This window comes from Rana temporaria, chromosome 2, assembly GCF_905171775.1.
Source record: "Rana temporaria chromosome 2, aRanTem1.1, whole genome shotgun sequence".
NCBI classification, from domain to species: domain Eukaryota; kingdom Metazoa; phylum Chordata; class Amphibia; order Anura; family Ranidae; genus Rana; species Rana temporaria.
Genome location: NC_053490.1, coordinates 311,921,215 through 311,993,303, shown reverse-complemented (window position 1 = coordinate 311,993,303; position 72,089 = coordinate 311,921,215).

The window sequence follows — 72,089 nt, the reverse complement described above, 5'->3', positions numbered from 1 at the left end:
TCACCAGTGGCGGTAATATTAAAGCCCAGCTTCATTGGTGATCAGTGGCAGTAATAAATACCCTCAACTTTTTTTTTGGTCAGTGACAGTAATAATTAACCACCCACCCCAGATTGGTGGTGTCATCTGTGATGTCCTTAATTGCTGCTGTATTGTCACTCTTTCACATCCAGTGGAGACCATATGCAGCCATGCCAATGCTAATTGAGCTGGCATAGCCCACTGTTGTCACCAGCAAGCATGAAGTTGAAATCCAGCACAAAAACATGTATTTAAATATATTTCCTTAATAGCCATACAGGACATAACAATCCACTTTGTGGGCACCAAATGCCTTTGGAAATTCAAATATTACCCTGTAAATGTAATGGTGATATTATGACTGAGCTGCACGTACTATGTGCAGAGAGAAGAGCTGTGGGAGGGGCCTGAAGGTCCACTGACTACAAGCTTTCTGCAGAAAACTACAGGAGGGGGCAGGAACAAGACCAATCCCCCTGCATGTAGCACCTACCCCTGCAGAAGCCACTGGTGATAACGGGTCCTCTGTTCTGATACGACTCTCTTGACTGCTCGGTACTCACTAACAGACTCAGTCATGCTCTAAAGCCATTTACACCATAGGTGGGGCCCTTCTCTAGGTGGTAAACTGTTCCTTTAAGGGTGTGGTTGGATGATAGAAGATAGGTTGCTAAGTAGGGCAGCCTCTATATGGACCAACAGTGTATAGTGGCTGTTTAGGATGTGTAGTTCAGCTCACCACTTTCTGGCAGGCGGCTAGGCAGGTCCCGATGGCTTAGTGCTTCCCAATGATCAGGTCCTGGATCCTCGCACAAGCAGTCTGTCAGCTTCAACTCTGAAGACGCACTGACTTTCTCTCTCATTGTTAAACTCAATCATAAAAAAAATCAGCTCTAGCAGGCGAAGGTGTGGGTCCATCCCCTCTCCCTGGTGTGAGGGACAGGCTCAGCAACAGTTCCTCTCAGCCTTGCAGATGTGAGACTCAGACACCGATTACTGGTCTGTAACCATTGCTCTCTTAAAGGGGTGTTCCAGTCAGTTTTTATGTTTATTAAAAGTCAGCAGCTACAAAAAGTGTAGCTGCTGGCTTTTAATAAACAGACACTCACCTGCTCCACGTTCCAGCGACGTGCTGGCCGGGGCTCCGCTCCTCTCCCCCCTCTCCGGCCAGCGTCTTCATTCCAAGTGTGGGCACCTGGCCGTGACATTTTTCGGCTTCACGGCCAGGCACCCACTGCGCATGTGTGAGCGTCACTGCGCATGCGCGAGCGGCGCCACGCCATGCAATTGGACAGGCGATCGCCTGGGACCTGTCATGTGTCCCAGGCGATCACCTACAGGGAGGGGCTGCAGAAAGGCGATTAGGCTATTCGCCTTAGCAGCCCCTCGGCGGAAGGAGGAAGTGGGACAGGAAGTCCCACTCCTCCTGAAGCCCCTACTCCCCCCCCAAAAAAATTACATGCCAAATATGGCATGTAAGGGGGCGAGGAGTAGGGTAAAGCGAAAGTTCCACATTTGGGTGGAACTAGACCAATTGCTCTCAGTTTACCTGGGAAAACAGTGAAACTTTCTTTCTCTAGCAACAAGGATTCCTGGGAAATGAAGTCCAGTAGCCATACGTCTCCATAAACAAGGATTGTGCAGTGCCCCCTTTAGGAACTACAACTCCCTTGAGGCTCTTTAGCACAACAAGTTCTCTCCTGAGTTTTTCTATCGACTTTGAATCTCCCACTTCCAGATCTAATCTGTCACTGAAGGAGGGAGGGGGAGAGCAAAGGAGTGAGCAGAGCCCACACTGACACACAGATCCTGGTGGAGGAGAAAGCACACAGAGTCTGCAGCCAGCAATCGTTACTCGTTCTGTAGTTCCAATACACACACAGCTCCCAGTGGCGGGGGTCGAGTGGGCAGACTCATAGCCCGCAGCATCCGGCTACAAGTACAAGGAGAGTTAACAGCAGTGACCTGTCACAAAGGCAAAGTGCATGAGTTGTTTCATGCTTGCTAGCAATGGCTAGCAAGGAGCATCTTGTATTATGACAAACTTTTTTTGACTTGAAATTCAGCACTTAGCTGGCCTAAAAAGCTAGTGACAATAATAACAAACAGAAGAGCATAGTTTGCATTTAATCAAGTGTACGCTTTGTTTTATTATTATTGTTCCTTGGAAGGCATGTCTACCTTTTCATGCAATTTAGGAAACAAACATGTTTCTTTTTTAAGAAGGGAATAGTGCCCTGTGACTCTTTATTAATGGACTGCACCAATAGGTGGACCATCTGAATTGGGCTGCTGAATGCTACTTGACGATTTACCAGACTGTTAACTGTTCTCTACTTGCAACACAGATAGACAAATGTTTTAGTGTGAGCTATAGTAAGTGACAAATGTGCCATTATTAAAACACATTGTGGTGTTCTCCCTGACTTAAGAAACCTGAGACACATGTGCAATGAAGCCATTACTACTTTTTCTTCATGGAAAAGGAATGATTGTAATTCCTTCACACAGAGATGACGATTAGTACTTCTTATGTTTATTAACCTTAAATCTTTCACATCACTTGAGCTATTTGGTTATGTTTAATCACCCTTAAAAGAAAAAAAAAGAAAAATTTTAATAGTTACTATACCACCTTTCACCCCTCTTGCTTGTCCTCTGATCCCTTACCAATCCCTCCTCCCTTCCCTCCTTCTAACAGTTTTAAAATCAGGGTACTACCTGGTCAGTGGAAGATGGTACAAGAAGGTAATAGCTGGGGGGGGGGGTTGATCTGATGGAGGTGACTCGGGTACAATTCTTAGGTGAAGGGGACATAGGCTTCCCTGAATAAGTGAGTTTTCAGGGGTCACCTAAAGGTGGCCAGGGTAGGAGCTGACCAGACATACTGGGGCAGGGAGTTCCAGAGGATGGGAGAGGCTCTGGAGAAGTTCTGGAGGCGAGCATGTGAGGAGGTGACAAGGGAGCTAGAGAGTAGGAGGACATGGGAGGAGCAGAGAGGACAATTTGGGTGATATCTGCTGATGAGGTTGGTGATGTAGCTGGGGGCAAAGTTGTGGTTGGCCAGTATGTTTGGTTGCAGTATAAATTGCTTTTCTGATATTGCAACTGAGGAAACTTCTATTTGTACTGTATGACAAGACGTGCAATGTAACTGGGACAGTATAAAAAAACAATCCACGCAGTCAACCAAACAATAAACCCTGGGTTGCCAAATTATAACCAAATACAGTGTAGTCCTACTAAAAGAAAAGCAACAAAAAAATCATATATATATATATATATATATATATATATATATATATATATATATATATATATATATATATATATATATATATATATATATATACAGTGTATATATATATATATATATATATATATATATATATATATATATATATATATATAGAATACAATTGACACAAATATGACAAAATGCAACAGACAATTCACAAATTATCCTCCACAGTGTGTGAATATAGTAATCCTAAAAATATGGTATATCCAAATAAAATAAACATCCAAAGTGTAAGAAAACTATAGTGAGCAAGTCCGAAATAAAGTGAATAATCCAGAATAATAGTGTCTGCAACACTTTGGACACTTTTATTTGACTTGGGTATATTTTTTGAGGATCACTAGATAATCATATTCACATACTGTTGGGGATTCATAGTGAATTGTTTGTTGTATGTTGACACATTTGTGTTTATTGTATTCTAGTAGCTCTACACTATATTTGACAATATTTTTTGAAATGTAACTGGAATGTGTATTCATGTTTATACAGTATATGTCCAACCCTCAGGGACTAAAGTAAATGTTTGCAAACAAATAGTTTTACTGATTTCACTGATATCACTGGTTGTATCTTCAAAATGGCCTCACTCAAGCCTGAACAGAAGGTCACAAACACCAGTTATCCTGTCATAGGTTAAGTCTTCCTATGACAAAGCTAGCCCAAACTATTATGGAATACACTAAATTCCATCCTGACCTCTACAACAGAGGTCAGTCTAGATCCATATCTCCTTCTTTTTGTTCAAAGTAGTCTTATTAGGTCATGGCAATGCTTTTTATTGTACAAAATCAAAATTCATAGATATGGGCATTCATTTGTTACATATTCTATGTGCTGTTATCTGTTTTTTTGCAAGAAATTAAGTACCAATTAGTGCTAAAGATAATTACAGATCGTGTATATTTCAAATGACCAGTTTAAATGTCCTTGAGTGGCAGATTTACGGTACCTTAAATGAAAAAACATTAGTATTTGTCTATGTAGTGAAAGTGAGGACTTTGAAATAACTTTTGTTTTGAAGTGATCCTTATCACTAAATTGTAGAGGTGAACTCTCCATATAAATCCTCATTACCTTCAAAGGTCTGACACGATATGTCATGCATCCTTTCCCTATCGAGTAGAATTATTTTCTTTTTCTTATTGTACAGTTCAGAAAAATGAGTAATGATGGGTTTTTTTGGCGGGGTAGATCTACGGTACATAGGAATTGCAGATAATGCTTCTGAAGGTAAAGTTTTTTTTTTTACTTTTGCTATCTAGAGAGAGCTAGAGCTATGATATCAAAGAGGGAGCAATAAGATGATACTCTATACACTGGTACTGTTATATGGGATAGCAAGAGATAGGCTGGGATTCATTAAACTGTCTTCATTTTGCTGTAGAACATTTAATTATCTGCTTATGTTTGGTTTACTACTCTCAACTAAACCGTATAATTATGTAAATTTGATTTTTTTTTTTTAATTCAGCCCAAAACAAACTGAGAAGTGAGGCTAACTCAAAGCTAACTAAAGAAGAATATTTAATGCAGAATGACTTGAAGTATACAATATTATAATTTTACCTTATTTAGTAATGTGATATTCTGGGTTATGCAAATAATAACCAGTTGCAACAGTGCTCAAGTACATAATATTCTTTGCAATAAAAAGCTTAGTTCTTCTTTTTTAATTAATTATATCATGTTCAGCCATAGAAACATCAGCCTCAACTTTTAAATGTGCTTACTGTTCCACTGGGTGACGCAATGTCATTGCTGTGTCAAGGGGTTTCACGGAATGGTTCCCAGCATCCCAGACATCTTTCAGCTCTACCCCTGCCACTTGCCATGGCTGGAGGGATCTTCTGACCTCGATATGGGTCACAGAAGTATCACAGTTTTCCTTTGTGAGTGAGTTTTTATCTTCACTGTACTTTTGATTAAGGTCACCAATTTTCTATTATTGCTCTCTCTGCCTGTGGTTTTGTTTCTAGATTTGCAGGGCTTTCCAGGCTGTTTCTTAGTTTGAGATGCAAGATACCTGTGGTTTCCTATTATATTCTATCTTGGATTCTTTACATCCTGACTGCCTAAGGTTTATATGTCTAATTGCACTCTGAAGATTGTTTTTGACTTTCTTTGGATTAATAAAAAGCTGTACTTATTTGTATAATAGGCAAGCTTGAGATAAGAACCAATACTATATTGTGGATGCAACCATGTATTCGCTAATGAGCTCAGTGTGCATGTTTAGGCAACTATTCAAGTAGGCTATGTAGAACCTTTGTTTACTTGGGATATATGCTTTCTACAATAATTTCTTTATATGTTTATTAATTCACCCTGGTTAGAAATTAAAATGAATTCTTTAAATGTGCACACAACCTACTTACTGAGTAGTTTGTTTATCCAGACATTGTTGTACTTCTCCAGCCCACCCCACTCTCTTTTGCCCAAAATTCTGTGGTCTTGGAATGCAGCTATTGTTGATGCTGGAACATCCTTCATGCCTTTCACACACAGCCTGATGTTAAAAAATCTAGAGAGAGGAATATCATAAATGTTAATGTAAACATTAACCTTACACCTACCCCAAACTGCAACTTGAGGTTTCCTTCAGTTCTTTATTGTAGTCTTTTGATTCTATTAGAACCTTATGGTCACTAGGTCATCAATAGGCTTACTCAAAAACCTTTCTATCTGATCTGCAGATCTGCAATATGCTGGAACCAATCAAACAGGAGTTAACAAGCTGTTCAGCATTCATGGACTTGCCAATACAGCACATCTGAATTTAAAATAATAGAAGTTTCTACCACCACTGCCTGTCTGGCTATCACTCTAATTCTATTCTCACTGTAGTAGTCATCATTTAGGTCCTGCTGTAGCATTAAAACCTCTTTACATAGATTTCAAATACAAGCCAATTTGACATATTTATTTGTAGGATATAATAAAATGTTTATGTAACAATAAATAATATATGTACACAGAATGCCATAAAAAATTTAGTTAAATAGAATCCTACATTCACAGATATAAATATACAAAGAGAATAGAAAGGAATTGCACTTGGAATTTAAGAACAGCGACCTAGTAACGAATCTTTTACATATATCTGTATGTGCCAAATAGCCTAAAGGACCATGATATCTCATATTTAATCAGGAAAAATCATTTTCTGCACCCCCCTCTTTTTTGACATTGTAGAACTAAAATGATCTTTTTCATTAAATATAATAAATATATTTCATACTTGTGGTATATTAAATATCATAATCCCCAGTGAGTGACATGCAGGTAAATGACTGATGGGGCAGCTTAGTGGCGCATTTAGATTATGTTACCGTGTCAGTTCTTCTAGTGACCTTGGGCCTTTTATCCTACCTAACTTGGCTTCAAGCATTATAATTATACAGCACAGGTATTAAAGTATCAACATGGTAGCAAATTTAGGAACAAATACAGTAATATAAAAAAAAAAAATTCTCAACCCTTCCAAAAAACAAAACACCTACAATAAATACTGTCTTGGTCATAGATTAAAACTACTGTTCTCACCACTATTAGTTATAATTTATTTAGATCATGATTGCATTTAAAAGTATGGAGTGAATACATGCTCATGCAGATTCTGCATTGCTGCATTTTTCCTCAATGAGAAGGCAGTATGAGCCAAAGAGAAGACTAATCTCATGGCGCATGATGTTCCTAGTGGTACAAGTTTCATGTTATCTCATAGTAGAATAGGCCTTTTTTATAATCTTACAACTGATATCACATGACTATAATGCTATTATGATTTCACCTCCATCTTATTTGCATGGGGAATAGGACTCTTATATAGAAGTGTCCGAAATAAGTTCTGCTCATGCTGGCCATAGCAGCCAAATCCAGTTCTTCCTTTAATTCTATCCATGAAGCTTGAAAGAGACAATAGGAACACTCAGATCTTGTTTCCTGGCCCTGATTTCTGTCCAAGGTTACAATAACCCCACTCCATCCTTTATCTATCAAATGCCTGAAACTAAGAGGCAATCAGATGCTCTGACATTTGAAAGAAAAATTATTAGGGAATGGCTTAATGCTAACCTCCAGGCAAACAGACTAAAAACATATATTGTAGCTGCTGTACTTACCAAAGGATTTTTCTGTCCATATAAATCTAATGCCGCGTACACACGATCAGTCCATCCGATGAAAACGGACCAATGGACCTTTTTCATCGGTTAACCGATGAAGCTGACTGATGGTCTGTCATGCCTACACACCATCGGTTAAAAAAACGATCATGTCAGAACGCGGTCATGTAAACCATGTACGACGGCACTATAAAGGGGAAGGTCATATACAGTGGCGCCACCCTTGGGGCTGCTCTTGCTGATTCTGTGTTTTACCGCGTGTTAGTAAAAGTTTGGTTCAAGACGATTTGCGCTTTTCAGTCTCCGTGCTTTGTAGATTGTTTTCCCGGGTTCAGTTTGTGCTTGTGGGTTCGTATCTGTTTTTCAGTGCTTGCAGTCAGGTCGTATCTGTTTTGCAGTGCGTTCCTGTCTGCTCGATTTCTGTTTTTCAGTTCGTTCTTTACAGGCCTTGCTGTACTTGGTTGCTTTCTGTTTTAAGTGTTCTTCCATCATACAAGTAATACAGAAGGTCTATATTAAGGTAAGTTGTCTCCTTTCACATCACAATCTATATCTGTCTTAAATGTATGCTAATGTCTTGTATTTCTTGCATCATTCCCTAATTACCATGATTGTAATATGCTGTGCATGTCCCCTTTGTCCCCATGCATGTTATACGTTTTGAATGCTCCTTTTTTGGCCTACATGCATATTTCCGTTCACGAACCTGTCCAGCATGCTATCCTAGGCCCAAACACACCTAGCCTAGTCTGTTTCCAACTTTTTTTGTGTCTTCTCCATTGTAGTTTCCTCCCCCTTTAAAATGTGTCCAAATGTATTTTTTCTCATTCCATTTTGGCAGAGTGCTAGAGGGTTTATTTTTCTGGGCCCAAACTCAGCTAGAAACACCCCCCTTAAAATGTTTAATGGCCCATCAGAGGGGTGAGGAGTTTGATAATTGGGCCTATTTTAGTTCTGGCATGAAATTAGCACTCCACTTATAAATGTTATACTGATGTTGGACAAGGATGTCGTTTGTATTGTGATTGCAATGTTTATGTGCCAAAGTACTAATTTTTTTTTGTTTGACTCCACAGTTTCCTTCCACACCACATGAATGGCAGACTTTGGCTTCCCAATTGGCCCAGCGGTAGGACTTCTCTAATGTGGAGGGGCAATAGATGGGAAACGCGTCCCCATAGTGTCACCACCCCGTTCGGAGTCATACTATTTCAACTACAAAGGTTTTCATAGTATTGTGTTGATGGTGTCGGCACAGTACGAGTTTTTGTATGTGGACGTGGGGAAGAACGGCCGGATGCTTGACGGTGGAGTCTTTGCGCAGATGGAGTCTGCCCACCGTCTCCAGACTGGTGGCCTGGCACTGCCATGGGATGAAGACAATGTGGAGGGACTCCCTTTTGTGTTTTTTTCCGCGGATGTAGCTTTCGGGCTTGGACCACACCTCATGAGGCCGTTTCCCCAGAGGACTCTCACTCTGTAGAGGAGGGTTTTGAATTACCGGCTGGCCAGAGCCCGGAGGGTTGTCGAGAATGCCTTCGGGATAATAGCCAAACTATTCCGTCTGTTCCAGACAGCCATCCACATGGCGGAATATAAACTGAACACTGTAATTTTTCCTGCTGCATTTTTCATAATTATTTGCGCAGGCATTCAGAGACCTACCTTTCAAACATTGGGCCTGAGGTCAGACAATTATCTGAGAACCTGACTGGCCTGGACACTGGCCATACTGGATTGGCCCCCCGAACTGCTCGAGATGCCCATGATCTCTACGTGGAGTACTTCACTGGTAGGGGGGCCATTGCTATGCCAGACTATATTTCTTTGAAAACAAACCAAAAAAAAGACCGAAGCGCATGTCCCAGCTGGAGGAAGGGTGTCTGCAGGTCAATAGGGAGGCAGCTTCCATCATGAGGGCCCCCTTAACCCTGTTGAGGGCTACAGCACCTACCTTGCTGACCAGCTGCAAAAAATGGATGAGCGACAACGGGCCCTGGCAGAGGATATTTTAGCCCGAGAATATGATGCGATTCATCGACAACTATTGAACTTTTAAAAACCTGTGGGAAATCAGAAATCCATCCTATTCTAACAAGAATGTTTGAAGGGCAACAATTGATCAATTGGTCACTTATATGCAGACCTGGATACCAGAGCTAACTTCCACCATGATAAGCAATAAAATCAATAACATGAGGAATGCTTACAAGAAGCGTGTGATACAGGTCCGTGCTTCTCGGAGGTCAGGAGCAGCAGCAGATGAAGTACAGGAGCCCAAGCTGTGGTACTATAAACATCTCAGTTTTCTGGACGATCAGATCGAGGCCAGATAATCACCTTCCAGTCTTCCTTCCACCCTTCCCTCCACCGATCCCTCCAGAGTTCCTTCCACTGTCCCCCCACCCCTGCAAAGGGTGCCGTGGAGCTGGCTGAGATTGAGTAGCCAGATCTGAACATCTTCAGTCAGGTATAGTAGTTTACAACATATTTCTTGGCCGCCAAAAATGTTTGGGTTAACAAGATGTTTTTTTAACCAAAATGAAAGCTTGAAAACCCAAACAAAAGTTGTGGGCAGAAACTATAGTGACAGGGATGCCAACTGCAGGGGTCAGAATGAGAGTCTGTTCAATTTACCATAAAAACAAACAAAAAAATGCAACAGTCATGAGCGTTAAAATGTGTGTGCTTGATGAAGTCACAAAAAAAACTTTTTTAGACACAGGAAGAGATAAACCAAGAGGAAGAGGCTCCGGAATGAGCCAGCCAGGAGGAGGAAGGGGTGAGTGGCAGACAGGAGGAGGCTGGGCCGAGTGACAGTCAGCAGGTGCCCAGGCCCAGTCTCCTCCTCCTCCTACTGCTGCCACATTCTCACCACCTGCAAGGGGCCGAGGAGGGAGCCGTGGAAGGAAGGTTGCAAGGAAGACCAGAAAGTGAATCCGTGACTTCAAGCTGATCTGCCAGAAAACTGAGGTTGTTGTTGTAGCACCACAGCTTGGGGTTATGCATGACATCTGCTGCTGCTGCTTCATATTTCTGGGATTTGGGGAGCACATTGTGACCCCAATTAGAGGTTCTTGATTTTGATGTTAATCATGGTGGAATGAGCCTTTGGGCTCCAAAGTCAACATAGATTTGGCTTATTGCTCAATTGTTGCCACTGTTTAATGTTTAATTGTTTGAACCAGAATAAATGGAGATTTAATTTAAGTTAAATATGTGTCTATTGTGTTTTTCTGGTGAATAGCCATAAAACATTTCAGAAATACAATGTGTAATTAACAAAGGACACAACCCAAAATGTGCTGCAATAAACGAGGGACTAATTTTAAAAATGTAGAATGTGCCATCTCCATAATGAACGCTAGTTTTACCAGAACGAGCGCTCCCGTCCCCTAATTTAGTCTTAGCATGCATGGATTTTTAACCAATGGTTGTGCCTACTAACGATTGGTTTTGTCCTATCGGTTAGGAATCCATCGGTTAAATTTAAAACAAGTTGGCTTTTTTTAACCGATGGTTAAATAACCGATGGTACCCACACACGATCGGTTTTGACCGATGAAAACAGTTCATCAGACCATTCTCATCGGTTTAACTGATGGTGTGTACACTTCCTCATTCAGCTCACTCAATTTTCACTTCCTCATTCAGCAGTAGCAATGTATTCTTGGCTTTCACTGGAAGACAGCTGATTGAAGGAAAGGCACCCCCCACATTGGCAGAATCAGAATTGGCAGAATCTCTGCTAATTTATTTATAGCAACCTCCCTCGACACAAATTTTCAGCTGCTCTTATCTTCCATCTAGGAGAACTGGTAACAGATGAACGGAGCAGCATAAAAACACAGGACTTAGTGATTTGGAGAGAAATAAGAAAACACTGCAGATATATGTGCCCAGGTAAGATTTCATGAATCAGGTTTACATCCACTTTAAGCTTGGTACACAAGATGATATTATCGGAACAAATGATCATTTATTTTTATTTTGCATGATAGTCTAAAGTACGAAAAATGTTGTATGACAGTATAAAAATTCGGAAGTGATGTAATGTATTGTATTGCATTTGCATCATATTTTCTGACAAAAACGTTACTGATTACATGAAAATCGTACGATCTGGTATCATACGCGAACATTTTTCGTGTTTGTCCCTTTGGATAATTTTGGACGAAAGCTGTATACAGGTACTCTTTGTCATGGACATGCAATAATGTCTGGCAGCTTACCTTCTTCTTATGTCTCCATCAGAGGCCTGACTATCTTCTGGCTGCCTTTTTATCACCTCTCCTTCCTGTATGGCCCCACCCCAGGCCATCCCAGGAAGTCTATATTAACTGTTGCACTGCAGGTCCGCTTTGCTGTTCAACCGTGTTGTTAGCTTAAGTTCCTGTCTGCAGTGTGCTACATTTACCTTCCTGTGTACCGTTTTTGGCTCATCCCTGACTTCTCCTGTTTGCCTGTGACCCTGACCTTTTGCCTGTCCCTCGGTTACCCTTGTCTGCCTGTTGTAAACAGTGAAAAAATGCGCATACCCAATAACAAAATCAAAAGAAGCAGCAAACTCAAAATGTTATACAACATATAAACGAATACTTACAATTAAGACGATTAAAACAGCGAGGAATATGGGCAGCCGGCCGGCAAACAAACAAGGTACGTCCTCAATACGCGGTGGCGTCAGCACGTCAGCCTCCCAACGTTTCGTCTTCAGGAAGACTTGATCACGGTGATCAAGTCTTCCTGAAGACGAAACGTTGGGAGGCTGACGTGCTGACGCCACCGCGTATTGAGGACGTACCTTGTTTGTTGCCGGCCGGCTGCCCATATTCCTCGCTGTTTTAATCATCTTAATTGTAAGTGTTCTACTTACCTATTTTTAATAAATCCCGATGGTATTTCACTATGTGAGTCTGTACATATTTTTCATGGTACCTGGCCACCTGACCTCTGGAGTGAAAGGACCACGCTTCTCTGCTGACAGTTGTAACACACTACCGTGCAATATTGATCCCTTGAGGGTCGTTTAGTTCCGGTAAGGGTCAGTGTGTCTTCATGGTGGTGGTGCTTCAACTTTACTTCACAGTGTCTGTCAATATTAATCACCGGGAGTTAATCAGAGTGTCTGCTTTGCCATACGTTTTTGCACTATTGTTTTTGTTTTGTTTTTTCTCTTCTCCACTGGGCTGAGTCCATTGATGTGGGAGCTCCTGAACCGTCCTAGTTTGGATCTTCAATTGGTTACATCACGGATTGCTTATGTTGATCCTTAGGGATCTATTCTTCCGGTAAGGGTCAGCTTGAACGTTTTTACCCTGATATTGATCCAGTATTAGCTACGGAATTGGATTCATTTTCTATTGTTTGGACATTTGCACTATTTCTCATCTATTGTATATATGTACTTTTATTGGGACTATTTACACAGTTGACCTTTTTGGTCATCATTATGAGGTGTTTCTAGCACAACTCCTTTTTATTTTATTTTATGGTCACTTATATACCAAGTTTTTCTAGCACGACTCCCATTCTTTATTATTTGTCTGCCTGTTGCCCTGACCTCGGCTTACCCATCACTATCGATTGTCCTGGTTGCTGCTTCCCCTTTCTCCTATGCAGAGCGTGACCTAGGGAATCCCAGGAGTCGCGACCTGGATCCAGCTGCGGCGAAGGCCATCCTCACCACTAGAGGCTCTGGTGAACACAAAGCTGGGTCTTAGACTCCGCGCCCTGGGGAATCTTGGGTTCACGCTAACTCTCTGATTGCAGCAGTCGGCTATAGGGTTCACTACCCTGTGGTGCATCCCTGACCCCAACGGGGTGCACTTGTCACCTGGCCACAGGTGACCTGACACTCTTCACTTAATGACCAGGTTCCATTCCAGGTTGTTAAATGAAGTGGTCACTAAACGAGGAGCCACAAGTAATCAATATTTTAAGCATTATTAACTACTGTAGTGTATTGTGAAAAAAGGTCTAAACACAAAACTCCAGCTCAATAACGTTGTTTTAATTTGCGTTAGTACAGAACACAAATGAAAATTATGTACAATACAATGATGTATAGCGCGTCGTTCGGGTGGGGAGAGCTGGCCCTAAGTCCGAGCGGTCATTAAACAGGTAGGTCATTAAACGAGGAGTATCTGTACTAGCGATCAAATACCATATGATCGCTTCGAAAGTGGTATTTTATGGTATAAGCTTTTTTTGCATTGATACTTGTCCCCTGGGGCAGGACCCAGGTCCCCAAACACTTTTTATGACTTTTTAATAGCTTGCATATTAACCTTTAACATTTCTCCCATAGACTTTTAAAGGGTGTTCCCCGGCTTTCGAATTTGCTGCGAACACCCCAAATTGTTCGCTATTCGGCAAACAGGCGAACAGCCAATGTTCGAGTCAAACTCACGGTCTACCTATACATCTATAATCAGATGCCTGATTTCATACTCTTTCTGTCCCATGGCATCCTTGAAAACATCTGTTCTATCAACAAAGAGACATATTTGATATTTAGTGCATGGAAACATCCCCCTTATACCGAGGATATTCAGACAGCCAGGAATGACCTGGCTGTCTGGTATACTCAGAATGGATGAGGACATCCTCCAAATTCTTTGATCTACATGCCACCATCCTAGGGCATTTACCCACAAAGTTGGTTAGGCCTTTATTATTGGTTAGAATTCCCCAGTGTTTTTCAAGGGCTCTACGTACGTTCTCCCATTGGGCACCATAGGTTGTAATCAGTCTTACGAGGCTGGGTTCCAGCTGTTTTCCTGGTTTTATATTGAAATCCATAAGGTGCAGGTTCTCTCTGCTTCGTGTAGCAGCTTTACGCTTCGCGTGGTGGATCTGTTTGTGAGAATATCCACGTTCACAAAATCTTGCATACAGTTCCATCATTAGATTTAGAGCAGTTTCACTTGATTTTCATGAATTGACCGGTAGGTATTACATTTTTTGCCAGGATGGGTGGTGACTATCTGCCTGTAGAAGAATATTGGCCGCTGTCTCCTTACGGAATGTACATGTGCTGATTTTACCATTCTCAAGGCCTATCTGCAGATCAAGGAAAGGTAATTGGGTTTGATCATACATGTACGTTAAATGTACGTTACGTTCATTGACATTGAGTTGGTCAATGAATCCATGGAGGGTTATGATGTCCCCAGTCCAAATAACCAGGACATCATAAATGTACCTCAGCCATGTATGCACTTGGCTGAGGTACTGGGGAAGGCCGAAAACCTCCTCCTCCTCCCAAAGGCCCAAATGAAGGCAGGCGTACACAGGAGCCCACGCTGCCCCCATTAATGTGCCCCTGAACTGCTCATAGAAATTAAAAGAGAATTGGAAAAAATTGTTAGAGAGATCAAACTTTAAAAGTTCAACCAAGAACTCGTTTTGGGAACCAAATTGCAGATAACATTTATCTAAAAAGGTTCTGACTGCTCTAATTCCACATTCATGTGGGATTGAATTATTTAACGATTCAACATCAATACCTATCAGCCATACTTCACCCTCTATTTCTAAATCCGCAACTTTAGCCAAAATATGGCATGTGTCCTGCACATACGATTTCAATTCCTCGTACAGGAGCCTCCATTTCCCGTTCTTAGAGCTTTTTCTTTTTTCTTGGCAGTCGCCTGCTTTTTCTGAGACAGTGTATTTTCCTGAGAGAGGGTGCGTGCTGCACCGCCCTCCACCCCCTCTTTCTCTAGAAAAAGTAACTGTTCTATGAATGTTATCCTCCTCTGGGTAAACCGGAGATCTATCCCTTCTAGCCCAAGACTGGGATCTATAACCCCTTCTAGAGGAACCACTTCTGCCCGCCTTATAGTCAGGTCAAAAACCAGATTTTTCTCAAAATCCAGTAGGTCTCTTCTATATTTAGATTATTTAGTTACCTTCAGGTTTTGTTGGACCTTCTCTATTTCTTTTTTAAGATGTTCATTTTGTTTAACCTCTATACCACCGCGCTATAGACAAAAGACGTCTACAGCGCGGTGGAGTTATTCTGGGAGGACGTCCCTGGGACGTCCTCCCAGAATCCTTCACTCGCGTGCCCCCTGGGGCGCGCTCCCGGAATCATCTGTGAGCGCCGGGTCTAAGAAGACCCGGCGCATCACAGATCGCGGTAAATCGCCGCTGATAGCGGTGGTTTACCACGTGATCGCTCCGTCAAATGAAGGAGCGATCACTTGTAAACAAACCGGCGTCATGTCATGACGCCGGTTCCTCCCTCTCCTCTCTGTACCAATCGGTACAGTGTGAGAGGAGAGGGGGAGAGCGGAGGCAGCAGCAGCTGCTGTGGCTGGATCTGTGACAAATGCAGTCACAGATCCAGCCATCCTTCCCTGCGCAATACTCTGCAATAAAATCAATACTCTGCAATAACCCCCCATACTCTGCAATACCCCCATACCCCTCATACTCTGCAATAACCCCCCCATACTCTGCAATAACCCCCCATACGCTGCAATAACCCACCCATATGCTGCAATAACCCCCCCATACTCTGCAATAACCCCCCCATTCTCTTCAATAACCCCCCCATACTCTGCAATACCCCCAATACTCCGCAATACCCCCAATACTCCGCAATACCCGCTAATATGACAGAAACAAGATTTTTTTTTTACAGAATTGTCAGTGTTTTTTCTTTTATAGCGCAAAAAATAAAAAACCCAAAGGTGATCAAATACCACCAAAAGAAAGCTCTATTTGTGGGGAAAAAAGGACAAAAATTTCAGATGGGCACAACGTTGTATGACTGAGTAATTGTCATTCAAATTGTGAGAGCACCGAAAGCTGAAAATTGGTCTGGTTAAGAAGGGGGTTTAAGTGCCCAGTGGTCAAGAGGTTAATAAACTCATCATCTTCTTTCATTAAATCTAGGTCTCTAGCACTTTCCTTTATCAAATACCTAAGTTCAGTTAGCTGAATTTTCTCCTCCTCCACTATTAGGCCTCATTCACACTTAGGGCCGTTCGGGTCCGTCTGTCATGGACCTGAACGGCCGCTCCATGCATCGCTATGGAGCATCGGATGTCAGCGGAGACATGTCTGCTCACATCCGACCCGCTAAAAACAGACGTATGTGGGCCACGTTCCCCATCCGTCCATGCGGATCGGATCGGGTAAGATCTGATGAAAACAGACATGCTGTCCGTTTTCATCAGATCGCTCCATAGGACACAGCGGTGCCAGACAAGCCCCTCCCCGCTCAGTGAGCAGAGAGGAGCTTGACATCCGTCAGTTCAGCGGAGATCTACGGACCGGTCTACCGCTGAGCCGCCAGGAGCAGGCGGACTCCGTAGCGACGGAGTCCGCCAAGTGTGAATGAGGCCTTAAAGCCATAACTGCATTCCTGTGATTGACACAAAGTTCCTTCCACTTAGGAAGCAACCTGTCATTATGAAGATGTTCAGCAGGTACAGTTCTGTCCCATAATCCATGGGGAACTATCTTGTGCTGTGTTCTGCCCCCACTATACATGGCTGAGGTATAATTAGACTGACAGCTAACTCTCCTCCCTTAACAACTCATTGAGGCAGGTGCAAGGTCCTTTTTTCAACTTTTATTGCAGGGAAGTTAAAGCATGAGCCTCCCATCTCACCCTTAACTTCGGCCTGCCTATCCTCAATCCTCCTGTTAGCTGGTTGTAGAGCAAAGTTTTATGGGGTCTTTGGGTGAATGAGCTAAGGTGTTGAGAAGAAAAAGAAAGTAGAGTTGGCGCTGGTCCTACGGAGACAAATGCTCCATAAAAGAGGCTCCTAGTGTAAGGTGCAGTGTGCAAAATATACACAAAGTGTTAAACGATCCAAAGTGCCAAGTGCCCATGTAAACTACTAGAATGATTCCACAGTGTATATCATAAATGCAGCTTTGAAAAAAAAAAATACATAAAATATATATCACAGTGCTGTGCAAATTAAAGAGCTATTGTGCCTATGTAAACACTGCTAGGTAAAGAAAATGTGCAAAACGTAAAATTCCTGTACCATTAGGGTACCTATGTTAACCCTTTAAGAGATGTGCTGAGAAAAAAAAATGTTTTTCAGTGCAATATAATGTCCTTATTGGAAGTAAACAAATCCAATTGCCAAGTGCTGAGTGATTCTAAAAGTGCTTTGTGCTCTTGTTGTATGCCGTGATCACTGCAATCCGTGCTCTTATACACCCCGCACTCGCCAACTTTTTCACCCCTTCTTAGGGTCTGGTGCCTTCACAGTATAGGCCACTGTGTAGCCCTCTGGTCGTTACGCGTCCCCCTGCACTGATGATGTTAGTCCAGTAATAGCCCATACATAGGAGAGAAAGGAGCCCCAGATAGTGTAGTATCGTTTTATACTTTATTTAAATAAAATGGGTACTCTCATGTAGACAAAAACAGTATGGCATATAATGTTGACAAAAGTCTGATGCCTGGAAACGATGTGATGTTCGTAGCGTGTTCTACCGGTTTCGTCGTGTGACTTCATGTGGAACACGCTGAGCGGCACTTTCACTTCCTTTTTATAGCAGACTGTGACCTGTCTTCCATCATTTTGGGTGTAATATTGAAGACTGGAGCCTGAAATAGATCGCCCACCATTTTGGGTAGGTTTTTGAAGACCGAAGACCACAAAGAGTCAGGCAGCGGCCATGTTTGGTGGGATTTTGGAGACATAAGTCTTACTTCCTATAATTAAATTGTTAGTATTAGCCTGACGGCCGTTTAAATTATTTTTGGAGACACAGATCAATACAAGGTTGTAAAACATGTTATGTGTTACTGGAATCTTGTAACGTCTAATCCTCAGGTCGGTCAAGATGTGCTATATTAAGACGGATAACAACAAGCTCAAAAAATATGTTAAAAAAATATGTTAACAAAAATATTAAATATATATGTGCCATGGTGATGCACTAACCCTATTATGTTCATACATCAATTAAGGCGAAAATAAACCAGGAATAAGAATATACATGAATCAATAAAATGAAATGTGGTGATATATTTAAAAAAAATATAAAATAAAATAAAATAAATATGAACAAGGAATATTACTGCTATCCAAATACCCCCTGCCATTTGTGTGATAAAATTGGAAGTGTCTTAGGTGGAAGATAATTATACAACCTAATAAAATGGGAATTAGAAAAATAAATAAATAAAGTGTTAAAACTTTAAAAATTGGTTAGGAAACAGTTAAGATCTAGGTCTCATTCCGAGATACTTTAATCTTTTAATTTTCCCCTCTCCAATGTCCCTTAATCTTATCAACTCCATAGAAGACCATACATGTGGGGTCCCGGTTGTGGTAATCTCTGAAATGTCTGGAAACACTGTGCTTGTTAAACCCGTTTTTGATATTGGTTATGTGTTCCCGTATTCTGATGTGTAACTCTCTTGTGGTTCTGCCCACATATTGCTTCCGGCATGGACATTTAATTACATAAGTTACGTGGGTGCTTTTACATGTAATCAGTTTGTTTATGTTATGTTCAGTTCCATTAGCTAAAGAGGCGAACTTCACTTGTTTCCTATTCGTTTTCTTGCTTACCCTACAGGGTAAGCATGTGCCGCATTTGAAAAATCTTTTGAGGTGCTTAAAGATTTTAATTTGCTTCAGAGGGTCCAGGGCATTATGAACAAGCCAATTTCGTAGATTCGGTGCCCTTCTGTAAATAAAAGAGGGTCTAGTGGGTATGATGGTTTTCAATACTTTGTCAGATTGCAAAATAGGCCAGTGTTTTTTTATTATGGCTTCCAGGGATTTGTGCTGTATGTTGTATCCTGTTAAAAATGCCATGTTGATAAGTTTATTTTTTCATATCTTCTTTTTTGATCATTGAATTTCTATTCATTTTCTTCACATTTTCTTTCAGTGTCAGTAGTTCATTTCTCTTATATCCCTTTTCCACAAATTTGTTTATAATAGTGTCTGCCTGAGTCTCATAATCATTGATATTACTGCAGTTGCGGTAAATTCTCATCAACTGCCCCTTTGGAATGTTGCCTCTCCACTGCCTGTGGTGACAACTGTTTGTTGGTATGTATCCATTATGATCCGTTTTAAAAAAAAAGGTCCTGGTATTAATAGTGCCATTGTTTCTGAACAGTTGGAGATCAAGATAATCTATGGACTGTTTATTCCAAGTTCCTGAGAAAGTCATGCCATATGCATTTTGGTTTATTTCATCAAAGAAGCTTTGCAGTTCCTCTTTTGATCCTCTCCAAACAATGATAATATCATCGATATACCTACGGTATAGCTTCAAGTTCTTCCTTTCTACACTATAAATTTGCTCTTCCTCGTAATGATTAAGAAAGATATTTGCTACACTGGGTGCATACTTTGCCCCCATTGCTACACCTTTGGTTTGCGTGAAGAATTCTTCCTTATGCCAAAAGTAATTGTGGCTCATGGCTAGCTGTAGCCCCTCACTAATGTATTTAATTTGTTCATCTTTCATATCTGTGTATTTATATAACGCCCATTCTGCACTCTGTAGTCCATCCTCTTGCACTATATTTGTATATAGGGAATTCACATCTATGGTTACTAGTATATCATTTTCCTCCACCCAAATTGTTTTAATTCCTCAATTAGCTGTCTACTATCTTTTAAAAAATACTTCCCTTCTTTTACTAATGGCTGTAAAAAAACATCCAAATAGGCACCTTATGTAGAGAATAGTGAATCAATGCCACTGATTATTGGTCTTCCTGGCGGCTTGCTTTGATCTTTATGAATTTTAGGGACATAATATATAACAGGTATCCTTGCCGCCTTGGGTGTGAGGAACGTGGCTTCCTTTTTGGTAAGGATGCCCCTATCTTCCCCTTTTTTGAATGAGCTAAGGGATCAATTCAAATGGTATGTAGCGTCATGCTTTGGGTGTAGTCATGAGTAATCTTAAAACGAGACCAACAAGCCGAAAGGGCATTATATTTGGATATGTTATAATGAGAGGTGGCAATGAGCTCCTCCATTTTTGCAATTTTATTGATTCTGAGAAACAAAACTTTAATTGGGGGAATGTTAGTCTAACCCCATAGAACCGTGATGCACAACGTTGCTGCATTTATCATGTGCATTGCTAGGGATCTGAAATAGAAGCGTCTGGATATTGTGGCACGATGTAGCAAACTAATCTACATACCGCTTTTCATATCTGTCAACGGCAATTTTTTTGTGTGAAAGTGAGAGTCAATTTACCTTCTTGACTAAAACTTTTAAATACACTATAAAATATAAATAAACCGGACTCATAAATGTGTGAAAAATAAAATCTTCACTGACTGACAACAGCAATTTTCATCCGTTTTGGCATAGCATTTTCCACTGAAAGATTAATCTGGCCACAACACAGTATGAGAAATTAACCTGTCATTTAGTGTTGATGCCTCCTTAGAGAATCCATGCACATCTATTAGTGGCAATTCAGTCAAGGGAATCTGTATCTGTAGCATTTAGGTGATGACTGATGAATGGCTGAAAACTTCTTGAGCAGCCTTTAAAAGATTTGGACATCCTGTGTTGTAAAGTGACATTTACTGCAAATGTATCCTGTTAAGTGAGCTGTGTCCAATTTACATAGTGTTTGCTCATATTTATAGTACATGTCATTAATGTCAGCTGTTTTCACCACAAAACATTTTTTATATTCACGGGTCATTTCTGGAGACCCTTTACTTTTTATGCTTTGTATTTTACAATTACACTGCTTCATTTTTCTTTATAACTGCCATGTTAAAAATGTCTGCACATAGTTCTTAATGCAAAACTGTACAAAAGAACTTAGGGCATTGTGTTAGCAAAGCTTACATGGCACATGGCATGTCTACATAAATCAATATGTTTGATTAGAAACACAATAGTTTGAGTTGCTAGTCAGTGTAGTGTAGGATTGTTTTGCAAAATAGAAATCTGTATAATAGAGACCCTGTTTAATGAGACATAGTGAAGGATCAACATTTTTGTCATCACACTGTGCTCATAGCTAGGAATAAGCTTCGAGTTTGAGTCGAACTCATGTTCGACTCGAACATTGCCTGTTCGTCTGTTCAACGAACAGCGAACAATTTGGGGTGTTCGCGGCAAATTCCAAAAGCCGCGGAACACCCTGTTAAAGTCTATGGGATAAATCTAAAGTGCTTATTTTAAAGGCTAATATGCAAGTTGTTGTCCTAAAAAGTGTTTGGGGACCTGGGCCCTGTCCCAGGGGACATGTATCAATGCAAAAAAAAGTTTTAAAAACTGATGTTTTTTCGGGAGCAGTGAATTTAATAATGCTTCAAGTGAAACAATAAAAGTGAAATATTTTACCTAGAGGGGTGTCTAGTATGCCTGTGAAATAGCGCATTTTTCCCGTGATTAGAACTGTCTCTGCACAAAGTGTAATTTCTGAAGGAAAAAAATTCATTTAAAAATCACTCGCAGCTATAATGAATTGTCGGCTTCCGGCAATTCAGAGAAAATTCATTCATAAAAAAAAAAAGCGTGGGGGTCCCCCCAAATTCAATTACCAGGCCCTTCAGGTCTGGTATGGATATTAAGGGGGAACCCCGCCGTCAATTTAAAAAAACATTACGTGGGGTTCCCCCCAAATATCCATTCCAGACCCTTCAGGTCTGGTGTGGCTTTTAAGGGGAACTCCATCCCAAATAAAAAAAAAATGGCATGGAGTTCCCCCAAAAATGCACACCAGACCCCTTATCCGAGCATGTAACCTGGCCGGCCGCAGAAAAGAGGGGGGGACGATAGAGTGCCCCCCTCCTGAACTGTACCAGGACTTTTTCCACGGTGTGTGTGTTTTGTACTATTATTTACACTTCCTTAGTGAATTGGTAGAGGTACAATGTACCCCATTACCAATTCACATAGGGTGGCCAGGATCTGGGGTCCCCTTTGTTAAAGGGGTCCTCCAGATTCTGACCAGCCAGGGTTGTGGGGATGAGGCCCTTGTCTCCATCAACATGGGGACATCCTCCCCATGTTGAGGGCATGTGGCCTGAAACGGTTCAGGAAGGGGGCGCTCTCTCGTCCCCCCTCTTTTCTGTGGCCGGCCAGGTTACGTGCTCGGATAAGGGGTCTGATGTGGATTTTTGGGGGAACTCCACGCCATTTTTTTTTATTTGGGGTGGAGTTCCCCTTAAAATCCACACCAGACCTGAAGGGTCTGGAATGGATATTTAAGGGGAACCCCACATCATTTTTTTTAATAGAAGGCGGGGTTCCCCCTTAATATCCATACCAGACCTGAAGGGCCCTGTAATTGAATTTGGGGGGACCCCACGCTTTTTTTATGATTGAATTTTCTCTGAATTGCCGGGAGTCGACAATTCTTTAAACCCGTGAGTGATTTTTAAATAACTTTTTTTCCTTCAGAAATTACACTTTGTGCAGGGACAGTTCTAAGCACGGGAAACATGCGCTATTTTACAGGCATACTAGACAACCCCCCCAGGTACAAAATTTGAAGGAATATTTCACTTTTATTGTTTCACTTTAAGCATTATTAAATTCACTGCTCCCGAAAAAATGGCCGGTTTTTAAAACTTTTTTTTGCATTGATACATGTCCCCTGGGGCAGGACCCAGGTCCCCAAACACTTTTTATGACAATAACTTGCATATTAGCCTTTAAAATTAGCACTTTAGATTTCAAACGTTCGAGTCCCATAGACTTTAAAGGGGTTCTAATGTTCACACAAACTTTTGGTCTGTTCGCAGGTTCTGGTGCAAACTGAACGGGGGTGTGTTCGGCTCATCCCTACTCATAGCATATGCATGGTACCCTAATTAGTGAAAGGCTTAAAGAAACAAGAACAATTTCTGTTACTCTTGTAGCAGTTGGTTGCTACGAGTTACATAATCCACACATTCCACCCTGCTGCCAGACATCAATTAGACACACTCCTATAGTCAATGAACAGTCTATTACTTGTATTTGTTATTTTATTAGGGGATTAAACTTGGTTGGGCAAAGGGACATGGGATGCCCATAGAAAAAATTAATACTTTGAAGAATAAAGTAACTGTGTCACACTTCTCAAGAAGGACAAGATGGCTGACCCTAAACTTGACAGACTTTTACCTCAGAACACTTCTTCCTGCAGCACACTACTTTCTGTTACAATCATAGTAATCCTGTCACGCCATCAGAACATGACTAGGCCTCACTCTGAATAAGTTCCACTTAATTTACTTGACAACCCTTTGTAGGTCAGGGGCCTGCAGTACCCCTTTATGGCAGCAACCGTTTACTTGAGAAGATTACAGGTACATGGTGATGGACTACTGATCCCAGCAAGTCCAACTTGAAAATCATGTCTGCCTTCATGGCTGCATCGATTTGACACAAGCTCCACAGTCTCTCCCTCTGCCTCTACATCCAGCTCCCCTGGCATGCCTCTTCCAGATCTCTCCACTGTGCTTTCACTCGCCGACACCTGCCCTGGATCCTTCCTGAAGGACTTACTCTGGACATGCAGACCAACTGTCTCTTCCAGCTTCTGTTCCAGGACACCTCTCCATGACTGTATAAGGCAGGGGTGCCCAACCAGTGGCCCACGGACCACATGCCCTCTGATGTGAACCGTGACCTCCTGTTCTGCAATGGAATAAAATAGAATAGAATACTGTTATTAAAGGTAAGTTTATTACTAAAATCACAGTGTATATATGGGCATATGTGTTCATGCGGTGGTTACTGGGCAGCTTTCAAACTGACAGCAGGTGCAGAGCAGGTTACCTGTACAGAGCCATAGACTTCTGTTATTCCCTGCGAGTTTGGAGTACTTTCTGAAAGTGCATTACACCTACAGGATATAATAGAAGTATATGGCAAAATGCAGCTAACCTGAAGGAAAGCCACAGGTGAACTGTGCTGCATCCACGGTTTGGGTAAACAACAGTTCATCAGTATATAAGCAGCCTTAGGCCCCTTTCACAAGGTCAGTCCGACCCAATCGGACCCTCTATTCACCTCAAAAAAGTGGCAGATGTAAATGAACTTGCGTCTGTTTACAAACGCCTACCTCCAATCCACTAAAAAAAAATTAGTAGAGTAGGGCCACCATCCACCCGCTCTGCTCATTGTGGCCCGCAACTGGTTACCAAGTCGCTTAAGTGGCCCTTGCTCTCCAAAAGTTGGGCACCCCTGGTATAAGGAGAGGCTCCCTCCCAGATGGAGGTTCCCTCAGGCACGACAGTCTAACACTCCATCCTTCAGTTCACCCAGCTGACAATTCCCCCCCAGCAGGCTGACCATGGGTATATGTAGGAGGTCTTCCCCCTGCCAATCCTAGTTGGGAATTGGTTAGAGCTCCTCACATGTACCCCATGTCACTCCAGCTCTCTGACCTGCCCCTTTTTCAGAACATTCTCCCTGGAAACAGAGCTGAAGTACATGTCAGTCACATGTCAGTCACCCTACCTAAACCACTCCCCTGTCCCTAGATCAAAAACAAACAGGCCTAGCTTACAGCATAGGCCTGCTTAAATTTACCTGCATTGGCAGCTTACACAAAAACCCTAAAGCCGTGTACACACGACCATTTTTAATGTCCTAGAAAAAACAACGTTTTTTTCTACGTGATTCTTGTCAAGCCTGCCTTGCATGCACACGATTGTGAAAAAAAATGCTCGAGCAAAGCGCGGTGACATAAAACACATACGACGGCACTATAAAGGGGAAGTTCCATTCAGATGGTGCCACCCTTTGGGCTGCTTTTGCTGATTTTGTGTTAGTAAAAGTTTGGTGAGAGACGATTCGTACTTTTCAGTCTTCGTGCTTTTCAGTCTGTTATAGCGTGACGAATGTGCTATCTCCATTACAAACGCTAGTGCTCCCGTCTCACAACTTGCTTCTGAGCATGCACATTTTTTCACGTCATTAAAGCCTACACACGACCCTTTTTCACGACTTGAATTAGAGCATGTTCTAAATTTTTAATGCCCATTTTTCACGAGGATCGTTTTTAATGACCATTTTAAAAATGTAATTTTTCACGTCATGAAAAACGTTGTGTGTACGCGGCATTACCTAAGGTAGAGGGTGCTACACTCTATAACAAGATTGAAACTTTCATTCTAAAACATATTTTTTTATGAAGCAGTTTAGATTTTATCTTTTACTTGATTAATGAATCCCAATATAATCAAAGGGGCTAAAGGGGTATTATTTATACTCACCTTGTCATAATGCTGACCATTAGGCAAAAAAACAGAAATCATAATCTACCAAGTACAATTCTACATTCATAACTCTCCTATGAATTATCAATAACCCAACATGTAGCCATCAATGCATAGGTGTATAGCAAAAATAATAATCAATGGCCATATTGGGCAGAGTACCATGTCTACTTAGGCCCCGTACACACGACCAGTTTCCTCGGCAGAATTCAGCTTCCGACCGAGTTTCTGGCTGAATTCTGCCGAGAAACCTGGCCGTGTGTACACTTTCGGCCGAGGAAGCCGACGAGGAGCTCGGCGAGAAAATAGAGAACATGTTCTCTATTTCCTCGTTGTTCTATGGGAGCTCTCTCCCCGCCGAGCTCCTCGGCGGCTTCAGTGCTGAACTGGCCGAGGAACTCGATGTGTTTGGCACGTCGAGTTCCTCGGCCGTGTGTACGAGGCCTCAGACCACACAACACTCTTCTTACCTCTCCAAAATGTAGTGTTTTTTGTATGAGCAGGAAAGGTGTGAGAAGTCAGCCAAGCCCTGTGAAAAGTTTGTCTTGTGCAGCAGGTTATGCAAACATCCCAGGTGGCACGATGGTAGATTTAAGTGGTGGTGAAGCGAGTGAAGGTTAAAGGTTAAAGTGATTGCAAGTTTTTTACCTTAATGGGGCTAATGCATTAAGGTAAAAAATATCCAGCCTTTACAATCATTTTATGTACATGCGTCATATGCTTCATACTGTAAAGTAAACTTATATAAGCCAAGTACAAGCTTATTTGAAAGACTTTGTGTGACAGAAAAAATCATATTACTGTACACACATTCAGTAGAAAAAAAATATATATAGACATTAAAGCAGAATCTAGAGCATGGTTTTAATTTAGTTAAAAAGTCATAATATACTAAAATATAACCATTTTATTACAATTTGGCTTGGACTGACACTCACATTTCTTGTTTATGGTATTTAAGAGACTTAATTCATCACTTAATTATTTTCCCTTTTGGAATCGTCTAATATTAGCTATCTAACATTTATAAAATGTTAACAGTTTAGCAAATGGTCTTCCCTTTTGTACACATGTTAATCTCCAGCTGTGAGAATAAAGTGGTAAAGCATGCTGTTTTGTGTGTGTGTTCTCAATGGAGGTATTCAAGGATTATGGGAGTGTTAAATAAAAATCTTGGCAGAGGATAATAAACTACATGCTGAGGCTCTGAGGATGCTGTATTAGCTGCTGCCAACTTCTTGAATGACATGTAATTTGTGAGTAATAGGTTTATTCTGTGGATGAAACAGCAAATACATATATATACACACATTTTAGAAGACTTTGCTGGTAAGCAGCTCTATTTAGGTTTCCATTCAGTGATTATTTGGAAAGTGGAGAATCTCATAGCAACAAATTGGGGGTTATAAGTCTGCATCTACTTGGTAAACGGAAACTTTTTGTTCAGACCACCATGCCCTATTTCTTGTAAAGATACTAAGTAAAGGAACTGAGATAAAGACATTTCAGAAAAGTGGTGTTTATTCACTAAAGGCAAATCCACTTTGCACTACAAGTGCACTGCGAGTGCACTTGAAAATGCCCTTGGAAGTGCAGTCACTGTAGATCTGAGGGGGACATGCAAGGAAATTAAAAAAAAAAGCATTTTGGCTTGTACATGATTGGATAATAAAATCAGCAGAACTTCCCTTGATTTCAGATCTTCCCTTCATACAGTATTTGATTTACTAAATGCTGTCAATTTGGATGCAGTAGCTGTTGCATTCAGGATGCTTTTGAGGCCGTGCACTTGCACCCACATGGATGTCACATTGGAATTCCAATTGACAGCAATGAGACCATCTACACAAGGATGCATGGAACACCTGTGCAACTTCATGTGAGCAAACATGGCCCTCCATACAGTTGTCATATGAATGAGGCTGATCTTGCATATATGTATTTATAAACACGCTTCTACAGCTGCTGTATTTATACAACTACTATTATTCTGACAGCTGGGGGAGCAGCAGGGAGGCAGAAGAACAGGATTTACTACACACACCCTTTCGATTTTTATTAGGTTTGTTGAGGGCAGGTGTAACATGCCCGATATTCACAAATGGTTAAAAATCAGTTCACAACTGGTTAAAGGTAAATATTTTTTAAATATTAAAAAAATAACGTTTTTTATTTATTTATTATTTTTTAACATTTACAAATGCAGTCCAGCAGAGGCTCCAAGCCTTTTTTTACATGCTCACCTGCCTATTCTTAGCTGCCTTGTTGAAAAAAAAGTCACTTGATCCATTCAATACCGAAGTCAGTGCAGAAATCACCTGGTCATTACAATAAAAATATGTAGCACTGGGTTCCCATTGCCAAAACGAAATGATAAATATATATATATATATATATATGTTGGTGTCGCTGTCCGGTGTCTTCTTCCGTGATGTACGTCTTCTCCTTCCGTGCTGTGATGAGTTCTTCTTCCGTGCTGTGACGTCATGTTCTTCACTTCTCTCCTTCTCCCGATGTTGCCACGCCGGTCCTCCTCGCTGAAATGACGGATGCGCGCCTTGCATCGGACCTATATAGGCCTCACAGTCCCATCATGCTCTGTACCTACCCATGTGATACCTACCAGCGAGACGAAGAACCGGGGTGCGACGAGTCAACAACGGAGAGCGGCGAAGACAGAAGGAGAACCCCGGAGAGTTGAGAAGACCCGTCGGGATAGCGGAAGAAGAAGAGCCCCGCCGAAGACGCCGGAGGAAACCCGCCGGGGGGGTGGGGGCTTTTTTAAAAGCCACCCCCCCCGGCGGTGGAAGAGAACCAGACGGCGGCCCCCACCCACCCGAAGACGTCAAAGAAGAAGCCCCCCCTGGTAAAAGAGCTAATAAAGAAGACAGGGGGCGGCCTCCGGAGCAGAAAAATAAAATATTTTAATACACTGTGTGGTTTATTTGTGTTTTTACCACTTTTCTTGCAGGTGAATGGGTAGGGGTACGATGTACCCCATACTCATTCACTTAGGGTGGGGGGGCCGGTATCTGGGGGCCCCCTTATTAAAGGGGGCTCCCAGATTCCGATAAGCCTCCCGCCCGCATACCCCGACAACCAACGGCCAGGGTTGTCGGGAAGGGGCCCTGTCCTCATCAACATGGGGACAGGGTGCTCTGAGGTGGGGGGGGCCGCAGTGCGCCCCCCTGCCCCAGAGCACCCAACCCCCCCATGTTGAGGGCATGCAGCCTGGTACGGCTCAGGAGGGGGGGGGGGGGCGCTCGCTCGTCCCCACTCCCTTCCTGGCTGGCCGGGTAGCGTGCTTTGGATACGGGTCTGGTATGGATTGTAGGGGGACCCCCTACGCCGTTTTTTCCGGCGTAGGGGGGCTCTCCTTACAACCCATAACAGACCTAAGGGCCCGGTATGCTCCTGAGGGGGGACCCATGCCGGATTTTTATTTAAAATCCGGCGGGGACTTCCCCTTCAGGATTCATAACAAACGCCGCACACGTGTAGAATTGGCGGGAATCCAAGTCGGATCTCCCGTCGCTTCTATGCTGGCTCCCGCGATGGGGCTCGTAGGTGCTCAATCTCGCTGAGAAAGAGAGCGAGATTGACACAAAATCGGGTTCACCTACTGTAGGATTTCAAGACCCAGTCACATATGCACAGCTGCCTCTTACCACTCATACTTAGGGTTCATAAAAAGCTCCAGGCACTGGAATCGTTGGTTCACTTAAGCTATGCACAAGAAGAATGCTTATTAAGTGTAAAAATGATCTGCCTTCTAGGGATGCACATAGTTTTTGCCCTTAAACAATTCCAGGTATCTTCTTGTTTGGTTCACGTGTTTGAATCTCTGCTATTCTCTTAATTTGTTCTTGTGAAACAGTGCACATATTTTACCAGATATAATCAAACCACCTCCTTATTTCTGTACTGCAGCTTGCATTCAGTAAGGAATTCTCAAACCTAGGAAGGACATATATAGCAAAGTAACTATCATTGCATATTTAAAATGTGAAGAGCACAGATTGTTAACAAAAAAAAAAATCACAGTGTTGCTTCATTGGAAACAATCAAATATAAGCTTTCATTGTTCACATGTTGCTTTCTACACATTTTGATACTTTGATAAATAAAGCTTAGGGGTTGATTTACTAAAGGCAAATAGGCTGTTCATTTTGCAAGGGAAGTTGCACGTTGCAAGGACATTTTTCCTATAGCTTACTAAATGTAGCCACTTAAGGACCGCCGCACGTCAATATATGTCGACAGAATGGCACGACTGAGCACAAGGGCGTACATGTACGTCCCCTTTAAAAACCCAGCCATGGGTCACGAGCGCTACCCGGTCCGAAGCTCTGTGACCGTGCCCGCGGGACCCGATCGCCGCTGAGCGGGGAGAGGTGAGAGTAAACAAACCTTCCTCGTTCTTTTCTGTGGCAGTGTCAGTGATCGTCTGTTCCCTGTCATAGGGAAAGACGATCAGTGACGTCACACGTCCAGCCATGCCCCCCTACAGTAAGAAACACACACAAGGTCACACATAACCCCTACTGCGCCCCCTAGTGGTTAACCCCATTCACTGCCATTGTCATTTTCACAGCAATCAGTGCATTTTTATAGCACTTTTCACTGTGAAAATTACAATGGTCACAAAAATGGGTCAAAAGTGTCCGATGTGTCCGCCATAATGTCGCAGTCATGAAAAAAATTGTCACCATTAGTAGTAAAAAAAAAAATTATTAATAAAAAATGCCATAAAACTATCCCCTATTTTGTAAACGCTATAACTTTTGCGCAAACCAATCAATAAACGCTTATTGCGATTTTTTTAGCAAAAATATGTAGAAGAACACTCATCGACCTAAACTGAGGAAAAAAAATGTGTTTTTATATATTTATTATAGCAAAAAGTAAAAAATATATATATTTTTTTTTTAATTGTCGCTCTATTTTTGTTTATAGCGGAAAAAAAAACCTGCAGAGGTGATCAAATACCACCAAAAGAAAGCTCTATTTGTGGGAAAAAAAGGACGCCAATTTTGCTAGGACGCAGTGCCGAATCGCAAAAAGGGGCCAGGTCCTTAACCTGCATAATGGTCCGGGTCTTAAAGTGGAGGTTTAGCCAAAATAAAAAAAATTAACATTAGATTTAGGCTAATTAAAAGGAGCAGAAACTGGTATTTTTTTTTAAATCAATGCCGTACTTACCGTTGTAGAGATAGATGTTCTCCCGCCGCTTCCGGGTATGGGCTGCGGGACTGGGTGTTCCTATTTGATTGACAGCCTTCCGACCGTCGCATACAGCGCGTCACGAGTTTCCGAAAGTAGCCGAACGTCGGTGCGCAGGCGCCGTATAGAGCCGCACCGACGTTCGGCAACTGGTGACGCGCTGTATGCGACCGTTGGAAGGTTGTCAATCAAATAGGAACGCCCAGTCCTGCAGACCATACCCGGAAGCCACGGAGAACATCCATCTCTAAAACGGTAAGTACTGCATTGATTTTAAAAAAAATACCCGTTTCTGCTCCCCTTAATTAGTCTAAATCTAATGTTAAAAAAATGTTTTCGGGTGAACTCCCGCTTTAACCGGTTAATGTTTCACTTTGCAGATTACATGTGCAAGAAAAAAAGCAAAAAAAGCCCAGCAGAAGTGATGTAAGGGGGGATTTAAATAAGAATGAGGCAGAATATTACTACCTTTCAAAAATTAAAGGGTTGATTTACTAAAGGGAAATAGGCTGTTCACTTTGCCAGTGAAGTTGTACTTTGTGAGGGAATTTGTACCAGAGATTAGTGAATGAAGTTCACCAATCCCTCAAAGAGAAGTGCAGGATTAAAAAATAACAAACATTCATACTCACCTTACTCACCTTTGTAGATGCAGTTTTGATCCAATGCCACAGCTGTCCCTGTCCGGCTCTACATCAAGTACTGAGCAGCCAAAGACTGCTTATTGCTCAGTTATTGGGTCCTGCTTTGAGCACAGAGCGGTGACTATCAGTCTCCGCTCTGTGCTCTGCCTCTCCAGCACTCACTGAAGAGCCGGACAGTTGAGGGTGTGGGAGCAGGTCACTCAGGCTCTCAATAGCAAAATAAGAGGCTGACTCAGCTGCCAGGCAGGACTCTGGGTGGATCCTGACATGATTGTCAGGATCAGGATTATCAGGATCCCTTTAGACTTTTAGAGCCTGGAACGGCTCTGGGACATCAGCCATTAGCTGGCTTCCGCCCGCTATGGGCTGAGTCTGGGTTAAGGAGTTCAGAAATAAGTGCGCTCCTGTGACCCACAAAAGAAGTACAGCCAAAAGAGCTTTGGCCATACTTTTCATTTAAATTAGGTGGCTGAATTAGGTTTTAATTAAAAAAGAATCTGAATGAGGGAGCAATGGAGATACCTTTGGACACCAGAATTGGCAACCTGGAGGGAAGGGTAATGTTTGATACACTAGTGAATGTAGATGGACTTGATTAACAAATTAAAGCCAAACTCCAGACATCACTTTTTAAGCAGTTTCAGCAACTTTTTTTATTTCTTTTATTGCCATTTGGGATAAAGGTTTTACATACATGATAGAAATTTCCCCTTTTTCCTGGCACTGAGAGCCCCACTCCAAAAACAATCAATCCCAGCCTCCTGGTGCCCAGAACAAACATATCCAAGTCTCCTGCCTTGACATTAGTTAGAAAGACCAGAGCTTTTTTTCTCAGAAAATAGGTGCAGGAACTCAACCACGACCCCGTTCAGATTTCACAAACAGTAGAAGGGTCTTAAAGGGGCATTAAATACCAGGATTGCATTACATACACAGTGCAGAGTTCAGGAGGTTACACACAGAGTGCAGAGCTGTCACTTGTAAACACAGAAACCAGACTTCTGTGTTTACAAGTGATTGTGGTGAGCAGGCACCAAAGGGTCTGAGCCAGAGGTGGTGGAACTGAGTTCCCCCAAGTTCCCCCTAAAAAAAAGCCCTGAGAAAGACCATTTTACAATACTTGTAACACATGCATATCCTAGCATCCAAGCTACAATTAGAATTGGGTGCTCTAATTTCTCTATCCCTTATGAACACATTTTCCCAAAGTGGACAATAAAATATAATCCATTTCCAGAAAGATATCAATAAATACTGAAATGGCCAGCACAGTACTTATGCTTATTCAGCAGTCGGTGTATACAATTTATAAATTACATTGTACATTTTCAGTGATAAATCCTTGGGGAACAGAACTCTATACATTTTTTGGAGGATGAAATGGTCATTGACAAATGGTATGTTTTTAAAACAAAAACGGAATTGTTCATAAAATATTACAGCAAGCTGTTATGAAATGTCTGAAGTAGTGGGATCCAAAATGAATAGAGTGGGATGTGAAAATATGAACTGTCCAGTCTGGATGACACTGCTGAGTTTAAACATTAGCATTCAGAAGCAGCTTGTTTTACAGATGTAATAAAGTTACTCTCGCATGAAGAAGATCTAATTCTACGCATTCCACAAGCATATGGCACCTGTATGAAGAGATTGCTACTACTCCCAAGCAGGTTGTAAAGATTTCGGGTCTACATCATGCTGTGCTAAAATAAGTTCAATTGAAAAATAAAGAACTTAAAATAGGGAATTCATTTTTGACTGTCAAAAATAAATGAAATATGTTTTTTAAAATGAAGATGAACTCTTTAATGAGATAAAAAGTGACTTTCTATAAAGTTCTTCTAACTCTAAACTCCTGTTTTGCTCATTGGAATTTTGGGGTTTATAACAACAACTTTAATGATAAATACCGCTATTATGGCAGCAGCTAGCTGCCATAACCGCAGTATCAATTTGGTTCTGTGGACGATTTAGCGTCAGTTAAAAAGCATCTCAGAAGCAAATTCATTGTGGGATCACTTTTAGAGGTGATGGGAGAGGTAAAAAAAACATCCAGTCATTTCCGAGCTTACCATAGCTGTGGGTAAGCCCAGAACCGATCTGATGCGGCCGATGGCTAGGCACGAAGTCGAGTGAGGAAAAGATAGCCCTCCCTTGGCTCTATGCCCTTGGATGACTGGAGCGACCGCCAACGACCCTTCCTGTTCTCTGGCCTAAAGAGATGATTTTTTTTAATTTATTTTTTTTAAGTCAAAGTGTAATTTTTTATTTATTTTTTGCTTTTAAGGGTAAATTAGAGATCTGGGGTCTTTTTGACCCCAAACCTCTCAATAAAGAGGACCCCTCATGCTTATTTATATTACAAGGGGTGTTTATATTCCTTGAAATAGGAATAAAAGTGATAAAAAAAAATAAAAATTAAATAGACAGTGTAAAAATAAATAATATTAAATAAAAAACAAAGTTAAAGCACCCTATCCCTTCGTGCATACTCGCAGAAGCGAACGCATATGTAAGTCGCGCCCACATATGTAAACCACACTTGTGAGTGAGAGCAATAATTCTAGCACTAGCTCTGTAACTCTAATCAGGTAACCTGTAAAAAAATGTAAAGTGTCGCTTATGGAGATTTTTAAGTACCGTAGTTTGTCTTCATTCCACAAATGTGCAAATTTTAAAGCAGAAGTGCTAGGTATCTATTTACTCGGTGTAACATCGTCTCTCACATTATACAAAAAACTGGGCTAACTTAAGTGTTTTTTTATTTAATGGAGTGTATTTTTTCCCAAAAAAAATCATCTGAAAAACTGCTGCGCAAATACAGTGTGACATAAACTATTGTAATGATCGCCATTTTATTCTCAAGGGTCTCTGCTAAAAAAATATATATAATGTTTGGGAGTTCTAAGTAATTTTCTAGCAAAAAATAACTAATTTAAACTTGTAAACAAAAGAAAAGGCATGTTAAGCAAGTGGGTAAGACACTCCTATTTTTTTCTCATGTCCTGCATTCAAATGCAATATTTTTAAATATTCTTACCTGGCACCAGCTGGGAAGGTTCCTTATGCTTCCAAATTGAAAATTGCCCAATTTATTTTTTTGTTTCTGGTCAGAGACTAAGAAAGTATTGAAGCTAGACACACTCAGGCCGCTTAGATTTTCTGAAGCAGTCAGCAATGGTAGCCCCCTGTTTGTCTTTCAGTTCCTCTAGTATTACCTGTATTTCATTTAAAGAGAAGCTGACACCAACAAAAGAGACCAAAGAATCATTATATCACACATTTCTAGGAAAGTTAAATGTTGGCATCCCCTGTAATCCTCCTGTTGGCTTATACTTACTGTACTGCCGTATGTAATGATACTCTGGCCAGTGTAGCTCTGCCTCTGCAGCAAAGTGATGATACCACAAATAGGCACTGGACCAAATAAATATAAAGTTACTTTGATTGTTACATTTTTTTCTGCCAACAGGGTCAATCTAAATTGAAACAGCATAGAAGTAAAGCAGCCTATTCTGCTTACACCATATGACCCAACTTTCCTAAAATAAGAAGGAAGCAATGAAGGCATGCCCTGCTAAACCCATGAGCTACATGGACCAGAAAGATTAAGGTAGGCCTTATATGGTGTGGTTTTCTTTCCACCACGGATTTCAATAAAGAAAACCACTTGATTGCCCATCAACACAGTCAGTGTTGAGGCCGGGTTCACACTGGTACGACAAACGCTCCGACATTGGGATCTCATGTCGCATGACGTATGAAAATCAATGTTTCCCTATGAGAGCCGTCTTAACTGGACCAACACAAGTCAGTCCGACTTTGAAAAAAGTTCCTGCACTACTGTGGTCCGACTTTGATCCTACTTCAGCCCATTGAATATCATTGAAGTCGGATCAAAGTGGGATCTTGTCCTAACCATCCGACTTGTGGCATCCGACATGGTGATTACAGCAGCAGTAAAAGGAATTTATCTCACACTGGGATTGTTTTGATTGGTCAAAGATCAAGTCAGCCTATCACAAAGTCGGATCAAAGTGGTATCCTGTTCATGAAAGTTGGATGGATGTCAGACTAATGTAGGATCAATGTAGGACTGATGACGCAGAGAAAAGTGGGATGAAAGTCGTATGACTCCTTTGTCGTATCAGTGTGAACCCAGCCTGATGGGGGAATCCCCCCTGCAGAGCTATTGTGTTCTCCCAGCTAAGGGGGAGGGGGGGTGCAGGGAGATATCCCTGCAGGAGGAAAACACAGTGATTATTGCTAGTGGCTATAGCCACTGGAAATAATTACATGCCAAAAAATCCAACATTCAGCCTGCCCATAGATGGTTACAATTTTGGCCAGTCCCCGCTGTACTGACCTGGATTCGAACCATCTATGACCGGCTATAAAAAGCTGAAATAATTGATTAAACCCACAAGAGATTTTTTTTTATACTGGCTTTTCAAAATAACAGGTACAATAATACTAAGGTTGGATGAGGTGTAGTGCAATATAACAAGTATGGTAGTTAAACTGTGCATTTTTTACAGAAGTCTATACATCAAACCTAAAAGAGGGACAACTTAGGAGGAAATTTGGTTCCAAAAGATGGAAAGAACCTTCCAAATGAGGAGTAGTTGGGAGCCATGTCTTTACAAAAATAATGTAATAAATAAGAAAAATCCTTTAACTTTAAAAATAAATAAAACAGGGTTTAATAAAAAATATTACACAAAGCATGTGTACAATAAGTTGCAGTAACCCCCAGTAAAAGTCACTCTCAATGCTTTTACTACAGCTATTTTAAATATATTTTAGATCGGTTGCTATGAGTTACCATATGTTTTATTATTATGTTGGATTAATAGATTGTATTATTATTATTATTATTATTATTATTATTAAAAAGTGCAGCCTAAATCACAAACAGAAAAATTTGCAGAAGACATAAAACTTACAGTCAGTAAGATGTGTCCCCTTGTGCTGATTCCTCTTCTGTTAGTGAAAATGTTCCTCAGTCCTGCCACTCCACCCCTGCTGCCATAATCTTCCAGTGCAGTGGGATAATTACAACGAAGGGACTGTCACATGCCCCTACTGTATTAATGACACTGTCAGGGAAGGGGTTAACATCAGGGGTGATCACCTTTGTAGACACTAAAACTTTTGCGCAAACCAATCAATATACACTTACTGTTGTTGTTTTTTTTTACCAAAAATATGTAGCAGAATACACACTGGCCTAAATTGATGAAGACATTTTATTTGATTTTTTTTTATTATTATTGGATATGTTTTATAGCAGAAAGTAAAAAATATTGGGTTGTTTTCAAAATTGTCAGTCATTTTTTGTTTATAGTGCAAACAATAAACAACGCAGAGGTGATCAAATACAAACTAAAGGTAGTCCTTTTTGGGTACAGAGTCACACGACCACGCAATTGTCAGTTAAAGTGACACAGTGCCGTATCACAAAAAAAGGCCTGGTCATTGGGGGGGGGTAAACCTCCCGGAGCTGAAGTGGTTAAAAATGATCTTTATTTTTTAGTATGATGTGGATGCTGTGCTCTTGGAAGCCCTTCCGAGTCAGCTATAGTAGTATAAGATCCTGTAGGTGCAGTCTTATCAGCAGATATGAGCAGATGCAAAGAACATGAGGATATCTGATAAATCATTTAGGAAACAGATATAGTATGTGAAACTCCATAGACAAAGGGTTCTTAATTGCTTTTGTCTCTTGCACATCTTGTAGAAGTACAAGATGCCGGAGCTTCGAATCTGTATGTTGATAATACGGTGTCCATGACATATATGTTAAACATTATGGATTATCAGCATATAATTTACAGTTCCCATGTGTAACATCAGTAATTCTGACATTTCATGCATCTGTAAGTAAAGTGCACTCTGTTTTGTAAAACACAGTTTGCCCTTCATTTTCTGAATGACAAATGTGTGCTTCCACATGGCATGCATTAGTTGTTAACAAAACCACAATAATTTCTTACAGGCATAAAAATATGTTAACAAAGTGCATGTAAAAGATCAAGTAACTCAGAATTGACTTTATGTGAGTTTGTCCTTTTATGGTAGTCTGTTTTCCTGGCAATTGGCAAATAGTACACAGAGACTTATAGGGAACGAACAGGGTGTTATATGACACTGCATGTATCCGTAATTGTGTTGTTCTTGCTGTTATTAATCAGGTCTGAATGAACCCATGAATTATTTTCTTCTCAGAAACACTGGTGTTTTTTTTTTAATATAAAAACATTGTTTCTCTTAAGAAATCCAAGATCTTTAGTAGACACAACTTTGCAAAATATCTTGACATACACCTATAGCATATTTCATACCTCCCAACTTTTTGCTTTTTGAGATGGGAAAGCAGGACATCTATTAGCAAAAGTATGTGAGCATAGGACACATCCCATGGAATGCCCCCTTAAATATTATTATTATTATTATTATACATGACTAATATAGCGACAACAGTTTACGCAGCGCTTTACATTGTATAGGGGGGTGAGAGGGGGATGGGGTCACGTGACGGGTGGCCCCGCCCTCACCTACATATAGGAGCTGTCACTGCTGAAGCCGCATCATTCGCCGGGCTGTCTCCGGTGGAGACAGGTGATGCGTGCGCTGGATGGACTTCTCATCACTGGATCCTGGATGAAGAGGAGATCGTCTCATCGCTGGACCCCGGAGAGGAGATCACCCGTCGCACAATACCGACAGCGTTGGTAGTGAAGACCGAGAGTGAATTACCACCACTGGACTTTTTATTTTTTAGTGGTTCTCCCTAAAAATTTTTTTTCTAGCATGTCATTCAGCATAGTAGCGTGAGCTACAGTATGCCTTTATATTTTTTTTGGCGCCGTACTCACTGTTTAATCGCGTAGTAAAGTTTCAGGGGAATGGGCGCTCCTATGCAGAGGGCTTGTGATTGACGGCCGGCTATGGCGTGTCACGATTCACGGAAATAGCAGAAATAGGTGTTTGCTCTTCATGGCGCCTGCGCAGTCAGCTCCGATGTCTGTGCGCAGGCGCCGTATAGCGCCGTGAAGAGCCGAGACCTACTCCGGCTATTTTTGTGAAGCGTGACGCGCCATAGCCGGCCGTCAATCACGAGCCCTCTGCATAGGAACGCCCATTCCCCGCGGGGAGTCTGAAACTTTACTACGCGATTAAACAGTGAGTACGGCGCCAAAAAAAAATATAAAGGCATACTGTAGCTCGCGCTACTATGCTGAATGACATGCTAGAAAGTTGTTTTTTTAGGGTGAAACACCGCTTTAATAAAGGACTTTCCCAATGGTGTCTGTGTTTTTTTATTTTTACAATTATTTACACTTTCTTTGTGAAATGGAAGAGGTACAATGTACCCCATTACCAATTCACATAGGGGGGGCTGGGATCTGGGGGTCCCCTTTGTTAAAGGGGTCTTCCAGATTCCCATAAGCCCCCCACCCGCAGACCCCCACAACCACCAGGCGAGGGTTGTGGGGATGAGGCCCTTGTCCCCATCAACATGGGGACATGGTGCTTTGAGGGGTCACAGACCCCCAAAGCATCCTCCCAATGTTGAGGGCATGTGGCATGGTACGGTTCAGGAGGGGGGGCACTCTCTTGTTCCCCCCTCTTTTCCTGCGGCCTGCCAGGTTGCGTGCTCAAATCAAGGGTCTGGTGTGGATTTTTGGGGGGAACTCCACGCCATTTTTTTTTTAAATTTGGGCTGGAGTTCCCCTTAAAATCCATACCAGACCTGAAGGGTCTGGAATGGATATTTGGGGGGAACCCCATGTCATTTTTTTAAAAAATTTGATGCGGGGTTCCCCTTAATATCCACACTACACCTGAAGGGCCTGGTAATTGAATTTGGGGGGACCCCCACGCTTTTTTTTATGAATGACTTTTCTCTGTATTGCCGGGAGCCGACAATTCATTATAGCCGCGAGTGATTTGAAATGACTTTTTTTCCTTCAGAAATGACTTTGTGCAGGGACAGTTCTAAGCACAGGAAACAAGTGCTAATTCACAGGCATACTATACACCCCCCCCCCCCCCCCGGAATGAAATTTAAAGGAATATTTCACTTTTACTGTTTCACTTTAAGCATTATTAAAATCACTGCCCCCGAAAAAACATCAGTTTTTAAAACTTTGTTTTGCATTGATACATGTCCCCTGGGGCAGGACCCAGGTCCCCAAACACTTTTTAGGACAATACCTTGCATATTAGCCTTTAAAATTAGCACTTTCGATTTCAAACGTTTGAGTCCCGTCGACTTTAACAGGGTTCTAAAGTTCACACGAACATTTGGTGTATTCGCAAGTTCTGGTGCGAACCAAACGAGGGGGTGTTTGGCTCATCCCTACTGTGTAGTAAGCAGCTTGGGCCAAGCTGGCCCAGATTAACTATTTCTATTACTAAGATATGCTGTCAGTGTTATAAAAACTATATGTAGCATCTGCTACATGCAGTATACAGAGCTGTGTTTTGGCAGGCTGTGTTCTAGGGCTTCCCTACCTATTCCAGCAACAACATCAATTCGGGCCTTGTGTTGCTCAGTCATTCACTGGAAGCCTTGTATTTTCGTGAATGTATACAAGGCTTCCACTGATTGGTTGAAGGGTAAAGGCAGATGAATAATGTCATGATATCTATCTAAGACAAGGATATTCAAACTACGACCCTCCAGCTGTTGTGGAACTACACAGGCATTGCAAAACTCTGACATTCATAGACATGATTAGGCATTATGGGAATTGTAGTTTCTGAACAACTGGAGGGCCATAGTTTGGAGACCCCTGATCTAAGCCAATCAAAGGAAACGTTATATATAACATAAGGCCTTCTGTGAATGGTTGAGAAGCGCTTAGCCTGACTCAACTTTGCTCAGGGAAAGGGATCAGAAAGTCCCTTGATTAAACTAAAGCCGCGTATACATGACCATTTTTAATGTCATGGAAAAAAACAGCATTTTTCTCGATGTGATTCTTGTCAAGCCTGCCTTGCATACACACGATTGTGAAAAAAATATGCTTGAGCAAAGCGCGGTGACGTACAACATGGCAGCTTTTGCTGATTTTCGTGTTAGTAAAAGTTTGGTGAGAGACGATTCATGTTTTTCAGTCTTCGTGCTTTTCAGTCTGTTACAGCGTGACCATGGCCGGATTTCCCACAAGGCCACCGAGGCCAGTCCTCGGGGCGGCAGTGGGTGAAGAGGTGGCGCCGCTCCTGCGGAAAATTTTCGGCTTTCGCGGCCACCCCCCCCCCCGCACTAGCATAGCCCCCTTGCTACTTAGGCAGTGTAACTATTTTTCGCCGCCGCCGCTGGAGGTCCGTGGCCGGCGGAGATAATGTCTCCGCCGGCAGCCATTTTCAAGAAGACCACATACTAGTGACAAATGAGAAGGGACTGCAGGGCTGGGATGCAAAGTGGGCAATTCTCCCCAGGTCCTCCCGATTGATATGCAAAACGGCCGCGGCACTCATGGCCATTTTTTTGTCCTTTGATGAAGTCGGCCAGATGCTAGGACTTGAACACAACAGTAGGCGGCAGGCCACACAAAAGCCCTGTGATTGGCCGAACAGTGTCATGTGCGGCCGCACGCTGTGGAATTCTGGGACATGTAGTCATGATGTGAGGCTCGCATCATGACTACATATCCCAGAATTCCACAGCGTACGGCCGCACATGACCCTGTTCGGCCAATCACAGGGCATTTGTGTTGCCAGTGCCCTGCAAATAGATAGATGGATGCGGAGCTGGTCACGTGTGGATGTGGCCAAGCTCGGCTGGTCATGACCAATTGCTGGAGTCCCGCCTCTCTGCCTAGGGCCCTGTGTATTTCTGAGGTCTCTGTCTCATCTACCCCCCTCTCCGTTTCAACCATGCTTCTCTGTCAAACCACCTCCTCTATGTCAGCCTACCCCCCTTTGTCAGCCCACCTCCCCTCTGTCAGCCCACCCCCCCTTTGTCAACCCATCTCCCCCCTCTCATCCCACCTATCCTCTGTCAGCCCACAGCCCACCCCTCCTCTGTCAGCCCAGCCCTCCTCTGTCAGCCCATCCCCCTCTGTCAGCTCCCCTCTTCCAGCCCACTCCCCCCTCTGTCAGCCCCCAACCCCTCTCAGCCCACTCCTCCTCTGACAACCCACCTCCCCTCTGTCAGCCCACCCCCTCTCAGCCCACAGCCCACCCCCCTCTGTCAGCCCACCCCTCCTCTGTCAGCCCACCCCCTGTCAGCTCCCCTTTGTCAGCCTACCCCCCTCTGTCAGACCACCCCCCCTCATCCCACTCCTCCTCTGCCAACCCACCTCCCCTCTGTCAGCCCACCTCCCCTCTCAGCCCACCCCTCCTCTGTCAGCCCACAGCCCACCCCCCTCTGTCAGCCCACCCCCTCTGTCAGCCCACCCCCCCTGTCAGCTCCCCTCTGTCAGCCCACCCCCCCCCCTCAGCCCACTCCTCCTCTGCCAACCCACCTCCCCTCTGTCAGCCCACCTCCCATCTCAGCCCACCCCTCCTCTGTCAGCCCACAGCCCACCCCCCCTGTCAGCTCCCCTCTGTCAGCCCACCCCCCCTCTGTCAGCCCCCACCCCCTCTCAGCCCACTCCACCTCTGTCAGCCCCCATCCCCTCTCAGCCCACCCCCCTCTTTCAGCCCATCCCCCCTCTCAGCCCACCCCCCCTCTGTCAGCCCATCCTCCCTTTGTCAGCCCACCCCCTCTCTGTCAGACACAGCAGGGAGCCAGGCCAGCCACCTGCAGCAGGCTGCATCATGTCAGCCAGCCACCGACCCACCCACTGACCCACAGGCCATGGCCAGCAGGACCCACAGGTCCGTAGCCAGCAGGACCCCCAGGTGCACAGGCAGCTCCCAGCAGGACTCACATGTGTGGGTCCTGCTGGGAGCTGGCCACTGACCTGTGGGTCCTGCTGGCCACTGACCTATGGGTCCTGCTGGCCACTAGCCTAGGGTGACCAGAGGACACTGTCCCTGGACCAAGTCTGTCCCCGTTTTGTTCCTGCTTTGCAGGGCCAATTGGGAGCATGTGCACCGTGAGATGGGGAAGTGGGAGGGCACCCAGGGTTTGTGCCCATTGGGCAGCCTCGGATGGGGAGCGCCACCAGATTTCACAGAGCGGGGATCTCCCACTTACCTGGTGGCCACTGTCATATGAAGTCCCGCCTCCTGGACTGACTCCTATGATAGACAGCACACTGATGATGTCCATCATGGAAGCGGCCACGCTAGGTAAGTGGGAGATCTCCGCTCTGTGTAATCCGGCTGCTCTCCTCTCTAATACCCAGGCACTGGTGAGGCTGCACTGATGGGCACTAGTGAGGCTGCGCTGATGGGCACTGGTGAGGCTGCGCTGATAGGCACTGGTGAGGCTGCGCTTATTCGTCCCCCAGGCCTAAGGCTGCCAGCCCTCTCCTGGAAGGGAGCCTGCAGAGTGGCTACAATAGAAATGGAGCTGCGGCACCACCCACACCTGGTCTGTCATCTGTGACCTGTTGTGGAAAGGGGTGGTGGGTGGGCGGTGCCGCCGCTCAATTTCTATTGTAGCCACTCGACAGGCTTCCTTCTTGTTTATAAGTCGTATGTGGTCTTCTGTAGGTTGACTCTAATTTGTTCCCCCTCAGCCTTCAGTAATGGCGGCGGAGACACTGCTGCTGCCTGCTGGGATATAGAAGGTCTCTAATAGGGGGGGGGGAACCCTGAGATATAAGGAAGTACTCCGCTGGCTGGGGACAGTGACATCTGAGATGTAAGGAAGCACTCCGCTTGCTGGGGACAGTGACACCTGAGATGTAAGGAAACACTACGCTGGGGACATTGACACCTGAGATGTAAGGAAGCACTCCGCTGGCTGGGGACAGTGATATTAGGGCTCCCACTCATTCTGCATTATGGTGAGTTGAACTATTTAATTTTATATTACATTGTAATAATAAATGAGTCTGTGATGGGGGATCTTTTATGGGGGGCTTTGTGATGGATGACCTTATATGGGGGCTTTTTGATGGGGGGAATCTGTGATGGGGGATCGGCGGCTGTCTCGGCTCCTCCTCGCAAGAACCAACCCCCTTAATGCAAGCTCTCTCGCATATGGGTTAGTTCTTGCAGGCGCGCTCCCGTGATACAGTCGGCGGCTATAGCCGCCGACTGTATTTCTTGGCCCCTGTGTGTGTGTGTGGGGGGCGGCATTGAAGGACCCGGCCTTGGGGCGGCACAGGGAGTAAATCCGGGCCTGAGCCTGACAAATGTGCTATCACCATTACAAATAGTAGTTTTACCAGAACGAGTGCTCCCATCTCATAACTTGCTTCTGAGCATGCACGTTTTTTTTCCCGTCGTTAAAGCCTACACACGGCCGTTTTTCACAAAATGAAAAACGACTACGTAAAAAAACTACGAGAAAAATGTGTGCATGTTCTACATTTTTAATGCCCATTTTTCATGTTGAGAAAAATGCTCTGGAGCCCTACATACGATTGTTTTGAATGACCAATTTAAAAAATGGCATTTTTCACGTCATGAAAAACGATCATCTACGCGGCATTAGGCTCATATAAGTGGTGTTATACAGTGTATGGCACCACTTATATTAAAGCCTACATTTAGTAAAACAAATGAACAAGGTATTTTTTTTTACAGTCAGTTGCGTATGTCCCTTGTGCTGCTCTCTCTGCTGTTAGCTGAAATCATCCTCCATTGACCCTCACTCCCCTCTGCTACAACAGTCTTCTGGTGCTGCAGGGATAAATAGAAATGAGGGAGCTGTAACAGGCCCTCATCAAGGGCCCTGACTATGCCTGCCCTTTCCACCCAGCACCCAGCCCATCAATTCATAGATTACATCTCTCAGCTCTATTAATCCCCATTGCGCTGGAAGATTACAGAGGTGGGGGAATCGATGGAGGAGAATTTTAGCTTTTCAACAGAGAAAATAGCAGCGCAAGGGACACATCCTACTGACTATAAGTAATGTCACTAAACTTATGCTGGCCGTACACTCCACGAAAAATCGTCCGAACGAACTTTCGAAAATCGAAATGGTTCGGTCCTGAGCGCAAACAATAGTGCCATCATGTAATGACCGATAAATCGTTCAGTGGACATAAATAAATAAAAATTGGTTCCTTTTTTTTTTACATATACCTATTGCAGAAAGTTCAGACGGGAAACACATTAACCTTCCGATTTATCATTCGTTCGGCAGAACATTTCCAAATGTGTCCTTCGTTTTTTTGGCTCAAAAACTTCCCAATGATTATCGATTTTGTGCCCATTAACTGTTCGAAAAAAAGAACTGTCTGAACGACCGAATTTCGGCCGAATTTTCGTATAGTGTATGGCCAGCATTAGACTTTAATCTATCAATACTGTACATGTGGCTGGTAGATCCATAAAAATAGTTTTTAGTTTTGTCGAACATCCTGCTTGAAGGAGAACAGCCATGGTGAACAATACAGACACAGATTATCTCAGGAGAAGATAATAGAAGTCTGAGGGGGCGTGGCTTGGCATGCGAGGTGGATGGCTGCTTGCTAAGGGAGCTCCGTGTTCCAAGGAGAAAATAGCCTAATCACAACCCGGATTTTCGGCTGAAAATGTCCAATATTACGAAGAAGGGCCCTCACAACCGTTCTCTACGCTCAAAGACCACCCCAAAGGGCAAACTTACCCAGGCAAACCTGGTGAGATTCAGTTTCGGCGGCAGCGGCAAAAGCTCCAAGATGGCGCCGACACGCAATCCGGACCATGCTGAAGACATGGAGGATGATGAGATCTCCCTCCCAGCTTCCGAGGGCTCCTCGAGAGGTAATATACCCAATGACCACCCGCTTAACTATGCCATCATGACCGACATCGCAACGGACATAAAACAATCATTTGCGACGGCCATCACGGACATTAAGTCCGAACTAATGAGACTTTCTAAACAGATAGCAGTTAACGACAGGGCGGGCAAGCGGAGGGATCGGGCCTTGGTTAGGCTGGACGACATTACTGCTAAACACTCTACTCACCTCATAAACATGAATAGGCAATTAGAAGACTTAGACAACAGAGGACGAAGGAACAATATTAGGGTGAGGGGGATCCCAGAATCCGTTTCCCCAGATCAAATCAAACTCACCCTCACTTCAATCTTCAATAGCCTCATAGATAGGCCCGAGGCATCACCCATCGAATTCGATAGAGCTCACAGGGCCCTTAGACCTAAAGCCCCGGACGATAACCCTCCAAGGGATATAATCTGCTGTCTACCAAATTACACCCTGAAGGAAGATATCTTGCAAAAAGCAAGACAAAACGACCAGATCACCTTCAATGACACCACAATTCAGCTCTTTCAAGACCTGTCCCCCATAACGCTGCAGAATAGGAGAGCTCTTCGCCCACTGCTAGAAGTCCTAAGGGGAAAAGGACTTACATACAGGTGGAAGTTTCCATTCGCGCTGCAAACCTCCGTTAATGGCAGACAATACCTGCTCAAAACCCCGGAGGATCTCCAGAGATTCTGTGAGGCCCTACAGATCGCTCCGGTGGACCTGCCTGAATGGTACGCGGATTTCCGCCTGCCGCCAGAGATCAACAACTACCCTGCCAGATCAGGTCCGTCCCCGGCTAAATCACCCTACAGGCAAGGCACCCCCAGGAGAAACGCTGGATGGAATGCCTACAATTCCCCAGCTGGCAAAAGCCCAATGATGTGAGGTCCTTGAAGTATGCTCCCAGCTTTCTACTGACTCATCCTTCATTTTTCCGTTTCCCCCGGGATGTCCATTACCAGGACATACAGCTCTGCAAGTTTATTTGTTTATATGAAGCCTGCACCAGTTTATTGATTTACGTGCTGGATCTTTACACACACCGCGGAGACCCCACACATATCAGCACAATACTCTGTGTATATCACTAAAGTATCCACTTCTTTTCGAGACCTACGTGATTACTATACCATCGGAGCATCATATCGGAAGTGAAAACTAATATGCCTTCAGGAATCGTGTCGCACAGAACTCTCCTTCGAATCTTTCACAGCCTGACAAAGTTTTGCCCGCATACAGAGCATCGAAACCTGTGATACCAAGGAGAATTGGGTCAGACTCTCTCCACCAGAGGGCAGTAACTGATCGAAGAAGCGTCGCACGTAAGGATGAAAGGATGTTCTGCATTGCTTCACGTGGGTCCTGACCTTTACGACCCTACTAATTTACTCTGTAAATGTTCACCGGGGACCTGACTCTACCACGTAAACCCATACGCAGACAGCTTGCGCCACTCTCTCCCTGATCAGCTATATGATCACAACCCTTGATAGCTCTCATTTTCATGCCTGTTTATTCTCTATGTTTATTACTCCGCTTTATCCGTTTAGAGCTATCACTTCTCAACAGGTCTTCAGCACGCGGAATGTTGTCTCTCCGAGAACACCTCTACTTCTTCTGAATTAGCTTTGCCTTCCCAAAGCTACAGTTTCTGACTCTCTACTAAACATTGCCTGGTATAGTATATGTAATACCCGTTTATTTAGGTGAACTGAGGTGATGTCTTTCAATACAGTCTCGAAATGTGTACATAGCATAATTCACTAATGTAATTGAGAAGACTATGACTCATCTTATTAGATGGTCACAACGTCTCATCACCCTTTTGTCGTTATTAATACCTCCTTTTTCTCACTATATGGGTAGAATTGCACTCTGTCAGGATAGGGCATGTTGTTTCTATAAGCTAGAGATGTACAACCTTATTGACACTCATTGAACTAAAAGATCTGATCAATACTTGTCTTCTGACAACCGCCCTCTGTTATAGAAGCTGTAATGTTCAACACTAGACACATAAGGTGTGTGGGTTCCACAGAAAGTAATACTATACCTGCCCCCACCTTCACTCACCTACAAGCCGTAGACACAAGACAGATTTACACTTTTATTTTATCCTTTTGTCCCTTTTTTTTTCTTTTTTTGGACCTCTCCCGGGGAAATGATAACTTTAATTATACTGCAAACGTTGTTCATTGATAAATGTTATACCTACTATAAATATTTTCGGGTTGTGTTACACATATGCCCCACTTTCATTTTTCTCAAACTCTCCTTGGAACAGACTGTTCCATACTGATACACTCATAAACCTTTAACCGATCACCACTCATCCATATCGGCTCCTCCCACTTTCCCCTAGAGAGACACCAAGGTGTTTATCTGATAACACCTGACATCTCTGCGCTTATATAAGCGATATCCAGAGTAAAGTCTCGCCCTTAGTGCGCTTCATCCGTTTGTTGAACGCCACTGCATACTCCTCCTTTTATACCCCTTCTTATATCTACATCACCTTATCCCCCCCCTCTCCCCCACCTACGTTCCCTACCTATCCTTCTTGGCTAACCTTACTACTCAACTCCTCCACCCCCAACTACCTCCCCCTTCAAGATGTCATACTCTCATTTAGGCAAATCGCCCTCGGTTATTTCTCACAATGTAAATGGTCTCAACATTCCGGAGAAACAAACAAAACTTCTGAGAGAGCTTAAAAAAGTGAACCCTCAAGTTACCTTCCTACAGGAAACTCACTTTAAAGGCCTGAACACCCCTAAACTTACCAATAACTTCTTCACTAAGGCATATCATGCCACAAATACAATGGCAAAAACTAAAGGAGTTTCTATCCTACTAAGCAAACATGCCCCATTTAAACTTTCTAGCCAACTAGCTGACCCTGAGGGAAGGTTTATTTTTCTCAAAGGCTCCTGGGGGGGAACACCAGTTATCCTAGCAAATGTATACTTCCCAAACTCCGCACACATCACGTTTTGCTCCAAAATTGTCTCTGAACTGAAGTGGTTCGCGGAGGGCTGTATCATCTTAGGCGGTGATTTTAACGTCCCGCTTTTCCCCACACTTGATACATCTAACGGACATTCTCATGTCTCTTACAGGATCCTAAAGAGGATCAAGGTCCTGTTACAATCACTTAAATTGGTGGACACTTGGAGACTTCTGCACCCTACAGAGAAGGATTTCTCCTTCTTTTCACCCCCACACAAGAAATATGCCAGACTAGACCTGATCTTTATATCCCAAAGAAACTTACCTGCACTGTCGAAAGCAGACATAGGCATCATTTCACTATCAGACCACGCCCCAGTTGCCGTGACATTATCCTTTGGCCCTAAACAGAGATCCCCATTTAATTGGAGACTAAACGCATCACTGCTGACCGACCCAATCATACATGAGGATATCAGAGAGTCCATTGAATCGTACTTTAGACTAAATAAAGATTCTGACACTAACCCTCTCACGAACTGGGAAGCACACAAGAGTGTGATAAGGGGGGAGTTGATTAAATGGGGCGCTAGGCGGAAAAGGGAAAGAGCAGAAGAAATCACACGACTCTCAAACACCATAGCTACAATGGAAACACTACATAAGAAATCACTCTCCGACAAAGTACTAGATGACCTGACTAGGCATAGAAAATCCCTCACGCAACTTTTGACCTTCCAGACCCAAAAAGCCCTGTTTTTTAAGAAAAACATCTTCTATGAAAAAGGAGACAAGGGAGGGAAACAACTAGCCAGAGCCCTCAAAGACGCCACCTTGGCTAACCAAATCTACTCCATTCGGAATAGTTCAGGCAATCTAGAACACGCATCGGATAAAATTGCCTCAATTTTCCATGATTTCTATTCAGGCCTATATGACCTCCCCCCGCAACACAAACCGCATCATATACAAACCTCCAGAGAAGACATGATTCTTAAATTCCTAGCAGATAGCAATCTCCCATCACTCTCCTCTAAAGACATCTCCACCTTAAACGAACCCATTAATACCACTGAACTCCAATTAGTAATTAAAGAATTGAAATCAGGGAAAAGCCCGGGCCCCGACCGTTACACGTCCCAATATTATAAGATATTCTCCCTTATCCTCACTGTACCATTGCTTAAAGCCCTTAATCATTTAGCACAGGGACCACATGATTCCAACTTCCTTACTCTCAGCCCACATAGCCGTAGTCCCGAAGCCAGATAAAGACCATACAGAAACCGCAAACTATAGGCCAATTTCATTACTAAACCTAGACGTAAAAATTTTAGCAAAAATTATAGCAAATAGGATTAAACCCATGTTATCACACATCATTGGACCTGAACAGGTATGCTTTATGCCTGGTAGAGAGGCCAGGGATAACATAACCAAATCCCTGAACTTAATTCACTATGCAAATACATCCAAAATCGAGGGCCTTCTCCTGTCCACAGACGCGGAGAAGGCCTTCGACAGGATATCATGGGACTACCTATTTGCGGTATGTTCCCATATTGGCATCTCAGGAAATATCTCAAATTGGATTAAAGCTCTTTACCAAAACCCAACGGCAAGAATCAAAGTTAATACCACCCTTTCGGATCCAATAAACATCCGCAACGGCACCCGGCAAGGATGCCCCTTATCCCCCATACTTTTTATCCTATCGCTGGAGCCCCTAATTAGAACAATAAATGCATCCCCCGACATCAGAGGTTTTATGATCAAAGATAGAGAATTTAAAATAGCGGCTTACGCTGATGACCTTTTATTTTTCATCACCCACCCACATATTTCCATGCCCAACCTATCTAAAATCTTTAAAACATTTGGCTTTATATCAAATTTCAAAATCAACACGACCAAATCTGAAGCGCTCAACCTTACCCTCCCCCCAGACAAACTCAAACTACTTAAGGAAAATTTTAAATATAGATGGGAAAAAGAATCCCTGAAATACCTAGGAATTAAACTTACCCCTGACTTAAACTCCCTATATAAAACTAACTTTTTACCACTGCTGGGTTCAATCTTAGGAGACCTGAAGAGATGGAACTCCAAGTTCTTCTCTTGGTTCGGTAGGGCTGCCATATTGAAAATGGTAGTGGAAAATGGTAGTGCTGCCGAGACTACTCTACCTCTTCAATGCCCTTCCTATACACATTCCAAACTCCTTCTTCTCTACACTCCTATCAGCCCAAAGGAGATTCCTATGGTCTAACAAAAAACCTAGGATCTCAATGAAAATCCTCAAACTCCCCAAAAATAGAGGAGGATTAGGCTTGCCTGATTACAAGAAATACCATCTTGCTTCCCACCTTACTAGGGTAATAGATTGGCACTGCAACGGCCACAACAAGGACTGGGTACAACTGGAAGTAGACCAATCTTCACAACCCCTACTTTATTATCCCTGGACCCTCCACTCTAAGTCCTACAAAAACTCCACCAACCCCCTCATAGCCACTACACTAACCATCTGGCGCAAGTTAGCTACAACGTATGACCTAGCCACCATCCCGGGCCCTCTGACACCAATTGGGGAAAATCCTGATTTTCTTCCTGGGCAATACCAAAAATCTCTGCCTCTCCCTAACCCCTCCAAAAAACTCCTAATCACCCACTGTATCTCAGGAAACACAGTTAAATCCCTCTCTTCCTTCCAGAATGAATATGGCGACGCAGCCCCAAACCCCTGGTTCTATATGCAACTTAAGAACTTCTTAATAAACAGTAAACACAAGACCTCTTTTTTTCAAATTATGACACCAATAGAAACCATTTGTTACAAGAGGGCACAGGTGCTCAAAACCACCTCTCTGGCATACAAATGGCTGGTCACACATGATTCTAAAGGAACTTTGAAACATAAAGAAAGATGGGAAAGAGACCTAGGCAGACAATTTAGTGACCGCCAATGGGAAAAGGCTTGCATATTTGCACATAAGTGCTCACTAAGCACTAAACATCAAGAGACTGCATACAAAGTACTTACTCAATGGTATATTACACCTGTGAAGGCTCACAGATGGTCCACAAAGATCTCTGACGTCTGCTGGCGATGCAAATCAGACACCTTTGTGCATATTTGGTGGGACTGCCCCCTGATCAAAAGCTTCTGGGAAGATATCTCAATCTGGATCAGGCACATAACAGAAACCACTATCACCCTAGATGCCGCTGCTTGCTTGCTCAACATAAATTCCTTCCCTATACAAAGATATAAAAAGTCCTTAACAAGGCATTTACTCACCGCAGCGAAATCACTGATCCCTTTATACTGGAAAACAAACAGAGCCCCAGGCGTCAGAGATTGGTTGGAAAAAGTCAAATACATACACAAAATGGAGGAATTGGTTGCAATGAAAAACGAACGAAGCTCCACCTTCATGGAAAGCTGGTCCCCCTGGGTTGCTTTCACCTGCTCAAAAGAGTTTGAGTCTCTCTCTCTCTCTCCATTAAGTCCCTTCCCCCCGGTATGACTAATGCTAACCATCTGTTATTGCTGCTCAAAGTAATCCTCCCTTGACATCTTACACACCCTATTCACCCTACCCACCTTCCCCTCTTTCCTCCCACCAATTCTCAATACCCCCTCCCCCCCCCCCCCATCCCCTCCCCAACTCTCCGTTCCTTAACTCTTCTCAAAAATGCTCTTTTTATTCCAAATAACATGTATCAACATTGTTAATTCACTTTATTACTCCATACTGTTATACTACTTGTACTACATTCTTGTACACTGTTAAACCTAATTCTATGTATGTACGATCCTACTTGTGCTTGAATAAACATTGGATTGTGAAAAAAAAAAAAAAGAAGTCTGAACAGGTTTTCTATCATGCTAGCAGAGTCAGAGGCCTCCTATAAACATAAGTCATTCTCTCCTGATTTGCCCCAAAATGGTTTTATGGTGTGAATATTGTCGCTTATCTATGGGTACATAGCACCCTCCTAGTTTAGAGTAGGCTGCTAGGAAAATTTAGTTGGGCTCCTCTGTAAACAATGGAGCAGGGATAGATTGCTCAGGGATGCTCAGTGTTTCAAAAGATGCTGTTCTACTACTCCCCTTGTCCTCAAGAGGAAAGGCAGCCTGAATATGTATGGGACTCCAACCAATGCCTGGGAAGGTGTGCCCAGAAGGTGGAGGGAGAGCCCATACATAGTCTGAGAACTGTTCAGCAGGATGCTGTGTTTCTGGGTCTAGTTCTGTAGAGGGAGACCCCTGTGCAGGGGCAATGCCCCCTGGGACAGAAGTATGTGGGAGGAAGACAGCCAGAAGACATGAGGTCCCAGCTAGGCTTAGCTGTGTTGAAGCTTTTCGCAAGTCCTAGTCCAAGGATCCAATTGGGTCAGGAGGAAGCTCATGGGAGAGAGCTGGGAAGAAGTTGTGAGAGAGAGCCCAGACTGTCAAGAGGCTGTGTGAGTCTACATCTTACTCACTCAGAAGAGCCTGGTGAATATCAGCGGGAGACAACCAGTGATCCTGTGGCTAAGAGATTATAAGACCCCAGTGCTGCAAAGTGTGATATCTTGTAGCTTAAAATCTAGAAGGAGTAAAGGTCACAGTCAGACTAGATATCCAGTGGGACAGTTCTTTGTTCAAGTGCAACCAGAAGTGAATTCAGTGCAACCAACAGCTGCAGGGCCACTGATAAGGTTCGTCTGTACTTTCTTATTTCAGACACCAATCCTCTTCTGCCTTCCCCTGCTGTACTGGCAGCTTCTCCTTCTCTCCCTCCCTCTGGCTACACTGCAAGGGGATTGGTTCTAGCACATGCACCCCTTCCATCTGCTGTTCGGGCCCCCCTGTGTGCCCCATTCTCCAAGAGCGCTTCCGGCTTCCCTCCTATCCTACAGCTGCTGCGGGCGCAGAGGTGAGTGTTATTTACTGGTCCCTTCCTTTCTTGAATAAACACAGTGAGCTATCGGTATTAATCAATCCTATGTCCATTCATCACTGAAGAATCGTAAACTGTGTTTACTATGTTTCAGTTGGTGAATGAGCAGGAAGCCTCAGATCATTTCCTATTTATTCATCTGCGCAATGAAGGCTGTGGCGCAAGAGACTGATAAATCTATGTCCCCAGTCACTTTCGGTCGGGGGGGCCCTGTCAGGTAAGCTGTATGGGACCCCATGATTTCAAACAGCAGCCCTGAACAGTTGCACAGTGTAGTCAGAAGTTGAAGAGTTCTCACAATGTTCCAATTACAGTTCACAAGGGGTATACCATGCTTTCTATTCCTCATCCAAGTTCCTGTTCCAATAAAAAACTCTAAAAAGGACACCTAGACGGTTTATTGAGCTAGGGAAGAATGAACAAAATGCTGCGTGCCTGACTTTGTGTGCTACAAAGGGGGAAATAGAACCCAATTCACCATTTGTTCTTTAGGGGGTGCTTTACAGGTACTTAAAGTGATACTAAACCTTTTACATTAAAATAATAAAGATGGTATACTTACCTGCTAGAATATTGCACAGAGTGGTCACTTACCACCTCTTTTTTTTACCAGAACCCTCTAGCTTTTTACCAGAACCCTCTAGCTTTTTACCAGAACCCTCTAGCTTTTTACCAGAATCCCTCTAGCTTTTTACCAGAACGCTTTACCTTTTTACCAGAACCCTCTAGCTTTTTTCGAGAATCCCACTAGTTTTTTTTTGACCAGAGCCCTCTAGCTTTTTACCAGAATGCCACTAGCTTTTTACCAGAATCCCAGTAGCTTTTTACCAGAACCCTCTAGCTTTTTGCCAGAATCCCACAATTTTTTTTACCAGAACCCTCTAGCTTTTTACCAGAATCCCACTAGCTTTTTACCAGAACCCTCTAGCTTTTTACCAGAACCCTCTAGCTTTTTACCAGAACCCTCTAGCTTTGTACCAGAACCCTCTAGCTTTTTACCAGAACTCTCTAGCTTTTTACCAGAACCCTTTAGCTTTTTACCAGAACCCTTTAGCTTTTTACCAGAACTCTCTTGCTTTTTACCATAACCCTCTAGCTTTTACCAAAACCCTCTAGCTTTGACAGTTCGCCTTACTGGATATATTTTGAATCCATTGCTTGGGAAGGCTCACACTATGTATTTGCCGGTTTATTAGACAAATAACAGACTGACACAAAATGTCATGGTTTTGTGCCAGCTTTTGAGATAAACATACCACAAAATTAAAAAAAACTTGCCCGTACATCCCATCAGCTATGATTATTCAAAGGAGAAACAAAAATTGTCATAATTTAATGATGTGCAGGTAGCAGCAATTGGAAAATTAGCTGGGAACGTCATCCATGTAAATTAAATTAAATGGGTCATAGCAGCGTGTGTGTGTGTTTTCTAAACAGTGCTTTCCAGGTGTGGTTAATGGCACAATGGACACATCAACAGATGATTCAGTGCTTCACATGAGTTTTCCAAGAAGTGATTCCCAGACTTTCAATTTTCTCTATGTCACAGGCTGACTAACAAATGACTCTGGCAAGTGACACATGAGAATAAAGGCATATTTCTCCACCATGACTCACATTGATAATTCACTTCCATGTCACATAGTGTAATAACAATGTTTAACATAAGTTATCATCTGTCTGTGCTGGCAGATTATCAGATTGATTATAAAAAAAGCCTTTATTTAACAGCAGCCCGTCATCCTCCTTATCCCCAAAGATTGACTGTGCCTACCACAGCATCACATCTACCACTGAAACACAATGGATTTACTCATTTTAATAATAGCTTTATACTGTATGTACTGTGCTACCACAATGAATTCTGCCTTGAATGTAAAAGAAACACCCCAACAAACCAGCAAATGAATTCATAGAATAGAAGTCACAGATCCGTAGAACCAAGCGGAAAACAAGTCTGTCATTTCTTTTTTTTTGCTATTTTAAACCTAGGGAAAATAGTGAGAGACAAAGAGTAGGGTATGAAGCAGGGGTGGTCCTGGGGAAAAAGTGTGGGAACTCCCACCCAAGATCCACTCCCCCACCAAAAAAAAAAAAATTATACGCTCATATGCATAATTACTAAACCGCATGTTTTTTTTCGATCCACTGTACCTTAGTAATCCTTTATGTTACTGCCCGTTTCCTGTATATGGATTCATCGGGTAGTGTGCGGGTATTCCGTCACTTCCTCGATGCCGCAATGTCTCTTGGGAGCTTTTGTCATTGTTCCCAGGAGACATTGCGGAGGTCTGCCGCGAGTTATCGCGGGATTTAGAAAGAACTTTAAGCAAAGACCCAGACACAGGGTGCGTCCAAGGAGCCAGAAGCTGTGTGCATTGAGGGGCTTGAACACGTGGGCTTGTATTTTTCAGTTATGTTTGAATGACATTTAAACCCCTACGTGGGATTCCTAAGTGGACTTTTGTTTTGTTTGTTTTTTCATTTATTAAACATGGGGTTCCACACCCTTAACTGTAAATGCCTGTTTGATGTGGACTCACTACAGAAAAATGTATCTATCACTGAGCTGAACAATCCCCAATGTCACAATAGCCAAATCTCATTTTTGTTTTGGATAGCGCAGGGGAGCGTTAAAACCCCTAGTAGGTTATGAGTTGTGCTGTCTGTGTACCATTGAGGAAAATTTCCTTCACTTCTTGCTCAACAAACACAACATGAAGTCAGTGGAAATTTCCCAACAATTTCCCTTCACCTCTTGCCAGGGCTGCCATCAGGAATTATGGGGCCCCTTACACAGCTTCAGGCATGGGACCCCTGAAGCAAATAAATAAAAAAAAGGGGGGACCTCCGGACCCCTAAAAAAAATGGCCCTTTAATAAAAAATAAAATAAAAATATATTAAAAAAATATATATTTTTTTTATAAAAAAATAAATAAAAAAAAGGGGGGTTGCCATACAGGGCCCTGGGGACCTCTGGGCCCTTTAATAATAATAATAATAATAATAATAATAATATATGTATATATATATATGTATATATATATATATATATATATATATATATATATATATATATATATATATATATATATATATACAGTATATAAATAAAAGAAATAAAAAAATATATAAAAAAAAGGGGGGTTGTCATCCGGGGCCCTGGGGATCTCCAGGCCCCTGGGGACCTCCGGACCCCTAAAAAAAAAAATTGTCCCTTTAATAAAAAATAAAAATATATATTTTTTGTATAAAAAATAAATAAAAAAAGGGAGGGTTTCCATCTGGGGCCCTAGGGGCATCCGGGCCCCTGGGGACCTCTGGACCTCCAAAAAAAAAATAGCACTTTAATAAAAAATAAAAATATATTAAAAAATTGTTTTATTTTTTTTATAAAAGAAAAAAAAAAAGGGGGTTGTCATCTGGGGCCCTGTTATTAAAAAATAATAAAAATAAAAATAATAAAAAAAGAGGTAACCATCCAGGCCCCTGGGGACCTCCGGGCCCCTTACAGGTGCACTGCCTGTACCCCCCTGATGGCGGCCCTGCCTCTTGCTCTGGGGACAGTTTCTGTAATATATTCTATAACACGTAAACCCTAACCCTGAAAATAAGACCCTCGGGCAAATTTTATTGCTGTCTGTGTCCCTATTGGGGGATTCATCACCCTGTTTATACTGGCGACCACTATCTATAATAGAAGAGGTTATAGCTGTAGAAATGAAAAATGTGCCTGTGCAGTGAGGCTCCCTTGCATTGCAAGGTTGAAATGCTAATTTCTGTAAGTAAAGCACATACATGTATGTGTGTAAGTAATGATTCTACAAAACAAATTCGGAAAATGTTGTATCAGGAATATTTATACTGTTACTAAGGAGAAGGTTAAAGATAAAATTTGAAAGGAATTATTTTGCCTTTAAATGGACATAAAATATACAGGCATAACATTTGTTCACTCTTTTTTCAAACATAAGCATATCTATGATGCATAGGTCTTGCTAGAGAGTATATCTGGAAACGATCAAAAAATATATAATTAAATGTGCATTAGACTTGGAGAGAGGACACACATCTTCATTTAGTATACATTGTTATCATTCTTAAAATAAATAAAAAAATGTTGACCATGTATAATGATTAGCCCCTGTGTCTCTTGTCATTTGCTTGTGTTATCGTAATGCATTTTTTGCTGTACCAATAGCAGCAAAGGAGTTAAAGCTACTATTTACTTCCCACAGGGCCTCTTATCTTCAGAGCGCCGGGTGCCATTCACGAGACCAGACAAGGATGCTATAAATACGCAGTGAGAAATGAAGACTGCAGTAGGCTCTGGCACAGTACACAATGTAGTAATTCTATAATGAGCAGTCCAGAAGGACAGAAAGAGGAAAAGACACGGGGAAGGGAATAAAACACAGGCTACTGTGAAAATAACGGCTTCTTATTCTAATTGTCTTTTTGTCCTTGAAGAGTGGGAGTTCATCTGTCTGACAATTGACGGTGGGTGTTTTTGTTATACTTGCCCAGACACTCTTATGTTGTGTTATCATTTTATCCACTAGGGGGCACAGTCAGACCAAGTTTATATTTTTGGGAGGCACTGAGACATTTTGAAATTATACTTTTATTTGTTATTAGGTGTGGGGTAGCTCTTACCATTGGTAGTCTAAATATTTTCAGTTACTTGCACTTAAAGCCTAAGGGGTAGATCCACATAGAAATAGATCGGCGCAGCGTATGTGAGATACGCAACGCCGCTGTAACTTATTTTTTGCTGGTTCGAATCCCCAAAGAATTTGCGCCGTAAGTTACGGCGGCGTAGTGTATCTCTGGCGGCGGAATTCAAATCGGCGATTAGGGGGCGTGTTTCATTTAAATGAAGCGCGTCCCCGCACCGAATGAACTGCGCATGCGTCGTCCCGAAATTTCCCGCCGTGCATTGCGCTAAATGACGTAATTTTTTTGAACATAGACGTGACTTACGTCCATCACGATTCACGGACGACTTACGCAAAAAAAAAAAATTCAAATTACTTAACATGGCAAATCTAACTATACGCCGCAAAACACCAGCTTTAACTATACACCGGAAAAAGCCGACTAGAGACGACGTAAAGAATGCGACGGCCGCGTGTACGTTCGTGGATCGTCGGAAATAGCTAATTTACATACTCGACGTGGAAAACGACGCAAACTCCACCCAGCGGACACCAAAGTATTGCATCTAAGATCCGAAGGCGTACAAAGCCGGACGCCTGTCGGATCTAACCCAGATGCCGTTGTATCTTGGTTTGAGGATTCAAACTAAAGATATGACGCAGGAAATTTGAAAGTACGCCGGCGTATCAGTAGATACGCCGGCATACTCTCTCTGTGGATCTACCCCTAAGATATTTTTTTTACTTACATTGAATGAGAAGTGTCCTTTGTTCTGGTAGCTGCTCTTTTCCTTTAAATAAAGGAATGAAAGATCCACCGCCTCCATTTATAGAGCATTTTCATGAATGAAGGAGGAGGTGAAAAGGGTGGGCATAATCTGCACTCTTAAAAAGTTCCTATGACAGGTCCAGCAGCTAATGTGCTGAAAGTCACCAGCACTTCTGGTCTAAATTGTAGCCATCATTTCTGTTAGACAAACTGATGGCTTGGAACATGACCCATCTTTGTAAGCCCCTGTTTTCAGGTACAGTACATACCGTCATCTGAGTAATAGAGCACTAAAGATAACAAACACTGCTCTGTCTGGGTAGTGTCATTTGATGTTTCTGCTGCATACAGGTACTGGGTTGTACTCAGGGCTCAAGTCCTGCGGGAACGTGTGGGAACGGAGTTCCTGCACTTTTTTCACAGCAGGAACTCAGTTCCCTTTGCAGGACTAGAGCAGCCGAGAGCAGCCGAGCCGCCCGAGCCAATCCTTCACTAAGCGGCATAGCAAGTAGATTATGCGCAAAAAAGTTTATCAGAGCATTGTTATAGGAGGCAGCATAGTCAATCTAAAAAGTTGAAATCAGTAAAAAATTCCAGCTGTTTGGGGTGGTGATGGGGGATGTGCGGATATGTTAGGATGGGAGTATGCACACAGGGCTGCCGTCAATAAGGAACAGAAACCATGTTCCAATCTAGCAAACAAACAAGGAGAGAGGCGCCTCTGGGTGCAGTACTTAAAACAGTTTAAAAATGAATTTAAAATTAAAAAAAAAACCACAAGTGAAAAGAAGCCACTCACATTTTGGTGGTCAATCGAAAACGTGTGGAGTCAATTTTTCAGGAGGGTAGGTAGGTATCATCTGGCGTTGTCTTTTCCCTTTGTCCCTGGTACAGATCCCCTGCATCCCAGAGCGCTGTACCAGGGACAAAGGGAAAAGACAACGCCAGATGATACCTACCTACCCTCCTGAAAAATTGACTCCACACGTTTTCGATTGACCACCAAAATGTGAGTGGCTTCTTTTCACTTGTGGTTTTTTTTTTAATTTTAAATTCATTTTTAAACTGTTTTAAGTACTGCACCCAGAGGCGCCTCTCTCCTTGTTTCTTCACTAAGCGGCGGTGCCCAGCTCGAGTCACTGTCAGGGGCAGGCGAACCTTAGTAATCCTTTATGTTACTGGCCGCTTCCTGTATATGGATTCATCGGGTAGTGTGCGGGTATTCCGTCACTTCCTCGATGCCGCAATGTCTTCTGGGAGCTTTTGTCATTGTTCCCAGGAGACATTGCGGAGGTCTGCCGTGAGTTATCGCGGGATTTCTTTCTAAATAACTTGCAGCAGTCCTCCGCAATGTCTCCTGGGAACAATGACAAAAGCTCCCAGGAGACATTGCGGCATCGAGGAAGTGACGGAATACCCGCACACTACCCAATGAATCCATATACAGGAAGGGGACAGTAACATAAAGGATTACTAAGGTACAGTGGATCGAAAAAAAAAAAAAACATGTGCTTTAGTAATTATGCATATGAGCGTATCATTTTTTATTTTTTTTTTGGTGGGGGGTGGATCTTGGGTGGGAGTTCCCACACTTTTTTCCTCAGGACTTGACCCCTGGTTGTACTTAATGCATATCTATGGTAAAAATATAAAATCATTCTACATTGAATCTCAAAAATGTTAAAAACCTATTTTGTGAAGATCACCACATAATGACTTCCTTGAATTCTCCAACACCTGTTCACTATGCCCTGTGGGTATAGGCACTGCTGTCACACATTTCACAGAGCCTGCCTTCTGATTTACAGAGGTGCAGAGAGGAGGAGTTTTAAGAGGTGGAGTCAGTACAGAGATCAAAGCTTGCAGGCAGCATGGTACCATGGTATATATAGTCCTTAGAAATTGAATGTAAACAGTAGAAGAAACGCTGCAAAGCATGCAGGGAAATCAGGAAGTTGTGGAAAGAGATGGCCAGCAGACAGCTAGTGCTCACTATAAGAAGAGAAGTATCAAGTAAAGCTTATATTGGATTGTCAAGAATAGTTATTACCAAGAATAGTTAATGTTTGTTACTACAATGCTGATATCATAAAATAAAAGTGTATGCTGTGACCATAGATTTCCTTTAATTGTGTTACTTTACAATAACAGGTGGGGATTTTCTACAAAGTTAGTTAAAATCCCTGCAAGTTACATTGAACACCCAAAGGGCATTGGTTTATTCTCAAAAAAAGTGGAGTTTATCTTTCATGACAATGCTTAAGAGCCCTAAGGTGGTGATGTAGTAGTGCTTCTTTAACAACTTCAGCCCCGGGAGGTTTTACCCTCTTAATGGCCAGGCCATTTTTTAAGATATGGCACTGTGTTACTTTAGCTGACAATTGCACAGGCCTGTGACACTGTACCCAAATAAAAATGTTGTTCTTTTTTTCCCCACACAAAGAGCTTTCTTTTGGTGGTATTTGTTCACCTCTGTGGTTTTTATTTAAAAAAAAATGTATTTTCTGTTATAAAACATATCCAATTAAAAAATGTCATTGATTTAGGCCAATATGTAATCTGCTACATATTTTTGGTAAAAAAAAAAACACAACTAGCCGGATTCACGTAGATCGGCGCATCTTTGTGCCGGCGTAGCGCATCTCATATGCGCTACGCCGACGTAACTCTGAGAGGCAAGTGCAGTATTCACAAAGCACTTGCTCCCTACGTTGCGCCAGCGTAACGTAAATTGGCCGGCGTAAGCCCGCCTAATTCAAAGTAGGAAGGTAGTGGGCGTGATACATTTAAATTAACCGTGACCCCATGTAAATGAAGGGCCGAACGAACGGCGCATGCACGCGCATGCTCAGAATCACGTCGCATATACTCCCTAAGATACGACGACAGCTCAATGCCTACGACGTGAACGTAACCTACGCCCAGCTTCATTCACGTACGACTTACGTAAACAACGTAAAATATGACGGCTGTTCCCTGGTCCATACCCTAACATGACTTACACCTGCTTTATGTGGAATAACTTTACGCTGGACATACGCCTTACGTAAACGGCATAGATTACAGCGACGGGCACAAGTACGTTCGTGAATTGGCGTATCTCGGTCATTTGCATATTCAAAGCGTAAATCAATGGAAGCGCCCCTTGCGGCCAGCGTAAATATGCGCCCAAGATACGACGGCGTAGGAGACTTATGTCGGTCGGATCAAGCCAACATTCAGGCGTATCTTGTATTGAGAATTAGGCGCACAGATACGACGGCGCATCCGAGAACTTACGCGGCGTATCAGAAGATACGTCGGCGTAAGTCCTACGTGAATCCGGCTATATAAGTGTATATTGATTATCGAGTCTACAGACGATGGGATAGTTTTTTTTTTTTTCCATTTTCTATTTTCTTTTACTAGTAATGGCAGCAATTAGTAATTTTTATTGGGACTGCGACATTGCAGTGGACAGATCGGACACATAACTGACATTTTTGTGAATCAGTGACATTATTACAGTGATCAGTGCTAAAAATATGCATTGTACTAATGACACCGGCAAGGAAGGGGTTAACATTAGGGGAGATCAAGGGATTGACTGTGTTCCATGGGTGTGTTTACTAACTGTGTGGGGGGTGGGCTGACTTGGACAACACACAGATCCATCTTCCTGCATAGCAGAAAGACAAGATCTCAGTGTAATCCCCTGGCAGAATGCAGATCTGCCTTGTTTACTTTGGCAGATCCCCATTCTGTCACTTTAATGAATGACCGCGAGCGGCCGGCAGACATCGAGCCTGCCGAATCCGCTGATTGGCTCCCCCACTGGCCAATCAGCGTGCCCACAGGAGCTAGTGCACGAACCGCCGTACCGGTACGGCGATTCGCGCAGCCAAGCCACCTTGCTGCATGTGGTCGGCAAGTGGTCGGCAAGTGGTTTCTTGAAAGTACACTTATCCTTTAAGAAGCCATAAGATCTATGTCTGAAGCATTTGAGCTACAAATCCAGCTATAATAATAGAAAATTTACAGTAAATGAAAATATGTTTTCACCTGAAAAACTCTCATTCAATGAGCCCTTCAAAACTGGAGCAGTCAAAATCTAGAACAGTTATGCATGGAAAAATATCAGTCACTATAATTAATTTAGGTTTCAATATTTTTATTTTATTTTATTAAAGGTTTTTACAAATAAGGTAAATTCCAATATTAATTTCAAACAATACGCAATATCCAGAATTTTGATTGCATATAAAATAAACCAAAATTGTTACACACTGTTACTACACTAATATTGAGCGAAAGACATAGTAACTTCCCTCCCATTGGCAAAGGATGATTGCCTCTAAGGCACCGTACACACGTTCGGACAAAACCAATGAGAATGGTCCGACGGACCGTTTTCATCGGTTCACCTCTGAAGTTGCCGTACGGCCTGATATGTGTACACACCGTCAGTCCAAAATTCGATCGGGTCAGAACGCGGTGACGTCAAACACACGACGTGCTGAATAAAACGAAGTTCAATGCTTCCAAGCATGCGTCGGTTTTGAAGCATGTTTTAAAATTTTGGACCGAAGGAAAACAGACCGATAGCCTATACACACGGTCGGTTTGGTCCGATGAAAATGAACTTCGGTTCATTCTCATGGGACCAAACCAACCGTGTGTACAGGGCCTTAGATGGCTGTCCTCAGCACATTGCTGAGATATAGAGCTGCAAGCTACCGTATTGATTCTCAATAAGCCTATCCCACTTGGTAGTTTGTAAAGAGGCCATAAAATATGAATGTCTCAGCATGTCTTTCTATTCTATTGTATGATGTCAATGTGATTGGATGGGGTTCAGGCTACGTCTCAGAAGGTGCAGATCCTCTCAACCAACAGGAGAGGGATGCTCCGATTCCCCACAACCACTGGATTACGCAGTCCGAATTCCTAAATCACAAGTAAAGAGAAGAAAGGAAAAGTAGGAAAAAGGAGAAAAGGAAGGGAAGTGAGGAAGGGGGAAAAGACTCCACTCTCTGGTCCATCCCATTTAAGCGAAACCCTAGTTAGGTATGGTCCAGGGATCATTAGTCAAGTATCAAATCCACAGGCTATCATTAATTTTCAAAGCTTAACTGAATGAGGTGAGGCTAGTCTGTGATTGTCTATCTGCCCAGTTGCTCCAGTTTTGATAAGTTCCCTAATCTAATATGTTAAAGTGGAACTTTAACCACAACTTGATAAAAAATAAAGCTCTTTAGTAAGGAACACACATTCCATAATAATAATTATACTACCATTGCTCCTGTTTCTCCTTGCTGGAGGCTGCAATATTTGTTGAAGCCCAGAGACCCTGAACAGCAGTAAATCATAAAGTTTAACTAAACACGTCAATTTAACAGTTTCAAAAAAACAGTTATGCCCCGCACACACGACCGGTTTTCCCATCTGAAAAACTCTTTTGGCTGGGAATCCCGACCGTGTGTATGCTCCATCGGACATTTTCCTACAGGAAAACTGGTGGAAAAAAGAGAAGGATCTCTTTTTTCCCCGTCAGGAAAAAATCCTAGCAGGAAAACTGTTTGTCTGTATGGAATTCTGACGGGAAAAAAACACGCATGCTTGGAAATAATTTGACGCATGCTCGGAAGCATTGAATATATTTTTCTCGCCTTGTCGTATTGTTGTACGTCACCGCGTTCTTAACGCTTAAAAGTTCAGAGAACTTTTGTGTGACCATGTCTATGCAAGGCAGACTTGAGAGGAATTCCGTCGGGAAAACCATTGTGGTTTTTTTTTCAACGGGAAAACCGCTCGTGCCAGGATTGTTAACTGTCACATTTGCCTGTGCCCTCAATCAAACCATCAAATGGCTGGCGTCATAACTGATCATACATGCATCACCATGGTAGTTGCAGATCAAACTGAAGCAGCTTCCTTGGCTGCAAAGGAGAGGAGGACCTGAGCATGTGCAGAACAGGATTAGACAGTGTATTACTGGATTTTAAAGGCACATATTTTTAAAGTTTTACATACCTTCAAAAAGGGCCAGCCTGAAGTAATCTAGCAGAACCAAATTTTCTGAATAACGTTCCACTTTAAAATGGAACTAAAGTAAAAAAATACCTCCGTTCCAAAGGTTCCGCTCCCACGAGATCTTTTCCCCAACTTCTTCTAGGTGATGATCTTTGGCTATCTTGATTGGCTGGTGCAGGAAGACATCATTTTAAACACAGTACTGGCACTGTGATGGAAATGTAAACTGAGCTGCATAAATGTAAGGCACAAGAGTGCAGAGGAACACTCAAATACCCGAAAGTGCACAAAGGGTAAATCTTTCAGGGCCCACCCCAATTACCATTCTGGTACATTAAGTTAATGCACACATATTGAAAAGCATTGTGTCTTGCATTACAGTGCGTTGAGCTAAGACCACTCAATTCAAATAAATGGAATGTTAATGCACCAGAACTGACAAATAAGAAGGCCAGTATGGTGGCCTGAGTTTAAGGGAGGAGCCCGGAGGGTATTTAAGCAGCCCACTCACACATTCTTTTGTCGGTTCAGTGTGCGGTACTACACGTCACTGGGCCGACTCTTCCCAGCTCACCTCATGTCCGTGAGTCTGCGCATTCAATCGCATTCGACATCGCAAGCGCATTGCGGCTTCTCTCTTCATGGTCTTCGATGGCGGTTCCAGGTAGTATTCAAACCTTTTTGTATCATGTGCAATCTTGCAATTCGTTATGCTTCCTATCCTACATCCCTTTTGTAAAAAAGCTGCCTCTGAGTTATTGTTGCTCATGTTCCAACATCATTCGGCACAGGCTTGGTACATTTGTAACTTCCTCCTGCCAAACATACGATTCATTTGTAAATCCAAGCCTCCGAGCCACTGTCGGTCGTGGTCTGATATCACTTGCCACAGGCTTCACTGGTTATAAAATTCGCTGTCCATAGTTGCTGCCTCATCCATTTGGAGATTAGCATGTATTGTTTGTATGGGTTCTTTGGCAGATTGAGGTGGTAATTGGACTCACCTGGTGCCTTGTCTGCACTTGATTAGCCTGGGGGAATGGGTGGTTGGTAGGTGTTCGGTTTCAAAGCAAGGGGTAGCATACACTCTACAACCAATTCATATCAGATTTGTTCAATACTCCTTACTACTGATTCGTATAGGAATAGTTTCATGAATTTTACAACCGTTTGGTATCAGTTAGTTCTCTTTATAACCGATTTGTATCAGATACATTGCATACTTTCTACCGTTGCCGTTCGTTGTTTTCCCCATGCCGTGTGTTTTAGTTCCCGCAGCGGAACTTACGAATTGTTTGTACACGGTTCTTCTCTCTCATTATTTAGCAAAGTTATTGACTGTGCGTCATGCATGGCGCCACACCACACTCTTCGGATGTGTTGCACACCCACTCCAGGTAGGATTCGTTACCTTGTTTGTCATGTCAAATTTGTGGTGTCACCCGTACCATATGTTCGGTTCCCGCAGTGGAGCTTACAAATTATTCGTACGCACTTCTCACGTTCTATTTTCTACACCAAACCTTGTTGTTTTGCCCCATGCATGGCATCATGCTACACCTTCCCGATATGTTTCACTCCAGCCACAGTCCGCCGTGAACTCACTTGCATGGCCCACTTTCCCAAGTAAGATTTCTTATTACATTCTTTATGTCCTATTAATTTGCTACTATTCGTTGTCTCCCATATCGTTCATTAGTGGCCCCTACAGAACCTATGAATCAAATGGACATTGTCCTTATACTGCTCGCTTAAAGGTACAAACAAACAAGGTGTTTCTATCCTTTCTCAGTAACCCAATTCTTATTAATTGAGACCTTGCAACCATGCATATCATCTCAGCAGCCTGACACCCGTGTTAGGACCCTTGCAACATATGACCCTTACAAAAAGCAAAATAAAATAAAAAATATATATATAAAAACGCAAAGAAAAAAAAAGAAAAAAGAAAAAAAATATATATATATAAAAACGCAAAAAAAAAAACTTTGCCACCACGCAATCTCAGCCCAGCAACCTGACACCTGTTGAGACCATTGCAACCATGCAAAATCGTCTCAGCAGCCTGACACCCTTGTTGAGACCCTTGCAAACGCAATACCGTCTCAGCAGCCCCACACTTATCGAGACCCTTGCAACCACGCAATACCCTCTCGAGCAACCTCCCACTCGTCAAAGACCTTTGTGACCACGCAGTCTCGCCCCAGCAACCTGGCATTCATTGAGACACTTGCAGCCAGACAAATCATCTTAGGCCTCATGTACACTGCTTTTGGTAAACGGATGTTTAGGAACAGTTCAGTATTTTTCAGCCGCCCCTGATCTCTCCTCTATGTTATCTTATCAGTACATCTACACAGGGTCCCCAATCTCTTCTCTATGTTATCTTATCAGTACATCTACACAGGATAATTTATAGTTGTTTCTAGGCAGTTGAGTTTAGAAACCTTCCCGAAAATAAAAATAAAAAATGGGTTCAGACGGATGTTCAGAGGCATTCGAAACGCCAATGCCTGTACCAGCTTGTAAATACTGCCAGACGCGGTAACTCATGTTTACCAGTAATTCATTCACAGTCGTTTTCATAAAAAAAAAAGAAAAAAGGGAAAATTGTCTCAGCAACTTGACACTCATTTGGGACCCTTGCAAAATGTAATATCATCTCAGCTACCTCACACTCGTCTAGACCTTTGTAACCACACAATCTCATCTCAGCAACCTGACACCCGTTCAGACCTTTGCAGCCATACAAAGTCGTCTTAGCAACCTGACACTCATTTGAGACCATTGCAAACGCAATATCGTCTCAGCAACCTGACACCCGTTCAGACCCTTGCAGCCATACAAAGTCATCTCAGCAGCCCGACACTCACTTGAGACCATTGCAAACGCAATACCGACTCAGCAACCTGACACCCGTTCAAACCCTTGCAGCCATACAAAGTCGTCTCAGCAGCCCGACAACCATTTGAGACCATTGCAAACGCAACATCGTCTCAGCAACCCCTCACTTGTTGAGACCTGTGCAACCACACAATGCCATCTCAAAACAAACCTCATTATCATCAAGACTTTTGCAACCACGCAATATCGTCTCAGCAAACCAGACTAAGACCCTTGCAATCACGCAATGCCTTCTCAAAACAAACCTTCATACTCATTGAGGCCCCTGCAACCACACAATATCGTCCCAGCAACCTGACACTCACTGACACCCTTGCAACCACACAATATTGTCTGCAGTAGTATAAAACACTTTGCAGCACGCACCTACGTGCAAACCCGAATACAAACTAAACTTGCAAACACACCTCAGTGACAAACAATCAGCCACACAAACACACAGTAGCACCCAGTTGGCTATTCATCTTCAGTGGCACGCGGGCCACTCATCTTTTCTCTGTCTTTTTCCCTGTGGTTAGTTCAGGTTTCCATCCAGCACCAGCGAGAGCACGTTGGTCTGCGAGTGCACGTTGGTCTGCCGATGCACATTGGTCTGCCGGTGCACGATGGTCTGCAAGCACACGTTGGTCAGCAAACGCACGTTGGTCTGCGAGCGCACGTTGGTCTGCAGGCGCGTGTTGGTCTGCGTGCGCACGTTGGTCTGCGAGCGCACGTTGGTCAGCGAGTGCATGTATATCGTCTTGTTGAGCACCTGTGTATTGTCTTGATTTTCTCACACCAATGCAAGATCCAGTCCAAGTTCTCAAACTAGACCAAGCATCAGTAGCAGACTTAGCTATGTGGGACAACTTCCCCACCTGATAGAACAGCATTTCAATCTTCATCCTGGCAGTGTCAGCCGAGCCACCACAAGCTTCTTTTACCTTAGTGCAGTCCTCCTTCACTTACCTCATCCTTCCATTTTTCTTTTAAATGTCCTTATTTCTTCTGAGAAATCCTCACTTCCTGTTCTTCTGTCTGTAGCTCCACACAGTAATGCAAGGCTTTCTCCCTGGTGTGGAGTGTCATGCTCGACCCCTCCCAGGAAGTGAGGATTTCTCAGAAGAAATAAGGACATTTAAAGCAAAATCAAAGGATGAGGTAAGTGAAGGAGGACTGCACTAAGGTGAAGGAAGCTATTTAGGGGAAAACATTGTACCTTTACAACCCCTTTAATGGATAGCACTTCTGCTTTTTTGCACTGGGACTCTTGGTTGGAATCCTATCCAGGACTCTACTTGCATAAAGCTTGCATGCTCGCCTTGTTCTTGTGTTAGAACTTCTGCCTTGTTGCACTGGGGCTTTTGGTTGGAATCCTATCCAGGACTCTACTTGCATGAAGCTTGCATGCTCACCTTGTTCTTGTGCTAGAACTTCTGCCTTGTTGCACTGGGGCTCTTAGTTGTAATCCTATCCAGGACTCCACTTGCATAAAGCTTGCATGCTCGCCTTGTTCTTGTGTTAGAACTTCTGCCTTGTTGCACTGGGGCTTTTGGTTGGAATCCTATCCAGGACTCTACTTGCATGAAGCTTGCAAGCTTGCATGCTCGCCTTGTTCTTGTGTTAGAACTTCTGCCTTGTTGCACTGGGGCTCTTAGTTGTAATCCTATCCAGGACTCTACTTGCATGAAGCTTGCATGCTCACCTTGTTCTTGTGTTAGAACTTCAGACTTTTTGCACTGGGGCTCTTGGTTGGAATCCTATCCAGGACTCTACTTGCATGAAGCTTGCATGCTCTCCATGTGCTTGTGTGGGTTTTCTCTGAGTATTCTGCTTTCCTCCCACACTCCAAAGACATGTTGGTAGATTAAATGGCTCCTATCCATATTGGCTCTATTAAGTGTACGTAAGCATGGGAGATAGGGACCTTAGATTACAGACTCTTTTAGGGCAATGATTGATGTTAATGTACGCTATACAGTATATGTAATGCATTGTTGAGGCTAAAATAAATAAAGTGTAGATTTAAAAAAGCATGTCAAATGAAATTCTTAAATTAAGCTTGTAAAAAGAGAAAATGTAATATACATTCAACTGTAACTGTTCACAACCAGACGGTTTCAGTTTATTGAAGTAAAATACGATTCATTCACTTTGTTTGCCAGGGGTTACTGCTTCCAATAGAACGGCCTTTGCCTCACCTAATAGGCTTGCACGGGTAAACACTTTATAGTGCTCAGTAAAACTTGCTAGTAGAAATACTTTTATTTCTAAGCCATAATGTCATTGTTGTAAGGTTTTCAGTTTCAAATTCCCATGTTTCAATCATCATGGGAAATTCTTGTAAAGCCCATGTTTTCACTTAGTAGCTTGTGAGAGAGCAGCCAAAAGGAAGCTGATTGGCTAGGAGCCACTGCCGTGACCTCACAGAAGCGCCAACCAGTCACAACGCTCAGAAATCCAGCAGTTCTTTTCTAAATTAAAACCAACTTAAAATATATAAATCATTGACTTGCTAAGATATAAGCTATTCAGGAATGTACAAATCAGAGGGGAATTCTACGATATTGTGCCTACAGGGATCAATAGTCTCCGGCAGCAAATATGTAACAGGGACTTTTCAGGGCACGTAGACAAAAATTATAGTAATGAAAAAGTAATACATTTAAAAAATGCATCTTCTTTATTAAATGATATTAAAAGACAAGCAATGTGTTTCATTTATACATCAAGCATTAATATATTGTATTAATAATATGATTCACATATGGAATATATGTAGGTTTTGTTGAGCGATAACAAAGTCTACATGAACAGACTCCGGCTGGAAATGTGCTTGGTCTCTGAATCAGGATTCACGGCATTCATCTACTTTACAAGAATCCACTTACCCCACATTTAACCAGGTTTTACAAACTACAGATTAACGCATCACACAGTTCGTTTTATCTAATTAATGAGTCTAATAAAACTTGAAAGTTGCAGTCACATAGCTGAAAGTAAAAATCCCTACCCTTGTGTAAAGCTTTGTGAACTGAGCCTGGAGATTTGTTTTCACTTTCTGTCAATGTGAAGATAAAAAAAAAATGAGAAGGGCTTTCCCAAAAGAGGCACAGACAGCTATAAAATTGACTGGGGTTGTAACCTTTATCTTCTCTAGTAGAAATAATAATACTTCTGTTGCCGTTTGTGTACCCATCAGAGAGTCTCCCTTCAATTCTTGTCCAGGTAACTACACAGATAAAGACGTAGAATCCTCTCAGCTAAAGCTACATAATAAATGGTGAGATTCTAAAGCTCTACCACTCCCACCAAAAAAAAAAAAAGGTTTGGCTGGAGTCATTGTACATTTTCAAAATGTTTTTGTTGTTTTAACTAAGTATTAGTGTAGTTATATTCGATGTGTCGTTTGTTGTTTGGCCAACCTTGTAATGATGGGCTCACATGTTGTGGCTGTATTATGTAGTGCCATGGCTGATTGATTCCCCTATGTTGATGGATTAATTTACGTAACTTGTCCATATTTGCTAAAGGGACAGGCAATTTGTATTTTGGGTCACATCGTTCCAATTCATGCCTCACCCTTTCCTCTGGGTTGCATAGCATTGGGAGTGTAATCTGATGAAAGATATGTCCTCCCTTCATTTATCTGCCTATTTGTGTCTGTGTCAGCTCTAATTACTGTTTAGCTGTCACCTGCAGACCACTAGACAGAGAGACCCAGGAATTGTGGTATTTGCAGTTTCTTCACAGGAAATGTCAGTTCTCAGACTACAGACACAAGTCTTACATTAATATGTGCAGTGCCATGTGGCCTGCCTCATGTTTCAAACTTTTGACACCAAACTGGAAAGATTTACTGTACTATAGGCTGTGTGTACAGGGCAACACATGTCACCAAACTACATGATCAATGCACATCTTATGCAGGTGAAAAACACAAGGTGTAAGTACCTTGTAGAAAGGTTTAGAGTACCGATCTCCTGATGAAGTCATGTGACATGACGCCACGCGTAGAGACAGGAAGTACCAGACCTCACACACTCTGAAGGGAGAGATATGAGCTCGCTGCTCGTTTTGTTTGGATATTTCTGACATTTTAAATGTGAGTTTTTTATATGTTTTTATATTAAATACTTTTTGAAGCGGAGCTGTACTATGTGCCTTCTTCTCTCTTTGCCCATCTATACCTGCTGAGCATTTAGTGCCAGTATCCGTGGACGTTTAGGTGGAGGCCAAAGAGAGAGGATCAGCATACAATCAAGATCACAGACTGGGTCGCATGAACTCGCCATTCATAGAAGATAGGCCCACTGCTCACGGCCTCCATGTGAGTGCATGTGCATGTGATTGATCGTTTTTTAGACCCTTGCTTCCAGTATTACGCCATATCTTCCTCTTTTTCTTGTTTCTTCCAAAATGGTCATTTAATGTGGAGACTACATCTAGCCCTCATCCTGCTGGATCTTTGAGTACACCTTGAGTGGTATCCAGGCTATCCGTGCTATGGCCTTG